Source organism: Macaca nemestrina, chromosome 4, assembly GCF_043159975.1.
Source record: "Macaca nemestrina isolate mMacNem1 chromosome 4, mMacNem.hap1, whole genome shotgun sequence".
NCBI lineage: Eukaryota > Metazoa > Chordata > Mammalia > Primates > Cercopithecidae > Macaca > Macaca nemestrina.
The window spans coordinates 8,899,741-8,971,829 of record NC_092128.1 but is presented as its reverse complement, the minus strand read 5'-3'; the positions used below and the strand labels follow the sequence as shown (position 1 = coordinate 8,971,829).

At 42.6% G+C, this 72,089-nt stretch overlaps 1 protein-coding gene across 4 annotated transcripts; it reads left to right on the top strand.

The window, feature by feature from the left end:
• The first annotated feature begins 20,529 nt into the window (after positions 1-20,529).
• Positions 20,530-55,624, top strand: LOC105474884 (GTPase, IMAP family member 8). Of its 4 annotated transcripts, XM_071094252.1 has the most exons (6): positions 20,530-20,953; positions 21,192-21,259; positions 44,347-45,010; positions 48,281-48,326; positions 51,482-52,108; positions 54,156-55,624. In XM_071094252.1, exons 3-6 carry the CDS (start codon positions 44,375-44,377, stop codon positions 54,842-54,844), a joined length of 1,998 nt encoding a protein of 665 aa, XP_070950353.1. In that variant the 5' UTR covers positions 20,530-20,953; positions 21,192-21,259; positions 44,347-44,374; the 3' UTR covers positions 54,845-55,624. The 4 variants fall into 4 exon arrangements, with proteins under 4 accessions (XP_070950353.1, XP_011728048.2, XP_011728049.2 ...); XM_011729746.2 differs by lacking the exon at positions 21,192-21,259; XM_011729747.2 differs by lacking the exons at positions 20,530-20,953; positions 21,192-21,259 and adding an exon at positions 21,268-21,940.
• The last annotated feature ends 16,465 nt before the right edge of the window (positions 55,625-72,089 follow it).

Here is a 72,089-nt window from a genome sequence, read left to right as displayed (position 1 = left end):
TTTCTTGTGACTCCCTTTTCCAAAGATCTTGAAGTTCAACAGGACACACAAGTCCTAGAACATTTAAAAAGCATAAGTAAATCCCCCTCCTGCTCCCACCTGGAGAATTTAGAATCTTCATGTCAACTCCTGGAGGCAATGGTCTTCAGATCTGCTTGGCTGTGGCCAAACTACAGGGTGTCACAGGGAAACATAGTCTGGTGGGAGGGGCAGGTGACGACAGCAGAAGGCAGGAAAGAGAAAGACTTCTTGGTGATATCTTCCATGGTGAGTGTACAGTTTCCATATTCTCCAGCTATGAACTTGAACTCAATGGGAGAAATCTCCCAATAAGATGTGATGTGGGTGGTGGCCTAGTACGAGTGGGTTGGTTGCTGTGAACTGAGACTCTCCTGTCTTAACATTGGAGAAATGGAGACTTGAAGAGGTGAAGCAAATTTCCCTAGGTGACTTGGGAGTGTTGGGTTGTGGGGAGTTGGGTTTGAACTTGGACATTCATATTTGAATACACGCGCTCATAGAGGGGTAGAGAAGGCTCTAGGACATGAGAGTCAATTACTCAGCAGAGAAGGGAAAGGGAGAAGATTTCATACTTTCCTGCTCTTCTGAGTTGATTTCAATCCTATCTGGGTAGTAGACATCATTATGGTTAATATTTGCCTCTGATTGGTTGTCCTTGTTTTGATTCCCCCTGAATTAAGGATTCAAGGGCAAGTAGTTTATTTGAGAGTGGATCCTGAGAAATCCTGGCGGGGGAGTGGGAAAGTGAGAAAGAGAGGAGGCCACTAGAGGATGACTGGAAACTCATTTCCACTTTGGGCCACTGGAGCTTGATCCTGCTGGGGAGCCCTGGCATGTGCATCTCAGATGCCGACCATGGAGCAAGAACACAGGGGTGTTCTTTCCATCTGGCCTTGGTTGCAGCATCTCCCAGGGGCGTTGTGTCCCTGGTGCTCTGGTTGGTGGAGAGTCATAGGTGCTCTTGTTAAGCGTGTGTGTGCATGTATAGGAGAGTGCTTGGGAGGGATGGGGGGTGGCATCAAGGGCATCTGCAAACCTCTGGTGGCTGGAAGATGGCCAGGTGGCTGCCTGTGTGTAGCTCGTGTTGTGAAACATCTTTCTGTGCCCACTTATTTGCGCTCGACCCTGGGCCACAAGTTTCTGGATAGTTACAGGGAGAGGTTCCAGCCACCCTGTTGGGTGCCTCAGCCCCATCCAACCCCTGATGTTTATTGTGGACCAGGCTGTAGACAGATCTTCATCAGTTGCCCCTGTGAGTCTTCTGTGCAGACACCTGCCTGTGGAGGAGTTGGTCTCTGGTTACCGTTTCAAGTCTCTGCTGTGGCCACAGCTTTCTTATCTCTCACTTTGGGGATCTCAGGAAACGAGAGACCAGGAAGAGTCTGCTATACAAAATCGTATTTGCTCAAGGCACCTGCATATCTCAGCTCATGTTTCTTAATCATTTTTCTGATTCTAAAAAGTCCATTACAAAACTTCAATAGGAACACAGCTGTAGCATTTGGGATTGGAGGAAGAAGTGTATTCAGCATTCTACCTTCTTCCTGACTCTGTGAGCTTAGATCTGCTTCCACTTTAAATCTCTCTCATTGCAGGCCAAAGAGGAGTGGCCTTTCAGTGGCCCTCGTGGAGCGGTAGGATGCTGAGCTCAGCTCTCTGCCACATTGTTCAGTTCCCACACCAGCCTGGTAGGTCGGGGTAGTCACTTCCGTGTGAGAGATGAGGAAGTCGAAGGAGAAAGCTAGAATGAGCCAGAACTTAGGGCTGATCACAGATTGGATGAGTAACTGAGATAACTAGGACGGCCCCTAGCTAAGGCTGCAGGCAGTACCCCAAGGAGACAGCCACCTTTTTGTTACAATTTTCCAGGGTGGGATAGAGCTTAGGAGGATGATGTGTCTGTCCCTAGGACTGTAGGTTGTTCTGGAGAAAAATAAGATGTTAAGGACTTTTTCTTTGTGCATATGCCTCAGGTAGATATCATGTGGGCCTAGGCAATAGGACCTAGGAGGGAGACTCCCCTGCCCCCAGGCCTGCTGCTCCTACTCACGAGGCTGAAGGGTCCCACCCCAACTAACCACAGTCAGACACACTCTTCCTAACACACCTTCCTCCTGACCCCCTAGCTTCCCTCTTTATCACTGAAGTCATAGACTTTTTGTTTGTTTGAAGAATTGTCAACCTAAATAATGAACGGAAGCGATTCTCCAAAGATGATGAGTTTATTTGGAAATGAGCAGCGTGATTGTGATGCGGAGTGCCCGTGCCATGGCAGCCATGGGCGCATCCAGGAGGCTGAGGCAAGGGGAAGCTTTTAAGGGCACAAGGAAGACTGGGCGTGGTGACTCAGGCCTGTAATCCCAGCACTTTGTGAGGCCGAGCTGGGTGGATCACTTGAGGTTGGGAGTTCAAGACCAGCCTGACAAACATGGTGAGACCCCAGGTCTACTGAAAATACAAAAAATTAGCCGGGCATGATGGTGCATGCCTATAATCCCAGTTACTTGGGAGGCTGAGGCAGGAGAGTCGCTTGAACTTGGGAGGCGGAGGTTGCAGTGAGCCCAGATCACACCATTGCATTCTAGCCTGGTCAACAAGAGTGAAACTCGGTCTCAAAAAAGTAAAGGCAAAAGGAGGAGTGCACAGGAGTTGTTGAGTTGTTTTTGAACAAAGAGAACATTGGTTACTGAGGCACAGAAGTTGAGGTCACTTTCTTAGTGGAGATGGCATGTGAGGCGAGAGTGCTCCAACACCAGGCTGGCCGTCCAATGACTCCTGTGGCAGGTTGCAGTTTGGAAAACCCTTGGAAAAAGTCCTTATTACAGGCATATGTACATCACAGCCTTCAGAGAGTCTTTGTAATAGTTCTTTTTTTTTTTCTTTTTTTTTTAGAAATAGGGTCTTGCCTTGTCGCCCAAGCTGGAGTGCAGCGACGTGATCATAATTTACTGCAGCCTGGGCTCAACTCCTGGGCTCAAGTGATCCTCCTGCCCCAGCCTCGCAAGTAGCTGGGACCATAGGTGTGAGCCACTGTGTTTGGCTGTAATCGTTCTTATTGTAGGGGCAGGTGCGTGAGAACCCTCCCTTCTTAGGCTCCTGACTCTACTTTGCTTGGGTTTGACACAAGTGACTCCATCTTGAAATGGACAACTGGCACAGAATAGAGCATTTCAAGGGTAGTTTAGATGGCAACTTAAAAAAAAGGTAAAGAAAAATTAAAGAAAAAATTAAAGGTAAGGAAACATTTAGACTTTCTAGTAACTTCAGGAAGGAAGGGGAACATGAAACCAAGAAAGAGAAGTGGTTATGAGAAACTAAACTGCACGAGGCTTGTGAGGTTTCCCATGTTCCTCCTGGAACTTCCTCCCAGTCTCTATTCTGCCGTCTGCTCTGGGAAAGGGCCCCTCTCCTTTCATGGCCTAGAAAGCGTGGCACTGAGCTGTTCTTTGGGCTGAGGTGGGTATCTGGGGTACTGGTGGGGACAACCAGGCCCTGCCTTCCTGGGTACCCCTTGCTGCTTGTCACCAGGCCCTGCCCTCCATACTGTGAGGGATTGAAGGATTGACTCCTATTCTTTCCTGTCCTCCATTCATACCTATGCCATTGTTCATCTTGGGTGGACTGTATTTCCCCGCCCATTGAATTTGGGTTTGGTCTTGTGACTTGCTTTGGCCACTGGAATGGGGCAAAGTGAGAGGGTTCCCAGTTTCAGCCCACCTCTTGTAAGACTCTGCAGGCTTCTGCTGGCCTCCTGGGCTTCTGCCCTCGCCTGGGAGCTTTCCCTGGGTGGCTTCGGTTCCTTCTACTTGGTACCTGAAATGAAGACACATGGGACAAAGCCACTCCAGCTGACCTAAAGATGAACAAGATGAAGCCAGTGGACCCACAGATGACTGAGAAATGTGTTTATTGCTGTATCTGTGCCATGTCGATTTTTGTGGTTGTTTGCTGTATGTCACTATTTTGGCACTAGCTATATATTCCCTTTTCCTTCTTCTCTGTACTCTAGTCTGAATTAATGCCTCTTTGTTTTGTCTCATTTGCCATTGCTTTTCACTTTATTACAAAAGCATTGCAATTTATACATTGAAGCAAAAAAGAAGGGTGGAATCCCCAAAATTCCATACCCTTCTGTGAATACACTGGTGTCTAGACTGTTGGAATATAATCATTTAGTCTCTCCTCCTATGTACATTTAAAAAATGAATCAATTCTTTTTTTTTTTTTTAAAAGCAAATTGTTTCATTTAACAATACATGGTAAATGCACTTGGTGTTAGTGCTGTCCTCAGAGTTCCGTGGCGCGTTTTACAGTCTTCCTTTTAGCACCCTCCTAAAGATGTTGAAGGAGGCGGGTGGTGGGGTCACCTGACTCCTTCACCGGGAGCATCCTCACATCCATCTCTTTCACACATTGGGGTTTCACATGCGTGCTTATTTGCAAAACAGGGCTCTGCTACAAAAATCACCAGTTGAAAATCATCACCTAAAAACTCCTTTTTATGTGTTTTAATTATATACCATGTAACATGATAACCAATCCCTTAATTGAAAATTTAGGTTGTTTGGGGTTTTATAATTAAAATCACATGCTTATGGCATATATTTGTATATACTGTTAATTATTTCCTTACCATAAATTATTAGAAGTGGACATATAATTTCTACAAGTGTGGGTATAAAATCCTGGCAGTAGAATTCCTAAAAATGGAAAGCATATGTACATTTAAAGGCTGCTAAATTGCCAAAATACCCTCCCCAAACCTTATCAGTTACTCTTCCACTGGCAGTGATGCCGGGTAGAACCTCTGACTGGCAAATGAACGTTTGTATCTTGTGGTTTGAAATTACTGTTCTTTACTAATTAAATAAGACTATTTATTCATATAGTTATTACCATTTGCATATCTTGTTTTGTGAATTTTTTGTTTATGTGCTTTGAGCATTTTTTTTGACTAGGATGTCATCTTTTTCTCATTGATTTATAATACCACTTATATTGCTTTATTAGAAAGAATGCTGGATTATAATTTGATGTATAAAGATGGTCTGTCTGGCATTACAGATTAGTAGAGAGTAAAGGATGAAATATTCAATAAACAATGATAGAACGATTAATTATTTATATGAAAAAATAAAATTACATATATAGTTTTTTAAATTATAAGTTTTATAATTATAAATTACAAAAAATAAGAACACTCTGTCGCTCAGGCTGGAGTGCAGTGGTGTGGTCTCGGCTCACTGCAACCTCCACCTCCCAGGTTCAAGTGATTCTCCTGGCTCAGCCTCTCGAGTAACTGGTAGGTGCGCCCCACCATGCCCCACTAATTTTTTGTATAGAGATGGGGTTTCACCCTGTTGGCCAGGCTGATCCCGAATTTCTACCTCAAGTGATTCACTTACCTTGGCCTTCCAAAGTGCTTGGATTACATGTGTGAGCCACTGGGTCCAGCCAGAAAATTACATTTTTATCTCTCTATATTCACAAAAATATTACACTGTGAAAAAAAATGAAGCTTACAGAAGAAATATGAAGAAGATTTTCAGTTTTTAAGGTACACACAAAAAGCACAAATCATAAGAGAAAATATTGATAATTTTGACCAGATCAAAGTTCTGTATAACAGAAGACATTATAAACTACATAAAATACAAGCCAGAGACTTTGGAAAGAGTGGCTTTGGAAAGACCTGCAATACATAAAAGAGTAAATTATTAGTACAGATGCTCCTTGATTTATGAAGGGATTATGTCCTGATAAACTCATTGTAAGTTGAAAATATAAATTGAAAAGGCATTTAGTATATCTAACCTATGGAACATCATAGCTTAGCCTAGCCTACCTTAAACATGCTCAGAACAGCCACCCACCTGAGACTATAGTTGAGCAATAGTCATCTAACACAAAGCCCATTTTATAATAAAGTATTGAAAAATCTCATGGAATTTATTGAATACTGTGGGGCATTATGAGAAAGTATTGTGCCACGTATTGCTAGCCTGGAGAAAGATAAAAATTCAAAATGCAAAGTACAGTTTCTACTAAATACATATCACTTTCTACTATTGTAAAGCTGAAAAATTGTAAGTCAAACAATCCTAAGTGTAAGTCAGGGGTTATCTGTACATAGAACATAGAAAAATGGGAGCGGTGGCTCACACCTATAATCCCAGCACTCTGGGAGACCGAGGTGGGAGGATTGCTTGAGCTCAGGAGTTTGAGATCATCCTGGGCAACATGGGAAAAGCCCATCTTACAAAAAAATACAAAAATTAGCTGGGCATGATGGTGCAAGCCTGTAATCACAGCTACCTGGGAGATTGAGTTGAGAGGATCACCTGAGCCCGAGAGACTGAGGCTGCAATGATCCGAGATTGCACTACTGCACCCCAGCCTGGGCAACAGAATGAGATGTTGTCTCAAAAATAAAAAATAAGAACATGTAAAAATGTGGAATATAAAATATAGGATATAAAAAACATACAGCATATCAAATGCCTATAACTTAATAGGGAATGTGCAGACAACCCAATAAAAAATTGGGCAAAGGATATAAATAGGCAAGACACAGAAGAAGAACATGACTGGCCAATAAACATTTAAAGGATGCTCAGCCTCACAGCTAATCAAACAACCTGATACCATCTCACACCCACCAGTCTGGCAATAAAAGTCTGATAATACCAACTATTGGTGAGGACGTAGAGAAATGATAATTATCAACCACTGTCAAACAGAAATGTAAGTTTTTATAAACAGGAGAACAATGTGATGATATCCAGTGAATTTTAAAATGTGCATTCCCTAAGACAAAGAAATTTAACTTTACAGCATAGACTCCAGGAGAACTCTCACATGTAGTTGTGTTAATTGCAACCTTATTTGTAGTAGCAAAAATTGGAAGCAGCCTGTAGGTTCGTCACTGGAAGGGTATATAAGGGGCTACAGTTGTATCTGAAATATTTTCACTTAAAAAATCTGGAGCAAAAATGACAAACTGTTTAGACTTAATGAACTGGGTGTTGAGTACATGGGTTATTTTCTATGCTTGTTCACACCCTGTAATATCTTGTTTTAAAAAGATGATATTGTATTAGGAACCCAGGAATACCCCAATCCAGCTCGAGACCACAGTCAATCCTCCTTATTTTGTCTAGGCTGACCCTGGGGCTGGAATCTGTGGCACCTTCAAAAAGAGTGATGTGGAGGGTAGAAAGAAGGGTCACCTGTGGCAGGAATCACAGAGCAGTAAGGAAAATGGCCATAGGAAAGTCTCATTTGTTTTATGACAATTTTGAGATATGATTCACATGCCACAAAATTCAACCATTTAAAGTGTACAAGTCAATGGTTTTTAGTATATTTACAGATATGTGCAACCCAGTGCCACAGTCTGCCTAATGACATTTCTATCGCCTTATATAGAAACCCCATACTTTAAGGATCACTCTTCATCCCATCTCCTCCCAGCTCTAAGTAACCACTCATCTACTTTCTGTCTCTATTTGATGTAACTGGAATCATATAATAGGTGGCCTAATGTTTTCAAGGTTCATCCATGTTGGATCATGTATCAGTACTTCATCCCTTTTTAGGGCTGAATAATATCCTCTTGTATGGAAATACTGCATTTTGTTTATCCATTTATCAGTTGATGTTGAGTTGTTTCCACTTTTTGCTTACTATAAATAATGCTGCTACAAACATGCAAGTACTAGTTTTTGAGTAGACATGTTTTCCTTTCTTTTGGGTAAATATCTAGGAGTGTCATTGCTGGATCATTTGATTATGTTTCACCACGTGAGGAACTGCTAGACTGTTTTCCAAAGTGACTACACAATTTTACATTCCCACCAGCGATGTATGAAGGTTCCAATTTTTCCACATTCTCACCTCTTCCACATTCTCCCCATCCTCACTCTCTTGTTATCTGACTTTTTGATTATAGCCATGCTTGTGGGTATGAAGTCGTGTTCTCTTTTGGTTTTGATTTGCATTTCCTTTATGACTAATGATGTTACACATCTTTTCATGTGCTTTTTGGCTATTTGTGTGACTTCTTTGGAGAAATGACTATCCATATCATTTTCCCAAGCTAATTTATAGATTCAGTGCCATCCCCATCAAGCTACCAATGACTTTCTTCACAGAATTGGAAAAAACTACTTTAAAATTCATATGGAACGAAAAAAGAGCCCACATTGCCAAGACAATACTAAGCCAAAAGAACAAAGCTGGAAGCATCATACTACGTGACTTCAAACTATACTACAAAGCTATAGTAACCAAAACAGCATGGTACTGGTACTAAAACAGAGATATAGACCAACGGAACAGAACAGAGCCCTCAGAAATAATACCACACATCTACAACCATCTGATCTTTGACAAACCTGACATAAACAAGAAATGGGGAAAGGATTCCCTACTTAATAAATAGTACTGGGAAAACTGGCTAGCCATATGTAGAAAGCTGAAACTGGATCCCTTCCTTACACCTGATACTAAAATTAATTCAAGATGGATTAAAGACTTAAACGTGAGACCTAAAACCATAAAAAGCCTAGAAGAAAACCTAGGCAATACCACTCAGGACATAGGCATGGGCAAGGACTTCATGTCTAAAACACCAAAAGCAATGGCAACAAAAGCCAAAATTGACAAATGGGATCTAATTAAACTAACGAGCTTCTGCACAGCAAAAGAAACTATCATCAGAGTGAACAGGCAACCTACAGAATGGGAGAAAATTTTTGCAATCTACTCATCTAACAAAGGGCTAATATCCAGAATCTACAAAGAACTCAAACAAACTTACAAGAAAAAAACAACCCCATCCAAAAGTGGGCAAAGGATATGAACAGACACTTCTCAAAAGAAGACATTTATGCAGCCAACAGACACATGAAAAAATGCTCATCATCACTGGCCATCAGAGAAATGCAAATCAAAACCACAATGAGATACCATCTCACACCAGTTAGAATGGTGATCATTAAAAAGTCAGGAAACAACAGGTGCTGGAGAGGATGTGGAGAAATAGGAACACTTTTACATTGTTGGTGAGACTGTAAACTAGTTCAACCACTGTGGAAGACAGTATGGCGATTCCTCAAGGATCTAGAATTAGAAATACCATTTGACCCAACAATTCCATTACTGGGTATATACCCAAAGGATTATAAATCATGCTGCTATAAAGACACATGCACACATATGTTTACTGCTGCACTATTCACAATAGCAAAGACTTGGAACCAATCCAAATGTCCATCAATGATAGACTGGATTAAGAAAAAGTGGCACATATACACCATAGAATACTATGCAGCCATAAAAAAGGATGAGTTCATGTCCTTTGTAGGGACATGGATGAAACTGTAAATCATCATTCTCAGCAAACTATCGCAAGGATAGAAAACCAAACACCACATGTTCTCATTCATCAGTGGGAATTGAACAGTGAGAACACTTGGACACAGGAAGGGTAACATCACACACCAGGGTCTGTCGTGGGGTGGGGGGAGGGGGAAGGGATAGCATTAGGAGATATACCTAATGTAAATGACGAGTTAATGGGTGCAGCACACCAACATGGCACTTGTATACATATGTAACAAACCTGCATGTTGTGCACATGTACCCTAGAACTTAAAGTATAATAATAAAAAAATTGGGTAATTTGACTTTTTATTATTGAGTCATAACATTTCTTTATATAGCCTAGTTAGACACAAGTCCCTTATGAGATATGTGATTTTCAAATGTTTCTCCCATTCCATGGGTTGTATTTTCAGTTTTTAAATAATGTCATTTGAAGTACAAAAGTTTTGATTTTGATAAAGCCCAATTTATCTATTTTTTCTTTTGTTGCTCATGCTTTTGATGTCATATCTAAGAATCTATTGTCAAATCCAACCATGAAGATTTGCCCTATGTTTTCTAAAAGTTGTGTAGTTTTAACTCTTATGTTTAGGTCTTTGATCCATCATAATTTTTGTATATGGTGTGAAGTTAGAGTTCAATGTCATTATTTTTATATGTGGCTATCCTGTTATCTCAGTATGATTTGTTGAAAAGACTATGTTTTCCCCCATTGAATGGTTTTGGCACTGTTGTTGAAAATTAATTGACCATATATGTGAGGCTTTATTTCTGGACTCTGAGCTCTATTTTATTGATTTATGTGTTTATCCTTATCCCAGTATCACACTATGTAGATTACTGCTGCTTTGTAGTAAGTTTGGCAATCAGGAAGTATGAATCCTCCAGTTTGTTCTTTTATGAGAGTATTTTGGCTAGTCTAGGTCCCTTGAATTTTTTTTTTTTTTTTTTTTTTTTTGAGACAGAGTTTCGCTTTGTCACCCAGGCTGGAGTGCAGTGGCCGAATCTCAGCTCACTGCAAGCTCCGCCTCCCAGGTTCACGCCATTCTCCTGCCTCAGCCTCCTGAGTAGCTGGGACTACAGGCGCCCGCCACTGCGCCCGGCTAGTTTTTTGTATTTTTAGTAGAGACAGGGTTTCACTGTGTTAGCCAGGATGGTCTTGATCTCCTGACCTTGTGATCCGCCTGTCTCGGCCTCCCAAAGTGCTGGGATTACAGGCTTGAGCCACCGTGCCCAGCCGGTCCTTTGAATTTTTATATGCATTTTAGAATTAGCTTGTCAACTTCTACAAATAAGCCACCTGGGATTCTAATAGGGCTTTCTTGAATGTATAGATCAATTTTGGGAGTATTGCCATATTAACAATATTACGTTTTTAGATCCATGAATATGGTGTATTTTTCATTTATTTAGACTTTTAATTCTTTCAACTATGTTTTTTAGTCTTTAAAGTATAAATTTTAAACTTTTATTAAATTTATTTCTCTTATTCTTTCTGGTGCCATTATAAATGGAATTGTTTCAACTTTATTTTCAGATTGTGCATTGTTTTGAAATATAATTGGTTTTGTATATTGACCTTGTACCCTGTAAGCTTGATGAAATTATTTATTCATTCTAATAGTTTTATTTAGTAGATTCCTTAGGATTTTCTGTGTAGAAAATTTCTATGTAATCTGTGAATAGAGATAGTTTTATTTCTTCCTTTCAAATATGGATGCCTTTTAATTCTTTTTTTTTTTTTTTTTTTTTGTGCTTAATTGCCCTGGCTAGAATGTCAACTTAATGCTGAATAGATGTGGCAAGAACAGCCATCCTTGGCTTGTGTCTAATCTTGAGGGAAAGCATCCAATCTTTGACTATTAAGTATAATTTTATCTGTGTGTTTTTTTGGTAGTAGATTCCTTGTATAGAATTGAGGAAGTCTCCTTCCATTCCTGGTTTATGAAATGTTTAATTACAAAAATACATTAGATTTTGTCAAATATTTGTTCTGTATCTGTTGAGATTATTATGTGTGTGTATGTGTGTGTGCGTGTATTCTTAAGTCTTTTGATACGGTGTATTACATTAATTCATTTTCAGATGTTAAACCAACCTTGCATTCCTGTGATAATTCCCACTTTTTCATGGTGTATAATTCTTTTTCTATATTTATGGATTTGGTATGCTAGCATTTTGTTGAGGACTTTTGCATCCACACATCTATATTCATAAGAGATATTTGTTGCTCCCTTCCCTTCCCCTTCTCCTTCTCCTTCCTCTTCCCCTTCCTCTTCCCCTTCCCTTTACCCCTTGCAGGTCTTCAGGAGCGCCTCTCAACCAGTCCTTGGTCCCAGCCCATTGGCCTATTGGATCTGCCTTTCTTTTCAGCTTCCATAGGGAGCTCAGGGTATGGGTATCTGCTCTGAGGCCCCTGTGCTGCCTGCCCAGGAGCCCTGGGGAGCCATTTCTCCCAGGGGTCTCCCCAGCACCCTTGCTGTGCTGCTGGGAAGTGGGATGCGGCCCCTTCTCTCAGGGCTTCCTGGCCCGCCTCTCACTTGCCTTTCTCCTTCCATCAGGTATGTGGGTAGCAGCAAAGGGAAAACCTGGGGCCTGAGCGTACCCCCTACCTTCATCTTCCTGGCCATGTGTCTTCTCAGATCCCCTGCTCCCGTCATCTCTCTGAGGCTGATGCTGTTGGAAACAAGGTCAAGTTGCCTCTCAGGCCTTTTCTTCTTCTGATTCTACCTCTCCCTTCCGTCAAAGAGCAGGAGCCTGCTAGTGCCTACATGGGAGGGCAGGGCCACCAGGGTGACAGTGCTGTGTGTGCGGGTGGAAACCTCAACACAGCGCTCCGCGGCACAGGGAGCTATCTATTGTGATGAACCCCAGGAAGGAGGGAGGAACGTGGCCACGAGCGATGCCTGGATTGCGGCTTGATTTTTCTAACCCTTTCCTACTTCTCACCTGCAGGTGAAGAAGCAGCAGAAAAAAATGGAAGCCATTTTGGTTAACGGGTCACATCTTAGCAGTTGGCAGTGTAAGAAGGGGAAGGTTCCACCGGTCAGAAATGGAGATTGGGGAGAAGCTGAGAGCACGGAGGGCTTCAGGGGAGAGCCTGTCCTTTGGAAAAGCAGGCAGTTTGCACTCCTGGTAGATGAGTGGGGAAGCTGCTCAGTCTCTCTGCCCCTTTGCACGTGCTGTGACCCATTTCCAGTTCGACATTGTGGAGAGCACCCCCAGGCACAGGCTATGTGAAAGGGTTTAAAAGTTTGGGGGCATGGCTGGCGGTCCCCACATGAGGGGTGCTGTGTAGCCTCCCATCTTTCCTGCTGGGAGCCAATAGCACTGGCTCCTGACGTGGGGACTCGCCCTGTGCCATGACATGGGGACTCGCCTTATGCCCTGCGCCCAGGTTCCTGTTTGGTTCTGTGTCTCCTGGACTCATTTCCTTTCCAGGGTCCGCAACCGCCTCTGACACGATCACTGTTTTGGCTGCGGCCACAGCTTCATCCGCTTCAGCTCCGATATTTTCTCAGAGCAGAGAGCACAGGGAAGCTGGGAGGAGTTCTCCTAGATGGGTAAGAACGGTATTTTTGGCAGCAGTTCCAGGGACCCTCCCTGATCAGCCTGTACCTCCGCCCTGGGTTGCGGGGTGCATTTCCAGGGAGGGGGCGAAGAGGTGAGAGCAGTTGGGGAGAGCCAGGGGCTGAGGGCCCTTTGCTTCCTGAAGTGTGGCATCATCACGGGTGCTGAAGGAGACACAGGGCGGCTGGGTGATCAGTCTCTGCCCTGGAATCTGTGTTTAGCCCATGTCCTTTTCTCAGGAGTGATGGAAGCTCCCGCTGGAGAACACTTTCTGGTCTTGAGCCTCCTGATCTCTTGATCCCTATGGCAGTGAGCCCCGACTCTTGCTCTTGTTGCCACCAGTTCATCTGTGGGTGTTGGCAGGAACCTGAAGGTGTTGACAGGGGTTGAGTGTAACATGTAGCCTGTGCTAGAATATGTGGGGGAATGTCCACAGGAGACGGGATGGAAGAGAGAGAAGAGGATGCCCCTGCTTCCAGGGGCAAGTGGGCACAACCAGAGGATGGGACAATATTCCCCTGGAGAATGGCCCAGGCTCCATCTAGACCTGGCTGGTCCCAGCCCCGGGCTTTTCCTAGGTCCTTGGCATCTGTGCTAGTAGCAACCTCAGGGCCACCCTCAGCGTCTCATGACTTCTGCCCTTCTCTGGTCCCTGTAGAAATTATGTTCAAGAGAAAACACCAGGGGGCCACAATGGTAACAACAATAACATCACCACCTGTGCCCAGTGAATGTGAGGGCTGTCATGGAGAAAGCAGAGCTCCTGAAGGGGCCTCAGCTGAGAAAGGGCTAGAATTTCCTTTGTGGTTTGTGTGGAGTGACTATGGAATTCAGAGGCAGAGCAGAATCTATCTGGGCTGTTGCGGCAGGAACCTGAGACTCCAGAGGGACCCTGGTTAGGCTCTCAGAGGAGAAGGAGCCTGGGAGAGTGAGCCAAGGAATAGGCCTTTGTCCCCAAGCCTGGAGCCAAGGGCTCTGTTTCCCTGGCCAGAGGCAAGGGGCGCCCTTTGGGGTCTCATGGTCTCATGGTTCAGGTGGCCTCTTCTCTCTTAGGCCTCTTCCTCCAGATCCCCACTCACCGCACGGGGCACAGCCCCATGTGTGGAGTCAGCCTTGACTCTGCCCTTCAGTGTCCCTGCTCATAGCCGGCTGTGCCGGCTATCATTCCCCAGTCCTGCTTCTGGCAGTCCCCTACCCGGAGACAGACGCTGTGGCACCCACCATGACATGGGGGACCCTGGGCAGTGCTTTAGTGCTTGACAGACATTGGGTCCTCCGGTCCCCCTCCAATGCAATGAGCTAACAATTGTATCCCCATCACACAGATGACAAAACTGGGAGGCAGCACAGCTCAGGAGCTTGTGCAAGTTCACACAGGGCGTGATTGACAGGGCTGGGATTCAGATGCAGGTAGGACGCTGCCTTATCTCAGGCTCTGCTGCTCCCCAGACTTCCTGGCTCTGATGCTCCTTTTGAGGTTATGGAACTCTCTTGAATGTCTCTGTCGGCTGCTGCCAGCCGATTAATTACCCTGCATGAATGGGGACTATGGGTGACAGTTTCCTCTGTCCCAAGTTCTGGCTGAAACCTCCATTCTATTGGGTTAGGGGCCAGATGCCTGAGGATCTGCAGGAGGCCAGGGCTACACGCTGAATGAGAACTTTACCTGGTCACCAAGTCCTTCTGAACACAGGTGCCACTCCCTGCAGTTAGGACATGCTGGCCGGGGTCTCTGACCTCCACCTGGAATGTTCCTGGAAGCCCCTGTGTGACAATCTCCGCCACAGTCAGCTGCAGCCTCACAGGCCTTGTGTCATTTGCTGCTATAGGACCAGGGAACCAGGCTGACCAGAAGGCCTATGAGGAGAAACAGTAAGCTCCAGAAGCTGAAGTGGAAAGCCAGGTGTCCATTTCTCTGCCTGCAGAATGAGTCCCCAGAGAGCCCAGCGGCCATGGCAAGGTGTCAGGGGCCCTGGCACAGGGCAGGGCTGCGGGAAGGCCATATGGTTGGAACTGTGGGCATGTGACCAGGAAGCTGTGGCTCTGGGGGAGGGTTTGTGTCCCCGGGGTGTCTGAATGCAGCTCCGGGGTGGGGCCAGCCTGGGTCTGGAGCTCCTGCAGGCTGGTCTAGTGCCAGGCCCAGGGGATGGCAAAGTTAGAGACTGGGGGACTTTGCCTCTGCTCTCTGTGTCCCCAGTGTTAGGAGCTGGCTCAGGACTGGGTGGGTGTCCACATCGGAAGATGGGCTTAAGCCATGAGGATTGAGGCTTCCCTCCGGACCTGAGTGGGTGGGGAGGGGTGGGGGTGAGGGCTGTGGTCACACCTGTTCCATCCATTCCCTGGAATAAAGGAGTGGTGGTTTTTCTCGTTCCTCACTCGCTCATTCTTCCACCTCTGGTGTGCCAGGCCCCGTTTTGGTGCTGGAATAGAGTCATAAGCAAGACAGACATAGCCCCCACCTTCAGAAAGCTTTTGTTTGGTACAACGCTGTGGAAACGCATCTCGATCAAATATTACAGAGGAACAATTTGGAGTGGAGCTCAAATCATTCCAGAAACTCACTTTTTAAAAATTTTATTTTATTTTGTATTTTTGTATATATTTTTTGAGACAAAGTCTTGCTCTTTTACCCAGGCTAGAGTACAGTGGTGCAATCATAGCTCACTACAGCCTGTACCTCCTGGGTTCAAGTGATCCTCCCACCTCAGCCTCCCAGGTAGCTGGGACCACAGGTGCACACCACCAAGCTCAGCTAATTAAAAAAATTTTTTTGGTAAAGATGGAGAGTCTTTTTGTTTCCCAGTCTGGTCTTGAAATCCTGGCCTCAGAGGATCTTCCCTTCTTGGCCTCCAAAAGTGTTGGGATTACAGGTGAGAGCCGACACATCCAGCTGTCCTCACTTAATTTTTTTTTTTTTTGAGACAGAGTCTCACTCTGTTGCCAAGGCTGGAGTACAGTGGTATGATCTTGGTTCACTGCAACCTCCATCTCCTGGGTTCAAGTGATTCTCCTGCCTCAGCTACCCGAGTACCTGGGACTACAGGAGTGCTCCATCCCGCCCGGCTAATTTTGTACTTTTAGTAGAGACGGGGTTTCACCATGTTGACCAGGCTGGTCTTGAACTACTGACATCAAGTGATCTACCTGCCTTGGCTTTCCAAAGTGCTGGGATTACAGGGGTGAGCCACCGCATCCGGCCCTCACTTTTTATAGGTGAAAAAATATGGAGAATTTGGGAAAATCCCAGGAAGAAGAACCAGTAGTGAGGTGCTGGGAAAACCCTGGGAGCATATGAAGCTGCCGTGGAATTTTACAGGAATTGCCCCTCCCTCTCTGTTTGGGTGATCCTTCTCTTTTGGTGGATTTTTTCATTTCAAAATCAGGTCTCTCACCAGCTTTTAACTACCATTGACTCATAGTTTTTACCTTCACAAAGCTGTTTGCTACCACTATCAATCACTTAGAGTTTAAGAACTTTCTATTTCCACTCCTGATTATTGTCTGTGGGCCTCTTGTGCCTGCCTATATCTCTCTAGAATCTTCTAGAAGCAACTTGACTCTTTTAGGCCTTTGCTGCCAGCTAAGAAGGTGAAGAAAAGTCACCGTTGCAATAAAAAGAGGGCACTTTGTCTCACTTGGCAATAAACCACCACCAGCAGCAGCAGCAATAGCGGCACCCCCCACCCCCACCAAACCAAAAACAAACAAGAAAAGAAAAAGGAAACCTGTAAGCAAAGCTCAGGGGAGCTGTGTTGAATGTAGGTGCAGAGTGGGGTTGAGGGCTGCAGCTGGGCACAGGGTGCCTGCGCCCCAGCAAGAGTACAGGCTGGAGGAAAGTCATTCTTTATCATCTCATTGGCCCTTGGATGGTGTCGACAAGATTTAAAAATGTTTTTATCCTCTTTATTTTTAGTTGTTTTCAGTGGGAGGATGGGCATGAAGAATCCTTGGGAAACAGGAATCAATCAAGACCTTTGGATGCCCCTGCTTGCTCTGTCTCTAGAAGCCTCAAGCCCAGTATCCCCACGCCGATGTGCTCATCTCTAGTAAAACACCAGCCTCTCAACCCTCTCTCCATAAAGGCCACTAGAAAGTACTGTGATGCCAGGCTGCTCCACATCCAGGCAGCCTGGGTGACCACTGCCCTTTATGAGAATCAGAAAAAGGTGTCTCCCGAGTAGTTGGGATTACAGGTGCATGCTACCATGCCTGGCTAATTTTTGTATTTTATTAGAGACGGAGTTTCACTATGTTGGCCACGCTGGTCTCAAACTCCTGATCTCAAGTGATCCACCTGATTCGACCTCCCAAAGTGCTGGGATTACAGGAGAAGTTAAAAGTTTTAAAATAAGTATAATATTTCTTAATTACTATAACAGACATGGACTCCATTTGAACAAGATACTTAATTCCATCAAAACATTGTCAAAACATACAAATTTAGTCACAAGACACTTTACTACCATCTGCCAAAGCTGTAGGAAACACACACATTTTCCATCTTTGAAATGAAACAGCGTATAATCATGTTTTCCAAAATAACAAAGATGCGTCTGCAGTGAATAGCACTCCCTTTGATGTGGCAACTGCTCCAATCGTGTTAACAACTGTGAATTCATCTTTTTAAAAAATTCTTTTACTGTTTCTCTTCTTTTCTCTCCTCTTTTCTTTTTTCTTGTTCCAAGACAGTCTCCCTCGTGTCGCCCGGGCTGGAGTGCAGTGTCGGGATCTTGGCTCACTGCAGCCTCCCAGGTTCAAGCAATTCTCATGCCTTAGCCTCCTGAGTAGCTGGGATTACAGGCACGGGCCACCACACCCAGCTAATTTTTTGTATTTTTAGTTTAACCAGGTTGGTCAGGGTGGTCTCGAATTCCTGACCTCAGTCGATCTGCCGACCTTGGCCTCCCAACGTGCTGGGATTACAGGCATGAGCCACCAGGCCCGGCCTTATTGTTTCTATTTTCTAAATTTGTAATAAATCTGTTCCGCTTGCTGCTGTCTCTGTGTTAGTTCTCATTTCCAGCTTTGGCGCTGCAGCAGCCTCCGACTGGTCCTTCCGGGTCCTTCCCTCTCCAGCCTGACTGCTTTTTCCCTGCACCTGCCGGGCTGTCTTAGGGCCCCGATGGCGGTGGCGTTTGCCATTCTCCTTCTGCCTCAGGCGTCCTCTCCGTCATCTGACAGGCAAATGTTTACAGCTCTTCAAGACTTAGGCATTACCTTTCCCGCGCGGCCTTCGCTCCACTGTGCCTTGCAGTCTTCTCCATGGCAGTACCTGCTACAGGAAATGGCGGGTTTACTGATTTGTTTATAAGTTTATTTCCCCAGTTGGTTGTTTTTCCGTTTTGTGGGGTTTACATCGTCTCCTCTTCACTTGCATGGCAGCCTGGACGCATCTCTGTCACAGCATATTACCTCGTTTCGTGACCACAGCGTAGTCTTTTTCCCCATTCTCAGACTGAGTTAGGGCCCCTTGAGTCAGGAATTTGCCTTGCTAATCTTTGTGCCCTCTGTGTCTAATACGGTGCTTGGTCCTGGTGGATTTCTCCTTGCTTGCGTAACATGTGTCTTCCTGGCTTATTCGATTTCCGGAAGTCCAGTCCTTCTCCGCACTGTTTCACCTGCCTGCTGAGTCAGGGCTCTCAGCCCGCTGCGGAGCATTTTGCTGCACTTGTCATTAACCACAAAGCCACTAGAGGGCAGGGAGCCCCCATCCTTCCTCAGATCGGTGCCAAACCAGAACCCGGCAACCTTCCTTCTGCACGGAAATCAATTAAGCTGATTTGTTGAAAGATCATTTTGCAAAATGGTCAACTCAGCAAATAATCGACTTCCTGAATCTTTGAGGAGTTATTTGCAGCTTCAGTTTTACTCAGAGCAATCCCTGGATGCTTAATATTTCATTTAAGAATGAGTGAGCCTTTTCTTCTCTATTTTAGGGAAACAGTTTCTTGCTGAGCCTCTGTTAGTACTGCAGCGGGCATGAACTGCAGTACCTGGCTTAGGGTTTTTGTCTTATCATTTTAATGAGTTGATTTTATGTGCATTGACCTACTGCAAAGGAAGGGTGGGGGTTCTTCCAAAATAGATCCTCTTTTAATGAGGAGGCAGGTGGAGTGGGACATGGGAGGAGGGGCTTTGTCAGTTTTCCCCATCAAGATGTGTCCTGTGTGTCCCCAAACCTCTTCTTGGGCCATCCCAGCATAACCAGGGTTTCCTTCAGGTTCATAACAAGGTAGAGCAGCCCTCAAGGCTGGCGCATGAAGACCAGTCCACGGAGAGGGTGGATCCCTCGGGATGTGATAGGCTGACAGCAGCACCCCAAAGCCTGTGGTTTTGACTACTGTAGAGACTTCATATCTGAAGCATGCCCCTCTACTTCAGCTACCCCCACTGCTCCTCCTTCTGTGGGGTCCCTTTGGAAAGCTCAGCACCACCTCAGACATTTGGAAAACTGCAGTGAGCTCCAGTCCCTCGAGGCCCCAGCCTCTGCATTCTGTGAAGACAGCCCGGCGTGCAGAGTGCAGACGGTTCCGCACTCACTTGGACGAACCTCGAGGGCATTCTGCTCAGTCTCAGAAGGGCAGACATTGTGGGACTCCACTCACATGAGTATCTGACGTTGCCAAAAATCATAGAAACAGGCCAGGTGTGGTGGCTCACACCTGTAATCCCAGCACTTTGGAAGGCTGAGGCAGGTGGATCACTTGAGGTTAGGAGTTCAAGACCAGCCTGGCCAACATGGCAAACCCCATTTCTACTAAAAATACAAATATTAGCCATGTGTGGTGGTGGATGCCTAATCCCAGCTACTCGGGAGGCTGAGGCAGGAGAACAGCTTGAACTTGGGAGGTGGAGGTTGTAGTGAGCCGAGATCTCACCATTGCACTCCAGCCTGGGGAACAGAGCAAGACTCTGTCTCAAAAAAAAAAAAAAAAAAAAAAAAAATCATAGAAATGGAAAGTAGAACGGTGGTTACCCGGGCTGGGGTCTGGGGAGGGGAGTTGGGGTGTAATGGGGAGAATCTGGGTGCTGCAGGATGAAAAGTCCTGCAGACCTGGCACACAACAATGTGAATGTACTTTCTACCGTGGTTAAGATGGTACATTTAATGTTACATCATTTTTACCCCAGTAAAGGTTTTTAAAGAAGTCTTCCTCCGTGTTTGACTTCCTTATGAAGTAGAGACCAGGGATTTGGGACACTATGTTCTTTCACAAAAGGGGTTTCATTTTGTGAAATATTTGAAAGCATCGAAGCATGGCATTTCACATGTTTTGCAAGCTGGGGAAAAGCATTCATTCCCTGAGAAGCAGCGCTGGTCTGTCAGGCTCGGAGTTCCCTGGGTTGTGGGTTTTAGGGAAGGCAAGGGAAGCGAGGAAGGACTTGTTAGAGGAAGTCCTAAAGGCCACTTCAGAGCACACAGAGGCCAGGAGCTGGCTTTGCTCGGAGCCTGTAGCGGAGCTCCAATCTCTGTCCTCTCAGGAACAGGAACCGGCTTGACGTCCTTCTCCTGCCCTATCCAAGCCCCTGTTCTTGCAGCCCTTCTGAAGCTCAGCCTGGCACCCGCCCCGGTGCCCCAGCCCCTGGCCAAGTCTCTGCTGTCATTTCTCCTCCCTCTTCTCAGTCTACAGCTGCAGGAGAGGCCAGGCTCCTCAGTTTCTGCTGTGTTGTGACTCCACAAGGCACTCAGCACCCAGGGAAGGCACGTGTGTCCCCAATGCTGGCTCCTCCCTGAGCCCTGATGGCTCTTGACGTGCTGAGCCTGTGGCCTGCACACGGAACTTCCTCTCCAACTGCATGCCTCTGTGATTGTGAAGGCTGTTTCTAGAAATCTCTTCCTTTGCAGAAACACCCGAAACCCTCCTGCCAGGAGGACCAGGCCTGGGAAGAGGGTTGCTCTCCGGTGTTCTCCCCTCACCCTCCTCGCCCTCCTCACATCCTGTGCCCTGGGGGACCAGCAGCTGCTTCCACCCAGGTGAGAGATGGAGGGATGGAGCCAGGTGGATTGCAGAGCCTGGAGACTGGGACGCCATGGGACAGGACTGCAGTGCATGTGTGACGTGTGCACACGTGTGTAGATGTGTGTGCTGGTGCATAGCTGTGGGGGAGGATGGGCTTGGCACCGGGAAGGTCACCTGTTCAGCCATGGGAGAAGAGGCTGCTTGTGGGGTTGGATCGCAGGGACCCTGGAAAGCTTTCCTCCTGGTCCACAGCGTGTCTCCCCAGCCTGGTGGGGAGCAGATTCCGCAGGATGGGGACAGAGGCACATTCCCAGACATCGGTGAGAGTGGCTGTCCTGAGAGAAGTTGCGTGGGGGAGTGGGCGTGAGCCCTGAAGAGGAGGAGGGCTGAGGCTGGCAGAAGGGAGGAAGAAGCAGGCGGAAGGAGCCTGTCAGAAGTCCCATGAAGCTAGATGGTGCCGCAGAGCAGCCCCCAGGAGGAAGCCAGCGGAGCTCCTAAAGCAGGGGGTGGGGGGATGCTGATTTTTCCATGTCTGCTTTTCTGGTATTTCCTGCCCCTTGCACAGTTAGGATTCTGTGAACTGGGCATTGGAGGGGTCAATACCTTACCAAAAACAGTATTTCTCATTTCATCTACATTTCAGCCAACCTGGCCCTCAGCAGTTAACCCCTTCCCTTCCTCTTGATGGTTGCCCTGCTGGGCTGGGCCTAAGGTCTCCCCCACACTGGGCTCTGGAGCCATCTCCGACCACCCTGCTCTATAAGTGGGAACTGTGACTAGATGTGGGATGAATCCTCGCATGGCTGGACGCTGTGCTCAGATGCCTGAGTCCACATTTGCCTTGGGCTGTTTCCTGAGAAGGAGGCGGAGGCTGCCTTTACAGTCTTCAGTGAATTACAGGAAGAACGCTCTCTTTTTCTCTCAGTTGCTCTGCTGGGGCCTCCAGAGTGGCCTGGGAGATTGAGCAGAGGGAAACGTGGGCTGGCAGAGCGCGAGGGAGGGTGAGTTTGGGTTCCTTTTTGTCCTTAAGTGCACTTTCTACATGCTGGGCTGAAGGGCTACCAGCTGGGAAGCTGTATGTGTGGTAGGAGTGTGCATGTGTGCGTGCGTGTGTGCGTGCGTGTGTGTGTGCGTGTGTGTGTGCGTGTGTGCGTGCGTGTGTGCGTGCGTGTGTGCGTGCGTGTGTGTGTGCGTGTGTGTGTGCGTGTGTGTGTAGGTCTTGACATCATGTGGAGCTGCAGGCAGGAGTCCAGCAAAGATTCATCGGTTTGGTCATACTCTGCTGGGGAACCATGCAAGGCTGTGCCGCCTAATTGGGAAAGAAATTTCTCTCTTCTTCAGGTCTGTGGGAGGCCTCCGCTTCCTTCAGCTTGCTGTTTACTCACTAGTGTCTTTTTTTCTTACATTAATTTGCAGAGACATCTCACTTCACTTGCATATATATATATATATATATACGCACACACACAATTTAAGTCACTTCCCTTTTACTATTCAAAGTGACATCTCTTTTGTCTGCTTCTCAGTTCTTTTTTTTTTTTTTTTTGCTTTGAGACGGAGTCTCGCTCTGTCGCCCAGGGTGGAGTGCAGTGGTGTGATCTCAGCTCACTGCAACCTCTGCCTTCCAGATTTCAAGCAATTCTCCTGCTTCAGCCTCCCAAGTAGCTGGAACTACAGGCACCCACCACCATGCCCGGCTAACTTTTGTACTTTTAATAAATATGGGGTTTCATCATGTTGACTAGGCTGGTCTCAAATTCCTGATCTCAAGGGATCTGCCCGCCTTGGCCTCCGAAAGTGTTGGGATTACAGGAGTGAGCCACTGTGCTCGGCCTTCCTCTCAGTTCTAAAAACCGTTTTTCTTCTTTTCTTCACATTTCTGTCTCTCCTGTGATCGACCATTCATTTAACACCACGTATTGAGCATATACTACATGCCAGGCACAATGTTAGGGCCTGGGGACACAGAACAAAACAGGCATGTTTGGAGTTTTGGCATATGCCATTATGGAGCTTTGTACCAGGGGTAGTACAGAGAAAATTTAGAAATTTAAAAATAAAATTAATAAATAATTATAAAATAATAAATAATATCAGATAGAATCAATGTTATTTAGAAAATTGAGGACAGACAGGAGATAGAGATAGGGCATTAGCGTGAAAGCTTCTCTCCCTAGGGTGTATCTGGGTGAAAGATGATCTTAGAAGACCCTGGTGCTGATTAGGTTTGAACCCACCAGAAGTATTTTTCCCCTGGTGGATAGTTCTGCGGTTCTGAGGTGTTTGAGGCTGTGGTGGGCTCTGCCTTGTGCTGTGCAGCCATCCAGATGATTCCAGAGAGAGGCCTCTGTCAAGGCCCTCATGGGCTTCGCCTCGCCCTTTTTGAAAGTGAGCTGTGCCACTGCCTTTACTACTTCCCTGGGTCATTCCCTGCAGTGCGGCCTCTTCCCTGAGTGCCACAGACCCCATTTTTTGAAAAGGTATGAACCACCAAATCACTGCACAGAAAAAGGGCTAAAGGACTTTCCCACTCTTCACTGTCTTTGGCGTATCTGCTGCATTTTGCTTGTTTTTCAAGTCAATAACCATCAACCCGGAAACAAGTATTTATCAGATACTTTCTCTATGTTGTAGATATGGTGGTGAGAAAAACAGAGCAAGTCCTTATTCTCACAGAACTCACCTCTAGTGGTGGGAGACTAAAAAGCATTAAGCAAGTAAATGCAGATGTGAAGGGTGGCAGTAGTGGGTGCTGGGTACGGGGCGGGGGTGCAGCTGTGGCACAGAGGAGTCACGACTCTTATGGTGGCAGTAGTGGGTGCTGGGTATGGGGAGGGTACCAGTGGGGCACGGAGGGGTGGACGGCTCTTAGAGTGGCAGTGGTGAGTGATGGGTATGGGGCGGGGGTGTCAGTGGGGCACAGAGGCACGGACAGCTCTTAGGGTGGCAGTGGTGGGTGCTGGGTATGTGGAGGGGGTACCAGTGGGGCACAGAGGGGTGGACAGCTCTTAGGGTGGCAGTAGTGGGTGATGGGTATGGGGCGGGGGTGTCAGTGGGGCACAGAGGCATGGACAGCTCTTTAATAGCAGATGGAGGATGGAGATGGTCTCCTGTACCAAGGGGACAGTGTGGTAGAGACCTAAGGGAAGTGCACGTGTCTGCAAGGGAGAATGCCCCAGTTCAGATGAACAGCAAGCATGTTTGAAGAATAGCGCCGGCTGACATGACTGCGGGAGACAAAGTGAGGGGAAGGGAGTGGGAAATGAGGTCAGAGGGCAGCTGGGCGCAAGACAGGGTCTCGTGACCACTATAAAGGCTTTGTCTTTTACTTTGAATGAGTGAAGAGCCATTGGAGGGTTTTGGAATGAAGCGTGACATCACCTGTCTCTTGTTTTAACAGGAGAGGAGAACTGTGGCTATTCATGGACATTAGACAGCAGGAGAAGGGTGGAAACAGGGGAGCAGTGTTAATATTACTGCAGAAGTCCAAAGAAGAGCTGATGACAAGTTCAATCTGGAAAAGTCAGGGAAGGCTTGACATGGAGCCTCAGAGTCCTTGGACTAAGCGATGGAGAATGGGTAGGAACGTTCCAGGCAGACAGGAGGATGGGGTGCAGGCAAGGGTGTGCTGGACCATCTGAGAAGCTGTAGCTAAGGTGGCAGCGGAGGGATGGGGCCTTGATTGTGGAAGGTACCACAGTAACAGGCTGCACATTCTTTAAGAGCCTACAGGAACACCTACAAAAGTTTTACTGAGCCAAAAAGTAAATCTCAACCAATGACAAAGAGTTTATACAGACATTGTTCTCTGGTCACAATGCAGCATTTGAAATAAGTAAAAAGGTAGCCTATGTCTCAATACATTTTGAAATTTAGTGGTCACTTCTTTTACCTTTGGGTCAAAAAGAAATCATAATTGAAATTAGAACATATTTAAAACTGGTCAACAAAAAAGAATGGAGGGAAAGACAACAAAGAATAGAGGGAAAGACAACAAAGCTATAAATGCAATGCAATGGCATTCAGCATTTCAACAGGACTTAAAGAAATTGACAGCTGATTTTAAAAGTCCTATATCAGATTAAAAAGCTGAGAGGAGCCAAGACAGTTTCGAATAATAGCAAGGTGTTGGGAGTTGCTCAATCAGTTAACTAAGACTTATTTTAAAGTTATACTAAAGTTATACTAATTAAGTAATATTGGCGTTTGCTAATGAAGGCATTCTGGTTCAGGAATACACTAAGAGTCCAGTGGACAAAACAGAGAACCTAGGGATAGAACTGTGGACCTACGGGCACTTGGCATCTGATAGAATTATTGGAGAAAGCATGGACTATTCAGTAAATGCTGCTGGGAAGCTTGGCTCTTCATGTGGGATCATTTAGGAATGCTCAGTTTTAACTAAAGGTGGCTTAACCAGAGCTTGTTAAACGTAAATGCTCATGAGAATAACCTAGGTCTTTTTAAATTATAGATTCTGATTCAGTACATCTGGGGCAGGGTCTGATTCTGCAGTTCTAATGAGATCCCAGTTCTTGGCGATGTTGCTACTCTGTGAATTGCACTTTGATTAACAAGCTCTTAAATCATTAGAATATTAAGTGCTCATTTAACAAAGGGTTGGTCTCTGGGATGTTCTGGGAGCTCAGTGATAGCAGCAGAAATCCAGGTGCCTTTTATCTTTCTGTTTGGTGGTGCAATGTTGACTTTTTGTTTTAATATTTGTGACCTTATTGCCCCATACTATCTGCCACAATCCCAGATATCACACTTCAATCCCATGCAAGAAGAAGGGGGAGGAGATGACAACAGGAGCTGTCTACTTGAGTCTGTCTCTATCACCAAGGAAATAGTACTAATATTTCCAGAATTTCCAAGCAGACTTTCATGTAACTATCATCTGGTAGAGCTGGGTCACATAGACAACCCTAGTTAGAAGGGAAGCTGGGAGAGAGAGTGTATTAGTTTCCTACTGCTGCTGTAACAAATTGCCACAAACTTAGTGGCTAAAAGCCCACCAATTTATTTTACAGTTCTGGAGGTCAAAAGTCCTGAAATCAAGGTTTTCTGGGCAGGAATGTGGTCCTTCTGCAGGTTCTATGGAATACTCCATTTCCTCGCCTTTTCCACCTTCTAGAAGCCACCTGCATCCCCTTGACTCCTGGTGCCTGCTCCTTCCTCCATCTTTAAAGCTAGCAATGTGGCATCTTTAAGTCCCTCTGTCTCTGTGACCTCTGCCTCTGTCCTCACATCTCCTTCTCACTCTGACTTTCCTGTATCCCTGTTATAAGGACCCTCCTACAGACCACTGAGCCCACCTGGATGATCCAAGATTATCTGTCTCGAAATTCTTAATAACATTGGCAAAGTCCCTTTTTCCATGTAAAGTAACACAGCCACAGATTCTGGGAATTAGCACATGGACACCTTGGTGACCATTCTGTCTACAACAGAGAGTACTCAGATCCCCCTCCCCAACATTTATAGTGGGTGATGTGTAAAAGAGAAGGGGGTTAGTTTGTTTGGCCAATCAACAGTGTCATTTTGTCCAAGATGGAAAAAGGATAAAATTAGTTGCCTACCTCATACTATACATAAAAACAAATTCCAGAGAGATTAAAGTTCTAAATTGAGTAAGAAATATTTAGAAGAAAGTAAAGAATATCTCTTTGATATCATGATAAAAACAGAATTTTTATTTATTTTTTTATTATTTATTTATTTATTTATTTATTATTATTATACTTTAAGTTCTAGGGTACATGTGCATAACGTGCAGGTTTGTTACATATGTATACTTGTGCCATGTTGCTGTGCTGCACCCATCAACTCGTCAGCACCCAACTACTCGTCATTTACATCAGGTATAACTCCCAATGCAATCCCTCCCCCCTCCCCCCTCCACATAATAGGCCCCAGTGTGTGATGTCCCCCTTCCCGAGTCCAAGTGATCTCATTGTTCAGTTCCCACCTATGAGTGAGAACATGCAGTGTTTGGTTTTCTGTTCTTGTGATAGTTTGCTAAGAATGATGGTTTCTAGCTGCATCCATGTCCCTACAAAGGACACAAACTCATCCTTTTTTATGGCTGCATAGTATTCCATGGTGTATATGTGCCACATTTTCTTAATCCAGTCTGTCACTGATGGACATTTGGGTTGATTCCAAGTCTTTGCTATTGTGAATAGTGCCACAATAAACATACGTGTGCATGTGTCTTTATTGCAGCATGATTTATAATCCTTTGGGTATATCCCCAGTAATGGGATGGCTGGGTCATATGGTACATCTAGTTCTAGATCCTTGAGGAATCGCCATACTGTTTTCCATAATGGTTGAACTAGTTTACAATCCCACCAACAGTGTAAAAGTGTTCCTATTTCTCCACATCCTCTCCAGCACCTGTTGTTTCCTGACTTTTTAATGATTGCCATTCTAACTGGTGTGAGATGGTATCTCATTGTGGTTTTGATTTGCATTTCTCTGATGGCCAGTGATGATGAGCATTTCTTCATGTGTCTGTTGGCTGTATGAATGTCTTCTTTTGAGAAATGTCTGTTCATATCCTTTGCCCACTTTTTGATGGGGTTGTTTGTTTTTTTCTTGTAAATTTGTTTGAGTTCTTTGTAGGTTCTGGATATTAGCCCTTTGTCAGATGAGTAGATTGCAAAAATTTTCTCCCATTCTGTAGGTTGCCTGTTCGCTCTGATGGTAGTTTCTTTTGCTGTGCAGAAGCTTTTTAGTTTAATTAGATCCCATTTGTCAATTTTGGTTTTTGCTGCCGTTGCTTTTGGTGTTTTAGACATGAAGTCTTTGCCCATGCCTATGTCCTGAATGGTACTACCTAGGTTTTCCTCTATGGTTTTTATGGTATTAGGTCTAACATTTAAGTCTCTAATCCATCTTGAATTAATTTTCATATAAGGAGTAAGGAAAGGATCCAGTTTCAGCTTTCTACTTATGGCTAGCCAATTTTCCCAGCACCATTTATTAAATAGGGAATCCTTTTCCCATTTCTTGTTTCTCTCAGGTTTGTCAAAGATCAGATGGCTGTAGATGTGTGGTATTATTTCTGAGGACTCTGTTCTGTTCCATTGGTCTATATCTCTGTTTTGGTACCAGTACCATGCTGTTTTGGTTACTGTAGCCTTGTAGTATAGTTTGAAGTCAGGTAGTGTGATGCCTCCAGCTTTGTTCTTTTGACTTAGGATTGTCTTGGAGATGCGGGGTCTTTTTTGGTTCCATATGAACTTTAAAGCAGTTCTTTCCAATTCTGTGAAGAAACTCATTGGTAGCTTGATGGGGATGGCATTGAATCTATAAATCACCTTGGGCAGTATGGCCATTTTCACAATATTGATTCTTCCTATCCATGAGCATGGTATGTTCTTCCATTTGTTTGCGTCTTCTTTTATTTCACTGAGCAGTGGTTTGTAGTTCTCCTTGAAGAGGTCCTTTACATCCCTTGTAAGTTGGATTCCTAGGTATTTTATTGTCTTTGAAACAATTGTGAATGGAAGTTCATTCATGATTTGGCGCTCTGTTTGTCTGTTACTGGTGTATAAGAATGCTTGTGATTTTTGCACATTAATTTTGTATCCTGAGACTTTGCTGAAGTTGCTTATCAGCTTAAGGAGATTTTGGGCTGAGACAATGGGGTTTTCTAAATATACAATCATGTCATCTGCAAAGAGGGACAATTTGACTTCTTCTTTCCCTAACTGAATACCCTTGATTTCTTTCTCTTGCCTGATTGCCCTAGCCAGAACTTCCAACACTATGTTGAGTAGGAGTGGTGAGAGAGGGCATCCCTGTCTTGTGCCAGTTTTCAAAGGGAATTTTTCCAGTTTTTGCCCATTCAGTATGATATTGGCTGTGGGTTTGTCATAAATAGCTCTTATTATTTTGAGGTACGTTCCATCAATACCGAATTTATTGAGCGTTTTTAGCATGAAGGGCTGTTGAATTTTGTCAAAAGCCTTTTCTGCATCTATTGAGATAATCATGTGGTTCTTGTCTTTGGTTCTGTTTATATGCTGCATTATGTTTATTGATTTGTGAATGTTGAACCAGCCTTGCATCCCAGGGATGAAGCCCACTTGATCATGGTGGATAAGCTTTTTGATGTGCTGCTGAATCCAGTTTGCCAGTATTTTATTGAGGATTTTTGCATCGATGTTCATCAGGGATATTGGTCTAAAATTCTCTTTTTTTGTTGTGTCTCTGCCAGGCTTTGGTATCAGGATGATGTTGGCCTCATAAAATGAGTTAGGGAGGATTCCCTCTTTTTCTATTGATTGGAATAGTTTCAGAAGGAATGGTACCAGCTCCTCCTTGTACCTCTGGTAGAATTCAGCTGTGAATCCATCTGGTCCTGGACTTTTTTTGGTTGGTAGGCTATTAATTATTGCCTCAATTTCAGAGCCTGCTATTGGTCTATTCAGGGATTCAACTTCTTCCTGGTTTAGTAAAAACAGAATTTTTAAAGAAAAAAATGCACAATGCGCTGAGACCAGCTCGGTCGTGGAGACCCCAACCCAGTGGTGCGAGAGGAATGAAGACACAGACACAGAAATAGAGTGCAGAGTGGGATCAGGGGGCTGGCGGCCTTCACAGCTGAGAGTTTCAAACAGCGTTTCACCCACCTATTTATTGACAGTAAGCCCGTCGTTTCTGCAGTTTATAGATTAACTAAAAGTATTCTTTACGGAGAACAAAGGGACAGGTTCTGGCTTGTTATCTGCAGCAGGAACATGTCCTTAAGGCACAGATCACTCATGCCATTGTTTGTGGTTTAAGAATGCCTTGATTTTCTGCCCTGGGTGGGCCAGGTGTTCCTTGCCCTCATTCTGGTAAACCAGCAATCTCCAGCATGTGTGTCATAGCCATCATGAGCATGTCACAGTGCTGCAGAGATCTTGTTTATGGCCAGTTTCTCATGGCCTATTTATGGCTAGGCTTGGGGCCTGTTCCCAGCAACAATGCTTAAATTATGAAACAAAGGGTTGATAAGAGTAGATTAAAATTTAGTGTTTTTGTGTGTATGACAAAAGACATATTTAGAAACCTAAAAATAGGCCACAGACTGTGAAAAGATCTACGAAATGTGTAGAATCAACAAAGGTTTAGTAACCAGAACATATACATCATTTCTACAAATCAATAAATTATACAAATACCCATAGGGACAAATGGGAAAATAATATTAACTAAAAATTCACAGAAGGGCCAGCCCAAATAGCCAACAAGCACATGAAAAAATGTAAAATGTAAATTCTGACAGCTGAAAACATTTGTGAAATACTGTTTTACCCCTATCAGATTGGTAAGATCTTGAAGGTCTGATGAGATTAAGGTCTGAAGAGATGCAGACACCCTGAGGCCCAAGTCCCAGCAAGTCCCACAGGCTCTACCTTGCTCATGGGCAGTTCTTTGAGCTGCACTCGGCCACTCTCCACTCCAGCTGCACTGCCTTCCTTGCTCCTTCCCCAACAGGCCCTGGCCTTTGAACTTGCTGCTCCCTCTGCCTGCAACACTCTTTCCTCAGAGAGCCACATGCCTGGTTCCTTCAACTCCTCACCATTTCTGTCTTGCTCAGATGTAAGGCACTGAGCACTTTAGCACATTTCCCATGTGTGTTAGCCAGGGTTCTCTAGAGAAACAGAATGAATGGTGTGTGTGTGTGTGTGTGTGTGTGTATGTGTGTGTGTGTGTAAGATATTTATTTGAGGAATTGGCCTACATGATTGTGGAGACTTGGTGAGACCAAAATCTGATGGGGGAGGCTGGTAGGCTGGAGACTCAGGAAAGAATTGCTGTTTAGGTCCAAAGGCAGCCTGCTGTAGAACCAGGAAGAGCCAATGTGGCAGATGAAGTCCAAAGGCCATCTGCTAAATGATTCCTTCTTGCTTGGGGCAGGTAAGCCTTTTATTCTAATCAGGTCTTCAACTGATTGGATGAGGCCCACCCCCACTAGTGAGGGCAATCTACTTTACCCAGAGTCCACTGATTTTTAATGTAAATCTTATCCCAAAACACCCTCACAGAAACATTCGGAATAATGTTTGACTATCTAGGCTCCATAACCCAGACGAATTGATTCATAAAATTAACCAGCACACGTCCTTACCTTATCCACCTGGAATCCATACACTTCTCCTTAAACTACACTTAATCTCCCAATTAAAGACAATAACAAGGTCATAAATCCATCTAACAGGATACAACTGTCCTGCATACAACTGATATGCACTAATTCCTTCTCCAGAAAAAGAAATAAAGTTCTTTTATCCTTCTCTTTGATATCCTATAACTTAAGTACTATGATGTAAAGTTAACCATACTTAAATATTATAATGTAAAATCAATACGTCTTATGTTACATGTTAAAGAGATAAGAGAGGGAAGAAAACAAATATATTTGACACACATACATTCATTACAAAATAAGGAGGAAATACTCACAAGAATTATAATCCTCATTCCTGTAACTGGTCATGTGGTCATAACTGGTTTTGATAATTACCTCCTTTTCCCACCCATGCTGTTTTCCTTTTACCATCATCAGTGAGCTCAGCTGGTTGTGGTTTTTTATCTGGGGAGGTGGAGGCTGACCCAGACCTTTATTCCTTAAAAATCTGAGTTATTAGTAGCCCTGCCTGGATTGGGTTGTTGTAATTTTCCATTGACTTTAATCATAGGATGTGGCAATACTAAGAGATGCTCTAAGGGATTTCTTGTATTCCATATTCTTTCTTACCTCCATTGTAGAGTAGTAGTCCAATTTCCCCTTGGTAGTAAGGATCAATCACCCCCCCCAATACCAAAACTCCCTTCTTGGCCTGTTGATTTAGAGGAATGAGGAGCCCAAAGTGGCCAGGAGGCATTCTTAACTTCCAGTTCAATGGAGTCATTGTGGTATCTCCAAGTGGAAGCATTTCTTCTTTTGGAACTAAGACCTTTAGGCCAGCATAAAGCCTTGAGGATGGGAAGCAAAAATGTTACTAGTGGGTCACTAGGAGTAATAGCAAGTGGTACCACTCCCGTTTCTACCCCTTGATTCCTGGACCCATGAATCTTGGCTATGGGAGAAATAGCATCATATATTGGATGCTGATTCAGAGCATGTAGAGCCTCCTGGAGAACCTTGCCCCAGTCCTACAAGGTGGTATTGTCATGTAACTGGTGCTATAACTGAATCTTCAGAAGGCCATTCCACTTTTCTATCAATTCAGCTCCTTCAGGATGGCAGGGAACGTGGTAAGACCAGTGAATTCCATGAACATGGGCTCATTGCCTCACTTTATTTGCTGTGAAGTGAGTTCCTTGGAGTGAGTTCCTGTGAAGTAAGCCTGTATGGAAAACTGTAACAATAGGTAAAGTTTTATGTAAGCCCAAGGATGGTAGTTTTGGCAAAAGCATTGTATGCAGGGAAGGCAAATCCATATTCAGAGTAAGTGTCTATTTTGATAAGAACAAAACACTCCCTCTTTCATGTTTGAAGTGGTCCAATGAAATCAATCTGCCGTAGGTAGCTTGCTGATAACCCTGGGGAATGGTGCCATATCAGGGACTTGGTGTTAGCCTCTGCTGCTAGTAGATTGGGTACTCAGTGGTGGCCATAGCCAGATTGGCCTTAGTGAATGGAAGACCATGTTGCTGGGCCCATGTATAATCTTCACCTCTGCCAGCATGGCCACTTTGTTTATGAGCATATTGGATGATGTCAGGGGTGGCTGGGGGAAGAGGCTGACTGGTATCCACAGAATGGGTCATTTTATCAATTTGATGATTATTTTAATAAAATCTTCCTCTGCTGAAATCACCCTTTGGTAAGCATTCATATGGGACTAAATGTCTTCATGTTTTCTTCATGTTTTTCACTCATTCCAAGAGGTCTATCCACATACTTCTTCCCCAGACTTTCTTGTTACCAATTTTCTAATCATGTTTCTTCAAGGTCCCTGACCATTCAGCCAAACCATTGGCCACAGTCCATGAATTGGTATATAATTGTATCTTGCCATATCTCCTTTCAAACAGAATGAACAACCAGGTACACTGCTTAAAGTTCTGCCCATTGGGAGGATTTTCCTTGACTACTGTCCTTCAGAAATGTCCCAGATTGGTGCTATAGTGATGAAGCTGTCCACTTTGGGTAGTGCCTGCATATTGTGCAGGACTATCTGTAAACTAGCTCTGAATTTTCTCTTCCTCTGTCAATTCATTGTAGGAAACTCCCCTATGAGGTCGTGAGGGCAGATTGGGAGAGATAAGGCAGTATAGCAGGAGTAGGGATCATGGGCAGTTGGGCTACTTTTTCATGTAACTTGTGCCTTTAGGGCCTAGTTAGGTCCAGTCTCATATATACCACTTCCAGCTGATGATGGAGTCCTTCCGTGCACACCCAACTTTACTATATACTTTACTATATACTCATGCCAACTTGGTGGCCCATGGTTAAGTGTTCAGTGTCTACTAAGGCCCAGTGGCAGGCCAAAAGTTGTTTCCCAAAAGGTGACTAGTTATTCATAGACGATAACAGGGCCTTGCTCCAAAATCTTTAGGGTTTATACTGTGAGTTATCTATAAGGGCCTGCCAAAGGCTCCACACAATAACCCATATTGGCTACTGATACCTTAAGCACCATTGGAGCTAATAAATTATATGCTCAAATCATATCAGGATAATGCTGACATAACAGATGGTCTAGCTTGGAGAATTCTCCATGTGTTGATAAGAAGAAAGTGCGTTGGAGGAAATGTTCTGTAAACATCTCTTGAGTCCACATGATCTGCAGTGTAGATTAAGTCCTATGTTTCTTTGTTAATTTCCTATCTAGATTATCTGTCCAATGTTGAAACTGGGGTATTGAAGTCTCTACCTATTATTGTATTGGGGTCTATCTCTCTCTGTAGCCCTAACAATATTTGCTTGACATTTCTGTATTAGGTGCACAAATATAGTCATTATACTCTCTTGCTCAATTGATCTATCATAATATAATCTTCTTTGTGTCTTTATGTTTTTGATTTAAAGTCTGTTTTGTCTGATTTAAGTATAGCTACTCCTGCATGTTTTTGGTTTCTGTTTGGGTGGGATATCTTTTTTTTTAATCCCTTCACTCTCATTCTATGTGTTTTACAGAGGAAGTGAATTTCTTGTAAGCAGCATATAGTTAGGTCTTGTTTTATATTCCATTCAGCCAGTCTATACCTTTAAATTGGTGAATTTAAACCATTTACATTTAAGGTTGTTACTGATAGATGAACTTACTCCTGTCATTTTGTTGTTTTTGGATTGTTTTATATATCCATTGTGTCTCACGTGTCTATGTGAAGACAGTCCATGAACAGGCTTTGTGTGAGCAACAAGGCTGTTTATTTCACCCGGGTAAAGGTGGGCTGAGTCCAAAAAAGGAGTCAGCAAACGATGGTGGGATTATCATTAGTTCTTATAGGTTTTGGGATAGGTGGTGGAGTTAGGAGCAACGTTTTATGGCCAAGGGGTGGATCTCACGATGTACATTCTCAAGGGTGGGGAGAATTACAAAGAACCTTCTTAAGGTGGGGAAAACTATAAAGAAACTTCTTAAGGTTGGGGGAGATTACAAAGTACATTGATCAGTTAGGGTGAGGCAGAAATAAATCACAATGGGGAAATGTCATCAGTTAAGGCTATTTTCACTTCTTTTGTGGATCTTCAGTTACTTCAGGCCATCTGGATGTATACGTGCAGGTCACAGGGGATATGATGGCCTAGCTTGGAATTAGAGGCCTGACATACCTACCTTTTTATATTAATAAGAAAAATAACATAAAATGGTATTGAAGTGTTGGGGGAGCAAAAATTTTTTGGAGTGGTATGGAGAGATAATGAGCGACATTTCTCAGGGCTGCTTTGAGCGGGATTAGGGGTGATGTAGGAACCTAGAGTGGGAGAGATTAAGCCGAAGGAAGATTTTGTGGTAAGGGGTGATATTGTGGGGTTGTTAGAAGAATCATTTGTCATATAGAATGATTGGTGATGGCCTGGATATGGTTTTGGATGAATCGAGAAACTAAATGGAAGACACAAGGTCCAAATAAGAGAAGGAGAAAAACAGGTATTAAAGGACTAAGAATTGGGAGGACTCAGGACATCCAATTACAGAGTGCCCAAGGGGATTCAGCATAATTACTTGCTTGTTTAGTGAGTTTTTGGGCTCTATCCTTGTCAGAGTCCTCCTTTCTAAGTATGAGGCTGAGCTTGGTGAAGAGTGTTTTTAAAAGACCATTAGTTCATTCTACCTTTCCTGAAGATTGAGGACGGTAAGGGGTATGAAGATTCCACTGAATACCAAGAGCCTGAAAAACTGCTTGGGTGATTTGACTAATAAAGGCCAGTCTGTTATCAGACTGTATAGAGGTGGGAAGGCCAAACCAAGGAATTACGTCTGACAGAGGGGAAAAAATGACCATGGGGCCTTCTCAGACCCTGTGGGAAAGGCCTCTACCCATCCAGTGAAAGTGTCTACCTAGACCAAGAGGTATTTTAGTTTCCTGACTTGAAGCATGTGAGTAAAGTCAATTGGCCAGTCCTGGGTGGGGGCAAATCCCCGAGCTTGATGTGTAGGGAAGGGAGAGGGCCTGAACAATCCCTGAGGAGTAGTAGAATAGCAGATGGAACACTGAGAAGTGATTTCCTTGAGGATAGATTTCCATGGTAGAAAGGAAATAAGAGGTTCTAAGAGGCAGGCTTGTAATGTACATGGAAGAGGTTTTGAAATGATGACAGAATAGAATGGGCCTGTGAGGCTGGAAGTAGATTATTTTCCTTGGTCCAAGAACCATTTGCCTTATGTGGGAAGAGATTGATAGGTGGAAGTTTCAGTGGGAGAGTAGGTGGGAGTGACCCATGAGAAGGAGAAAAACTGCCATAAGGGATAAAAGATGGAACATTAGCTGCTTCTTTAGCCACCTTATCAGCACAAGCATTGCCCTGAGTGATGGGATCTAATGCCTTTTGATGGCCCTTGCAGTGAATGACTACAACTTTCTTTAGAAGTAAAGTGGCCTTGAGAAGAGTTTTTATTAAGGAGGCATTAATGATGGAGGACCCTTGTGTAGTGAGGAAACCTCTTTCTGCCCATATAACAGCATGGTGGTGCAGGATATGGAAGGCATATTTAGAGTCAGTATAAATATTGATGCATAGTCCTTTTGCAAGAGTGAGGGCTTGAGTTAAGGCAATGAGTTTGGCTTGCTGAGAGGTAGTGGGTTGGGGGGCAGAGCAATAGCCTCAATGATAGGTGTGCAAGATACTATAGCATAGCCTGCCTTTGCTGGTGAATGGCAATTAGGCCTGGTGGAACTGCCATCAATAAACCAAGTATGATCAGGGTGAGGAACAGGAAAGGAGGAAATATGGTGAAATTGAGTGAATGCTAGGTGGATTAGAGAGATACAGTCATGGGGGTGGAGGCCAGCCTAAAACAGTAAGGTCAAGTTTTTTAGATAGAAAGGCTACAGGGTGTGGTCCTGACTCTTGTGTAAGAATTTTGACCACACAGCCCTGCACTTTGGCTGTGTGTAATGAAAAAGTTGGGATGAGTTAGGGAGAGTTAGTGTGGGAGCAGCTTTTAGGGCTGTTTTTTAAGGAATGGAAAGGGGAGTGGGGAAAGGATTTCGGATTTATGGGGTCAGCTAGGTTTGCTTTTGTGAGTTTACATAATGGTTTAGTCAGGATGGTAAAACTAGGTATCCAAAGGCGGAAGTACCTAACCATGCCTAGGAAGGAAAGGAGTCATTATTTTGTAGAAGGGGTTGGGGTTTGGGAGATTAGCTGGACACGATCAGCAGGGAGAGCACATGTGTTTTCATGAAGAATTATGCTGAGATAGGTAACAGAAGAGGAAGAAATTTGGGCTTGACTGAAGTAATGGGGGCTATCCACAAAGCCTTGCTGCAGTGCAGCCTAGGTAAGTTGCTGAGCCTGATGGGTGTCAGGGTCAGTCCAAGTGAAAGAGAAGAGAGGCTGGGATGAAGGATACAAAGGAATAGTAAAGAAAGTATGTTTGAGATCCAGAACAGAATAATGGGTCATGGAGGGGTTGTGGAGGGAGGTATTGAGGACAGGAAAGTATATGGGTTTGGCACTTTGGGGTGGATAGGCAAGACAATTTGGTTGATAAGGCGCAGATCCTGAACTAACTTGTAAGATTTGTCTGGTTTTTGTACAGGTAAAATGGGGGAATTGTAAGAGTTTATAGGCTTTAAAAGGCCATGCTGTAACAGGTGAGTCATAACAGGCTTTAATCCTTTTAAAGCCTGCTGTGGGATGGGATATTGGCATTGAGTCAGGTAAGGGTGATTAAGTTTTACTGAGATAGTAATGGGCATGTGATCAGTTGCCAGGGAGGGAGTAGAGGTGTCCTATACTTGTGGGTTATGGTGTGGGGATAGGAGAGGAAGATGCAAAGGAGGCTTTGAACTGGGGAAAATGGTGGCAATGAGATGTGGCTGTAGCCTAGGAATAGTCAGGGAAACAGATAATTTAGTTAAAATGCCTCGACCTAATAAGGGAACTGGGCAGGTGAGGATAACTAAAAAGGAGTGCTTAAAAGAGTATTGTCCAAGTTGGCACCAGAGTTGGGAGTTTTAAGAGGTTTAGAAGCCCGGCCATCAACACCCACAACAGTTACAGAGGCAAGGGAAACAGGCCTTTGAAAAGAGGTAATGTGGAGTGGGTAGCCCCTGTATTGATTAAGAAGGGGATGGACTTACCTTCCACTCTAAGAGTTACCTGAAGCTTGGCATCTGTGATGGTCCAGGGGGCTTCCAAGGTGATCAGGCAGTGTCAGTCTTCAGCTACTAAGCCAAGGAGATTTGGGAAGGAGTCAGCCAAGGAACATTGGGTTTGGGCTCCAGGGGTTTAGGAGCAGTGGCGATGTGAGTTGGACAGTCAGACCTCCAGTGGGGTCCTGCACAGACAAGGGATGGCTTAGGAGGAATCCCAGGCTGTGGGCATTCTGAGGCCCAGTGACCAGGCTTTTGGCATGTGAAGCAAAGTCCATGAGAATGTTTTGAAGGAGCCCCTGGGAGCTGTGGCTTGGATGTTTTGAAGTTTTTGTATGCTAGAGACGTGGTTGTGGGTTGTCTTACAGCGGCGGCAAGTAGCTGTAACTCAGAAATACATTGCTACTTGGCTGCCTCTACTCCATTATTATACACCTTGAAGGCAAGGTTAATTAGGTCCTATTGTGGGGTTTGAGGGCCGGAATCTAAGTTTTGGAGCTTTTTCTAATGTAAGGAGTGGATTGGGTAATAAAATGCATATTGAGAATAAGATGGCCTTCCTCTGGGTTATAGGACAGTAAAGCATCTAAGAGTTGTTGCCAAATGGGCAATGAACTGGGCTGGGTTTTTATATTTGATGAAAAAGAGCCTAAATGCTAACTGATTTGGGAGAGGTTGGATAAAGAAAAAAGGAGCATTAGCTTTGACTATGCCTTTAGCTCCAGCCACCTCTTGAAGAGTAAATTGTTGGGCAGGTGGGGGAGGGCTAGTTGCGGAACGAAAGTGTAAGCCAGACTGGGTGTGAGGAGGGGAGGTGATAGAAGGATTATACGGTGGGGGAGCAGAGGCTGAAGAAGAATTGGGACTTGGCTCGGCCTGGCAAGGAGCAGCCTGGGGAGAAGGGGAGAGGTCAGATGAGTCCATAGAAAAGAAGGATTCAAAGGACTCAGAACTGGGGTGGAGACTGAAGGAACAGACAGGAGAGAAAGAAGAAAGATTTGGGATGAGTCACATTGGGAGCAGAGATTAGGGAGGGACCAATGTGTAAAAGAATGCCTGGACGTCAGGCACCTCAGACCATTTGCCCATTTTTTGACAAAAATTATCTAGGTCTTATAGGATGGAGAAATCAAAAGTGCCATTTTTTGGCCATTTAGAACCATTGTCAAGTCTGTATTGGAGTCAAGCAGTGTTGCAGAAGAAAATGAGATGCTTAGATTTTAGGTCAGGCGAGACTTGAAGAGATTTTAAATTCTTGAGAACACAGGCTAAGGGAGAAGAAGAGGGAATGGAGGGTGGAAGGTTGCCCATAGTGAAGGAGGTAAGTTTAAAGAGAAAAGTAGAGACAAGGAGAAGGGGGTGGGGAGCAGCCAAAGCAGGCATCCACGCAATTGACTTGCCACTAAGGGAATGTGGCTGAATGACCAAAGCAGGTGTCCCCTTGGTGATCAGACACCCATGGAGTGTGGGTGAATAATCAGGCAGGCATCCTCGCAGTGATTAAACACCGAGGGAAGACTGTCTTCCTGAGTCCATGACTGGCGCTGGAGTTTTGGGTCCACGGATAAAATGTGTCTCCTTTCTCTCTACTAGAGAGGAAAAAGAACTGGAATTGGAAGGACAGGGAGATTGAAGGGTAGCGAGAGAGGCTGGAGAAGAGAGTGAAAAGACCGCATACCTGATTTGAAATTGGTGAGATGTTCCTTGGGTGGTTGGTCTGAGGACCTGAGGTCGTAGGTGGATCTCTTCACGGAGTGAGGATGAGGACAGAGGACTGGTCTCCTGAAGGAGTCCCTCTGACCCAGGTCTTCATCACCAAATGTCTCATGCGTCCATGTGAAGAGAGTCCACCAACAGGCTTTGTGTGAGCAACAGGGCTGTTTATTTCACCTGGGTGCAGGCAGACTGAGTCTGAAAAAGGGGTCAGCAAAGGGTGGTGGGATTATCATTAGTTCTTATAGGTTTTGGGATAGGCAGTGGAGTTAGGAGCAATGTTTTGCAGGCAGGGATGGATCTCACAATGTACATTCTCAAGGGTGGGGAGAATTACAAAGAACCTTATTAAGGGTGGGGGAGACTATAAGGAAACTTCTTAAGGGTGAGGGAGATTACAAAGTACATTGATCGGTTATGGTGGAGCAGAAACAAATCACAATGGTGGAATGTCATCAGTTAAGGCTATTTTCACTTCTTTTGTGGATCTTCAGTTACTTCAGGCCATCTGGATGTATATGTGCAGGTCACAGGGGATATGATGGCTTAGCTTGGGCTCAGAGGCCTGACACATTGTTCCTTTATTTTACTCTTATTGCTTATCCTTGAAATTTGGTGGTTTTCTATAGTAATAACATTTGATTCCTTTCTTGTTCTCATTTGTATATCTGCTCTACCAATGAGTTTTACACTTTGTGCATTTTCATGGTGGTAGATACTGTCCTTTCACTTTCAGAAGTAGGACTCCATTAAGCATTTCTTATAGGGTTGGTCCAGTGGTAATAGATTACCTTAGTTTTGGCTTGTATGGGAAAGGCTTTATTTCTCCCTCATTTCTGAAGGATAGTGTTGCTGGGTATAGTATTCTTGGCCAAAAAATTTTTTTCCAGCACTTTGAATATATCATCCCATTCTCTCCCGACCTGCAAGGTTTCTGCTAATAAAACATGGTGTTAGTCTGATGGAGATTCCCTTAAATTTGACTTGACACTTTTCTCTTGCTGTTTTTAGAATTCTCTCTTTGTCTTTGACTTTTGACAATTTGACTACAATATGCTTCAGAGAAGATGTTTTTGGATTGAAACTATTTGAGAATCTTTAGTTTCCTGTATCTGAATGTCTATATCTCTCACAATACTTTGGAAGTTTCCAGCTATTATTTATTACATAGATTTTCTATGACTTTTCCCATCTTGTCTCTTTCTGGAACTCTCAAAATTCAAGTATTTGTTTACTTTATGGTGTCCCATGTGTCATATAGGCTTTCTTTATTCTTAAAAGAGTTTTTTTTTCAGACTGAATTATTTTAAAAGACCTGCCTTAAAGTTCAGAAATTCTTTCTTCTGCTTGATCTAGTCTCTTTTCGAAGCTCTTGGTTATATATTTTGTTCATTGAATTATTCAGGTCCAGGATTTCCATTTGGTTCATCTCTATTTTTTAAAAATAGTATCTATCTCTTTATTGAATTTCTCATTCAGATCATGATTTTTTTTTCCTGGTTTTTTTGTATTGTCAATCTGTGTTCTCTTTTATATTGTTGATGTTCCTTAAGATCATTATTTTGAATTCCTCTTCAAGCATTCCAAGATTTTCTTTTCTTTGGGATCTGTTACTAGAGAATTACTGCATTCCTTTGGAGATATTATGTTCCCTTGCTTTTTAATGTTTCTTGAGTTTTTGCAGTCTGTGCATCTGGTGTAACAGTTGCTTCTTTCAATTTTATGCATTGGCTTTCATAGGGAAAGACTTTTTTCTGTACATGTATCTCTAGTGTTGATTGGGTAGGGTGCTTTGGCTTTGATTTTGGGTAGGTGCAGGAGTGTAGTCTTCATATGATTTCTCTGACTGTAATCAATGTCAGTGATGTCTGCAAGTTCCTCAGTGGTTTAGCCTGTGGTTGTTAGTGAAGGCTGTGGTAAGTTTTTCCTGGGGACAGAGATACCAACTGGGCTCACCCTTGGACCCTGGATGATGCACATGGGCACCAGTATTGGTGGCTATGGGCTATGTGGGTCAATAGTCAGTCCTCTGGGTGGCATATACAAACACTGATAGTGGCAGGTGGAGGACCCACGTCGGCCAGTATTGGGGCTCTCAGGTGGTGTGTGTTGGCCACAGCAGCAGATTTGGTGGGTCAGTCCTTGGGCCCCTGGATGATGTATGTGGCACTAGCAGTGCCAGTAGCAGTGGTGGGCCAGCCCTTAGAACCCCAAGTGGCATGCATGGGCCATGGTGGTGACAGTAGTGGGCTGGGCTGACTGGAACCTGGGCCCCTGGGCAGTGTGTATGGGTATTGGTGGCAGCTGTGATAGGCAGGGTAAAGTAAATTATTTTACTACTACTTGTTATTTTCAATATTTGGAGTAATTTCTAGGGTAAACTTTCCTCATACAGAGTTTACATTAGTTTCAGATGGACACATACATATAAGTATGATAAAATGGCAAAAAACCTAAAATGCTCATTTACATGTAATAAAAACACTACAAATTGATATGATTCTTTGCAGATGGCAGATCACTTTCCAATCATCATTTTGTTTATTTTCCAACTTATTTTAAGGAATATGTTATTCTTATTTAATGAAAATATATTTTATGAGAGAAGTTATTGCTAGATGATGCAAATATATGTGTGTATGAGGAAATTATGGGCTGGACATGGTGGTTCATGTCTGTAATCCCAACACACACTTTGTGAGGCCAAAGCTGGAGGATTGCTTGAGGTCAGGAGTTTGAGACCCACCTGGGCAACATAGGGAGACCCCATCTCTACAAAAGATTTTTAAAAAGTAGTTAGGCATGGTGGTGTGTGCCTGTAGTTCTAGATAATCTGGAGGTTGAGGCAGGAGATGACTTGAACCCAGAAGGTTGAGGATACAGTGAGCTGTGATCCCACCACTACACAACAGCCTGGGCAACAGAGACAGACCTTGTCTCTAAAACAAAAAAAAAAAAAAAGAAAAGACGTTATATGCATATTTTAACAAATGCTACTTATGTATGATGGGGCCATAGATGGAGCCAGATTTTTTTCTTTAAAATTTTCAGAATATACCAAATTCTGTAGAATAAACACCAAACTTCATAATCAGAAAAATACAAAGAATGAAGAGGTTATGGTGCAGAGTGATCAGATAATGAGTATAAGCACATTGTGAACTGGCAGCTAAGGGATCTTTGCTCTCTGCTGGAGCAGTTTTTATGGAGTGGTACCAATCTGTCCCCAGTGACTGACTCCTCCCTGGGCTCCCACAACATTGTCCTCATGTGTGTCACATTCTTCTTATCTGCTTGCTGCATCTCTGAGTTTTATTTGTTGTTGTTCAGTCTTTTCATACAAGTGCAAAAAGGATGCTGGAGCAGGCTTGGTGGGAAGAGGAAGGAACCCATCAAGGGGCAGAGACACTGCCCAAGGGTGTGAAATAACATGAAGAACTTTCTGACTTCACCATGGACCCTGGAGGGGTGGCCATCCAAGAGGGTGCTGTATGAAGGTTTCATAGGGAGAGTCACTCTCTTGTAGATCTGCATAGGTAAACCCTCACCGGGGAGGGCATTATGGCCAGGTTTGCAGTCTTGGAAACTAAGTTTTTAAGGAGAGGAACACAGGATCGCTGGTGTAACCCTGTGTGGGAATCACAGCTAATTGCTGATGTGCCCTAAAGGGAAAACCTGTGATTATGGTAGAGGGGAGTTGTTTCCTCGCAGCAGCAGTTTTGCCATGCATTTCCAGGCCTCACTTGATTTCAGGTCAGTGACTCTTGGGCAATCCAGAAGAAATTGTGCATGGCAGGATGATTGAACAGTTACAGCAAATCAGCTCAAAACATATGTCAAACAAGGTGGGGCCTGAATAAATAAATACAGATGAATAGTTCACTTGACTGGAGCATACAGTGTGTTGAGGAGAGTGGCTACAAGTAGAGCTGAATCTGTGGGCTGGAAACAGACGCAAAGAGCTTGGCACATTAGCTCAAGGGTTTTGGACTTGACTTGCCTGGCAGGTGGAAGCCTTTGCAGGGAGAAAATTAAATCTAAGCAGCACTATCTATATACTGAAATAATACCACTTTGCATTTAGGTAATATGTAGAAACTTGCAAGGTACTTTCTCATGTGTCATCTCATTTGAGTTTTATAAAAATATCATTGAAGTAGGTGATACCACTTCTATCTTATGGATTAGGACACTGAGTCTCAGAATGGTTAAGTGGCCTCTACAAATCAGCTAATGGGTGCAGAGCAGAAGGTGAACCAGGTCAGAGTTCAAGACCATGGTGATACCCACCACATCATGCTTCTCTGTTAACTTCACCTGGCACTGGGTGCATCATGAGTCCCACAGACAAAGTTTTCTAGTTTGTCTTCTGTGACAGTACTTTCAGAGTATCATGTATACCATACATTATATTTGCTTGTATGCTCTAGACATTTCTACTTCATTGCATTTTATAGGGCAACACTTCCCAAACTTGGCTACTCATTAGAATTACTGTGACATTTGATGAATACAGATTTCTAAGCTCCATCCTTTGAGATTCTGATTTAATAGGTCTAGGTTGGGTCCCAGAGATCTGTATGTTTTAAACATCTGACCATTACTATTAATTATGAGATTTCCTTCAACTTTGAAACATGCTTGTTTACTATGGTTTCTAACATATCTGGCTCCTTGTGGCTCCCAATGGGAAAAAAAAATTCAAGGAACTAAAAGAGGTCTCTAGGTTTGTCTCAGAGATGGAACAGGAAGATCCTGGGAAAGCTTTTCTTGTTCTAATCTAGTCTGGGTCTAGCACTTCAGTAGCTCAAATTCATTGGCGGCAATTTGAGTCGAAAAGAGAATGTCTTTTCTTGCTGTTCTCCTGTCCACTCTGTGTGGGAGTTGAACATTAATGTGTTGCTTTCTGTCCCAACAGAACCAGCGGGAGCCTGTGTCAGGAAAGCATGTCGGAGCAGAGCTGCCAGATGTCCGAATTGCGGCTCCTCCTCCTAGGGAAATGCCGCTCGGGAAAAAGTGCCACAGGAAATGCCATTCTGGGCAAAGATGTGTTCAAGTCCAAGTTCAGTGATCAGATAGTGACTAAAATGTGCCAGAGAGAGAGTCAGGTCCTGAAAGAAAGGAAGATTGTGGTCATTGACACCCCTGACCTTTTCTCCTCAATAGCTTGTGCTGAAGACAAGCAACGCAACATCCAACGCTGCTTGGAGCTCTCTGCCCCCAGCCTCCATGCTCTGCTCTTGGTAATTGCCATTGGCCATTTCACAAGGGAGGATGAGGAAACAGTCACAGGCGTCCAACAAGTGTTTGGAGCTGAAGCCAGGAGGCACATCATTATTGTCTTCACCCGGAAGGATGATTTGGGGGATGACTTGCTGCAAGATTTCATTGAAAACAACAAATCTCTCAAGCAGTTGGTTCAAGACTGTGAGGGCCGATACTGCATTTTCAACAACAAGGCCGATAGTAAGGATGAGCGGATCACCCAGGTGTCCGATCTCCTTTGTAAGGTTGAGTGTTTGGTGAATATGAACGGAGGACCCTATCGTGTGAACTTCAAAACTGAAGGCAGCAGGTTTCAAGTAAGAATTTTGTTAATATCTTGAAAGATTTCTATGTTGCTGAATCTAGTGGGATGAAAATGGGTACAAATAAATGAAATATTGCATTGTGTGACAGAACATGGGTTTTGTTTAATAAGGTATTTATACATAATTTGCAGGATTAAGAGGTATCAGACTGTAGGGTACTTTAAGTATCAGCCTGAGGACTTTAGGCTTTGTTAGCAAATTAATGGACAAATTTAAACCTTTATCTTACTTGTTCCCTCATATTATTCAACACAATGATTTGTTAGACTCTCTCTTCCCCTGACTTCAATATAATTGCCCTCTCCTTGTTTGTTTGTTTGTTTGTTTTTCCCTCTTTTTCTGGCTATTCCAAAGATCACTGAGTCCTTCTCTTATCTCTGACCTCTAAAAATGAACATCCTCAGGGCTTGGTTCTGGCCTTCCTCAATTCTTTGTACTCTCTTCTCAGATGATCCCACACTTTTATGGCATTGAACTTCATCTACTACTAACAGTTTTCAAATGAGTAGTAACTCTAGTCCAAATCCGTCCTCTGAGTTCTTCTTCCTTCACACAATTGCTGCTGGAGATCTCCACTTGTCTCTCTTATACTTTCTCACACTTAACATGTCCACATTTTTTATTTTCTCTCTTAAATCTATAAGATTTCTCCTTCATACTTCAGAAAAGGACTGTGATGTTCACCATGCTCTTTGTACTCACACACCCCAATGTCAGCTCTGCTACCCTGGTAGCTCTCCTTGGAGAGCCAAGAAATCATCAGGTCTTGCGGGATCAATATACCCAGAATCCACCTGCTTCTCTCCATCCCACTCCCAACACCTGGTCCAAGCCTACATCATTTCTTGCCTATACTATTTTAACGTAATTATTTTCTCCTCATGTATTCTTGGGCTTTATCCCGCAATCCATCTCACACATTACAGCCAGGGTGAGATTTTATTTAAGCTTTTGCCGTGAAAGGAAAATGTATTTGTAACTAAGGAAGACACAAAAATGCAGTCTTGTGCCTTAGAGGTGCTTACACTTCAACTGGAGTGGCTGATGCATAAGAAACAAAGCGCTCCCGGCTGGGTGTGAGGGGGATGCTAGCACAGAGGATTCGGCAAGGGGAAGCCCCAGAGGGTGTACAGCAGGCACATGCTGAGCCTGGGGGACGTTCAGGTCAGAGAGGGACTGTTCAGAGGGAAGAGTAATAAGCCCAAGCAGCATAGAAATAAGAGGGAAATCATTTACTGAATGCCCATTAAATTCCAGACACAGACATGAATTAATTAAGCCCTCGTGACAACCCTATGGAGAGATGCTCTACACATGAGGAAACCGAGGCTCAAGAGAGCTGACGACACTTGCTCTCTTATCTCCTAGCCTGAGCGCTCCCTCCTCTGTGACAATCTGTCTCTTCCTTGAGGGCTGCATGGAACAGGGATGTCAGTAGAGAGAAGAATGGGCATGTAGTAAGTTTCCTACAATGAAACCCTCTTGTTTAACATAGTCCAGTGACTTCCTGCTGATCGTAAGGTAAAGTTCAGAATCCTCAATGTGGCTTGACTCCTTGCCCTGTGCTCTGCTGTCTATGCCTTGGCCCTGCTGGCCTTCCTGTTTTCCCCTGAGTTACACTCACATCCACTCCTGAGTCTCAAGCCTGCGATTCTCTCTGCACTGACTCTTCCTCTCCCCCCTCCCACCCTGTACCAGGTTTCCTTTTATTTCTCCATCTGCATCAGCTAAAAGTCACTTCCTCAGGGAGTCCTCCCTGACCATCCTGGCTCTCAGGCCTTGGAATGAGCCCCACAGTTTCCTTTCCTCATGACAATGTCACCACCATATCAAGTGATTTCACTGGTTGTCTCCCTACCAACTCCATGAGGGCAGAAGAAATCATAACTGTAGTTTTGTTGACTACAGCATCTTAGTTTTGTCTTCTGTAAAGCAGAGATAATAATCACATGTATGTCAGGAATTGCTCTGAGAATTAAATGAAATGCTTACAAAGTTGTTAAATGCTTGAAACTTGGTAGGTGTTCAGTAATTATGCTGTTATTATTATGATTATGAAAATGCCTGAGGATTAAATAAATTAAGGAATCATTAAGAACTTTAACAACCCAGAGACTGAGTCAGAGCCATAGTTTGAGGACTCTATGCCCTGGAAATAAAAAAAAAATTAGTATACATAAAGATAGATGTACAAGAATAGTTAGCACAACATCATTTGAAACAGTAAAACCAGAAATAACCTGAAGATTGATCAATCAAAAGATGGTTACATCAGTTATGCATGTCCGTACTATGGAATAAATTCTATCTACTTAAAGAATGATGTAGTTCTATCTATATTGACTTTTACAGATGTACAGAATGCATTGTTAAGCAGATTATAGAACGAATAACTTAATAAGTCTCCATATGTTCATGTATGCTTGTACGTATTTGTATGAACATAGAAAAAGATAGAAGGATATATACCAGTTAACAACTGTTACTTTTCTGGTGGAGTGGGAATGCAAAGATCATTAATTTTTATATTATGGACATTTACCTCGTAACGATCTTTTGCATTTGGAGAACATTAAAGAATTTGAACTGGGCTATGTAAGGTTAAAGAAATCTGATAATGACAGCTAAATGGAGAGGATGCAGGGAGAGGGATGGTTGAGGGTATCAATGATATTGGGCAAAGCCAGGCAAGAAAGCAGAGGAAAGGTTTCCTTGGCTGGCATGAAGATTTAACAAAGATAAGGTTAAAACGAAGTCTAGGAAGCTTCTAAGACTAGCAGGTTCATCGAGATTGCATACTGTTTTTTCACCTCCTTTCTTGATTCCACAACAATAAATATTTTGGAACTAAGTATAAGGATTCCCCAGGCAGGAGAAGGGGATGTCAGTTATGTGTTTGGTTCTCTATCCTGTTGTCTCCATTGGCCAGACTTGGCGGGGTGGGGGACAGGATTCCAAATTATATTGGACAATTAACCCCAGGTTAGAAGAAGCTTCCTTCCCATACTGGGAGTAGTGAGGGAAGGAGACATTGGAAACATCACCTTCTCCGAGAACCAGTCATAGCAGCCTCAGGGTATCTAAGGATCCAATGCCATTGTGGAAAGGTCCACAAAGAGCAACAAAGACCATGACCAGGGCCTTGATTTGACCACATCTGACTCAACAGATCACTCTGCCCCCCCCCCCTTTTTTTTTTTTAAGTTTGTGGAAGATGAAGTTTTAGATCTGTGTGCACTATTTTGTTCCTTTATTTTCTAGGATTGTGTAAATGAAGCTGCATCTCAAGAGGGAGACAAGCCACATGGTAAGTTGATCTTTAAGAAACATTAAGCTCACGCTTGTATTCTTTTGAATGCATTCTGCAGCCAAAGTGAAGCGGAAACATTATCCATATAAACCAGAACAAAAATTCACCCTGGGGACCTAGCTGAGGTTGGTTTCCGCAACCTGTCCCCCAGGAAACTCCTAACACTTGTGAGTAGGTATAGCACCAGCAAAGTTCCTGGTCCCAGCGAGGGTGTCCTTGGACTTTTCTGAAGGATTACAGAGCTGGGCTTGCCTCTTGTGTCTTCTTTCCTAACTCAGACTCTTCTTTTTGGCCTTGGATCCGGCCCTACCCAAGTTTTGACTCCTCTTAGGAAAGCAGAAATCGCTCCTTCATGGACAACACCAACTTGGAGAATTCTCTGATGGGGTGCAGTATTCATGTGACGATTGCCAGTAATGATAGATCCTGCACATCTGCATAAGTCAATATGTATAGATCTACCTTTTTCTGTTTAGTAGATGCAGTTCGTTTCACAACGTGGACACACACAACCAATGCAACCATGCCTTTACTGATGGATTTGTGGGTTATTTCTGGGTCAGCCCTGTGAGAGCTCTGAGTATCCAGTCACGAATAAGATAGATAAGATCCTTTTCCTCGTGAAAATCTCCCAAATAATAAAATCATAATTTTAATAGTATTGATAATAATTGCAGCTGAGGTCGGGTGCATTGGCTCATGCCTGTAATCCCAGCACTTTGGGAGGCCGAGTGGGTGGAACACTTGATGCCAGGAGTTCAAGACCAGCTTGGCCAACATGGCAAAACTCTGTCTCTACTAAAAATACAAAAATTAGCCAGGCATGGTGGTGCATGCCTGTCGTCTCAGCTACTCGGGAGGCTGAGACATGAGAATCACTTGAATCTGGGAGCACAAGGTTGCAGTAAGCTGAGATCATGCCACTGCACTCCAGTCTGGGCAACAGAGCAAGACCCTGTCTCAAAAAAAAAAAAAATTGCAGCTGACATTATGTCCTGGGAAATAACTTTTATATACATGTAATTCAATCTTCATAGCATATTCATATATAATCCTCTTAAAATACACAGTTCAATTCTCATAACAATCTTGTAAAGAAGATGTTGTGAGCCTCATCCTCATTTCACAGCTGAGTGCACTCAGCCAGAAATACGTGTACTCAGGCAGAAGGATTTCAAAATTCTGGCAATGACCTTTGGCCAAGACCCCCAGGAACACACATGTGACTGAACAAAAGTGCCTTTATTGACCTGTGGCTGTGAGGGCCCAGCACACCATGGGGAGTCACAGGGATGTCAGAAAGACGGGGCTGGGAAGGACTTTTTATAGGATGTGGGCTCCTGTTAGATGATTTTGAGGAAGGTTCCGGGAAGTGGGACTTTGCTCCGGGATGGATGCTCTTAGGAAGTGGGGGGTAGTTCCACAATGAAGTGTTTGAATAATTCTTCTGTCCAAAGTGACAAGGGTGGAGCGAGGCTAAAGCTATGAGGAGGAAGCTGTCATCTATTTAGCCAGGGCAGGGGACGTTTAGGCAATGCTGTTGTTTTTGTGTGCTCAGACATGATTGTAGAGTGGTTGTGGAAGACACGAGTCTTCCACAGACTTGCGTCTGATTTTCTGCAATACTGTGGATGAGAGACAGGAGGGTGCCATGGCCTTGCTGTGGAGGCCAGACCAGCTCCTGGCTCTCAAGGGTTACTTATTATCCCTTCTCACTCCTACTTTTAACCACTGCACTGTATGGTCTCTCCAAATTGAAGAGAGTCCATATTTGAAATAAATATAAAATTATTATTTTGGTAAGAATAGAGGAATTACACATGGCAGCTAATTTGTATGGTTTTGCAGGGAGCAATTTAGGTGAAGGTCTCTTGAAGAAGTTGTATTTGCACAGGAACCCAATTAGCCAGCAGGAGTTAGGACGGGAGGCAAAGAAAGTGCTATCATATGGGCAAAAGTCCTGAAGGCTGTAAAGGAAGGGGGTGGGGAGTGTGAGGGAGGGAGGGGTGCTTCCAGGCCTGACTCAAGTTCCTCCTTACCTGTGAAGCCTTCTATGCACACTTCCGTAACAGTCAGGTCCTAAGGGCTTTACAGGTGCTGTTTCCTTTAGTCTTTTGAACCTCAGTGTGGGCATTAGATTCCCGTTCTATCAACATGGAAACAGATTCGCAAAGCAGTAAGTTTTCCAAGGCAACACAGCAAGGGCCTTTGATGCTGTGTCCATCCCACCTTCCCAATTTGCTGCTCAGACCCTTCCCATGAAGGCTGTTGATGACTCAGCCTCAGAGAAAGCTCCCTGCAGTTGCTGACTCTCCCTTTTGCTCAGTACATGGGTCTGCTGTTGATGCTGCCTCAGCCAGGGGATGTGTGGAGAGATAGTTGTAGGGTGCAGGTTTGTAGGTTTTTACAGCAATTTACTGAGGTACGATTTACACAGAGTAAAATGCACAAATCTTAAGTAAACAGCTTGATACCTTTTTCTATATCTATATGTATGGGGTCCCCATCTAGATAAAGCTATAGAGCATTTCCATCTTCTTAGAGATTCTTACTGCCCCTCACCAAAGAGAAACACTGTCCAGACTTCTATCAACATAGATTAATTTGGTCTGTTCTTCAACTTCAGATTGTAGAATCACATAGTATGCAGTTTTTGTGTCTTGCTTCTTTTACTTAGCGTGTTTTTTGAGATCCATCTATATTGCATATCACTAGTTCACCTTTTTTTTTTTTAAATTGCTGAGTGTATTTGATTTTATAACACCAAGGGGCATTTGAAAATCAGATTCTCCCTGCTCCTGCCTTAGCCCCTGGACTTACCTTTGGTAAGTACTTACCTTTGGTAGGTCCCAGTACTTACCTTTGATAACAAAATGAGGGGAACCCTGAGGACCAAGATCAATGAAGGCCAAAGTTGGCATGCTCGTGTTCCTGGGGAATCTTAAGCTCCATGAATATCTTTTAGTTCACTCCTGCCCCTGTTTGTGGCTTTTACCTCGATGGAGAGCCTCTGGCCAAGAGTAGAGTTCTACTGGTTTACAGTGTTGTTGCCATTCTCTATACAAGTTGGCAGGGATGAGAAATCATAAAACCTGCCCACATCCATATTCAACTGCAGGAAGAGACTCTGAACCTGTCCATTTGTCCCACAGGCCCAAGGGAGAGGCAGCTGCAGTCCACAGGACCCGAGCAGGATCTGGGGACATCAGAACTGACAGTTCTCCTCGTGGGGAAACGCGGTGCTGGAAAAAGTGCAGCAGGAAACAGCATTCTGGGGAGGCGGGCCTTTCAGACCGGATTTAGTGAGCGGTCAGTAACCCAGAGCTTCTCGTCTGAGAGCAGAAGCTGGAGAAAAAAGAAAGTTTTGATCATTGATACTCCGGACATCTCAACTTTAAAGAACATTGGCTCAGAAGTTAGAAAACACATCTGTACAGGCCCCCATGCCTTCCTGCTGGTGACACCACTGGGCTTTTACACTAAGAATGATGAGGCAGTGCTGAACACCATCCAAAGCAGTTTTGGAGAAAAATTCTTTGAGTACATGGTCATACTCTTTACCAGGAAAGAAGATTTAGGGGATCAGGATCTAGATACAGTCTTAAGAAGGAGCAGTGAAACTCCCCATAGTCTCATTCAGAAATGTAAAAACAGATACATTGCCTTCAACTACCGGGCAACAGGAGAAGAAGAGCAAAGGCAGGTGGACGAGCTCCTGGAAAAAATTGAGAGCATGGTGCATCAGAATGGGAACAAGCATTGTGTTTTCAGAGAAAAAGGTAAAACTGTGAATAGAATATGTATTTTTTATATATAATTTAAAAATAAGTATAAAATATACAATAACTTTTTATTTTCTAAAAGGCATAGAGAAGATAAAAAGGACAGGTCTTCTGTTTCTGTGTTAATTTGCTTAGGATGACAGCCTCCAGCTCTATCTATGTTACTGCAAAGGACAGGATTTCATTCTTTTTTTATGGCTGCCTATTATTCTATGGTGCATATGTACCTATACCTAAACTAAAAGTTGAATTACAAAAGAAAAGAAATTGAAACTGGCAGAAAAATAAAGGAAGGACAGGTCTGTTCTATTCACTAACTCTTTTCTCTCTCTTTGCTTCTCAAATTGTACTGAAGTTAGAGCCTTTCCATGTGCATTCTCTTGAACTGATCTTTAATTTTTTCATGATCCCTACTATCTCTTCAACTGGATGATGTGGGTCTTGAGGAACGGAGCTGATGCTTTCCAACCCTTTGTTTCCCCACAGTGTACTGTTGCCCAGAGCTTGGCACACTGCTCTTTTTACTACTTAAGAAGGACTCCTCACCCACTTAGTGTTACATGTTCAGTTTACCTATGCTGAGGTCCTTCCCATTCTTACTCATCCCGTTTTTTTTCTGCTTCAAACACCCTCATCCAGGAAGAGTATAAAACCCAAAGGAGCATATCTTCTTATTGAACCCTCCTTTAGAAGTACAGATACGTGGGAAATTCAGGAGAGGCTGTGTGTAGAAAACCCAATTTGAAACAGGTTTTAGAGAATGGGTAGGGATTAAATGGCTGAGCAGAAAGCTGGAAGATATTCCAGAGAGTACACCAGCAATTTGAAGCAAAGATGTCAGGCTAAGCATGTCACTTGTTAGGGGACAAAAAAGAATAATCTTGGTGGAGATGGGGGTTCACATCTCTAAAGGAAATCTTCCAAGAACGTTGAAGATTAAGACATTGAATATTAAGAATATTGAATTAGAGAATATGGGATGGGGAGTGAGGTCGGATTTCAGAGGTATATGAGAATCATACCCTCTGTAGGTACAGAAGTAGGGACTGAAATATATGACAAATATGGGAGTGTTGGAAGATTAAGCTATTGTTTATCTGCTGAGCATAACTATGAAGTTGAAGGTTCAGGATAAACAGGTTAATAATTTCCCCTTGAAGGAAGAGCATGAGATGTGCTTTCTTCCTCCTTTGCATTGAAGTAGATATTAGCTATTTGATATGAAATTCATAATGGAAGAGAACTATGAAGAGACTTGAATGAGCACTGGACTGTCACAGTGCAAGTGCAAAAGCATAAGGACAATCTGCAAAGAACACATATTGTAAGGTCTCTATGCATCTGTAAATTCCATTTATAGGGAAATTCATTCTCTTTCTCTGTCATGGACACCACACACCCAATAGTGTTAGTGGATATTCATTATTATAACCATGCAGTTTCTTTGACTCATCAGTGAAAGGCAATTAAGTTCAATGTGGTTTCAATGAGAAATGAATTTTTATATAACTAAGGAAACTGGTAATCTATCAGTGGTATGTAGAGTTCCTTTTTCATGCAAGTCAATTTTACAGAATAATTCTTTAAATACTGTAAGGAGATGTTGCTATAGTTAGCAGTATTTGGGAGTGAGAAGATGTAGTTGTAACAGGAACAGAAGACAAAGGGATAAGATGTGTAGACGGGACCTGGCTGAGGGAAGTAGAGAGTAAGAAGGCCAGGGGGCACTCACAGGTGCCAGGGAGTCTGGAAGGTGCTGCAAAAAGGGAGCAGAGCCAATTCAGTGATAGGAACAGTGCCACATTGGTGGATGAACCCTGGATGGAGACTGTAGTCCAAGTCCTGCCGTGAGTCCACAGACTAAGCAAACTGGTTCAAGTCATTCCCGTGTTTGGAGATCCCCCTGCTTGGGTGAGAAGGAGGCCTTGATGCTGTTTGAACATCCTGTTTGTTTTAGTGATATAATGTTGCTTCATGGGATAACTTTAAAATCCAATTTCAGATCAGCCCATGGTCACGAATCTTTCCCACTTTCCTTTGACAGAAACCCTGAGCATTGTCCTCGTGGGAAGAAGTGGGACTGGGAAGAGTGCGACCGGGAACTCTATCCTGGGGAGCCTCATCTTCACCTCTCAGCTCCGGGCCCAGCCGGTCACCAAGACCAGCCAGAGTGGCAGGAGGACCTGGGACGGACAGGAGGTGGTGGTTGTGGACACTCCTTCCTTCAACCAGATGCTGAATGTCGAAAAGGACCCATCCCAGTTAGAAGAGGAGGTCAAGCGCTGTTTGTCCTTCTGTGAAAAAGGGGACACATTTTTTGTCCTGGTGTTCCAGCTGGGACGATTCACTGAAGAGGACAAAACAGCGGTGGCACAACTGGAGGCCATCTTTGGAGCAGACTTTATGAAATACACGATTGTGCTGTTCACCCGGAAGGAAGACCTAGGGACAGGGAAGCTGGAAGACTTCATCGGGAACTCAGATAACAAAGCCCTTAAGAACATTATTAAAAAGTGTGAGCGGCGTTATTGTGCTTTTAACAACAAAGAAACTGGCCAGGCCCAGGAAACCCAGGTGAAAGCTCTTTTAACAATGGTCAATAATCTGAGAAAGAAGAATGGGTGGTCCGGGTATCCCCATACACAGGAGAACGTCAGCAAACTAACCAAAAATGTCCAGGAAATATCCCAAGCCAAAAAACTCCTTAAAAATTTAAAAGATAAGTTACCATAGGTAGCCGAAGTGCCTGGGATCTCTTCAGTTAGAGACACCCTCAGGTTGGGGGGAGGGGCGGGACATGGTATGACTTGTGGGAAGGGAAGAGGGTTCATGGCTTTAAGGGCCTGAGAGGCAAATACATCCCGCCTTGTGATGTATCAGCTATTTATAGATAAATAAATTGCAGGCGGGGGTGAATAATAGGGGATTATAACGGAGAGAGAAGATACAAGTTGGGGAAATCTGGAAAAAGGTTTCAGACATTAGGCTGATAATAAGAGGTAGAATCAAGTCACAAGAATCACCTCACCTGTGTAGGTAGGTTGGAATCAGGATAGCCACTGTGATCAAGGCTGAGGCCACCTGGCATCAGAATATAGATAGTCATGCAACAACTCGGGGAATCCAGATACATGAGACCAGGGCAGCGTTCAGCACACTCCTGGGCATGGCAGAAGTGGGCAGTAGACTCCAGAGGGCCTCTCTGTTGTCCAGGGCTGTTGGCTCCCTGAGCTCTCCCGTCTCCTTTGGGATGTGACTCAGAGCTAGAGTGTTCCTTTCTTCACATGGTAGCTATTCCTTACTGCTCTTTACATTCCACGCCTAGGTGTGAAGTGGGACATAGTCTCCTCTTGCTGGCTGTCCCTGAGGAAACAGACATGAGTCATGGAGGTTCTGAATGATTTTATTGCTAATTATCACAGTGACAGAGACTAGAACAGAAATTTGAAGCACAGTAAGATTGCCAAAATCAGAGAATCTTGCGAAGTTCTATAATTCTTTTTTTTTTTTTTTTTTTTTGAGACGGAGTCATGCTCTGTCGCCCAGGCTGGAGTGCAGTGGCCGGATCTCAGCTCACTGCAAGCTCCGCCTCCCGGGTTCACGCCATTCTCCTGCCTCAGCCTCCCAAGTAGCTGGGACTACAGGCGCCCGCCACTTCGCCCGGCTAGTTTTTTGTATTTTTTAGTAGAGATGGGGTTTCACCGTGTTCGCCAGGATGGTCTCGATCTCCTGACCTCGTGATCCGCCCGTCTCGGCCTCCCAAAGTGCTGGGATTACAGGCTTGAGCCACCGCGCCCGGCCTGAAGTTCTATAATTCTAAGTGTTGTTCTAGATTTCCTCTAGAGAAGGTTAATTGGAATCTCCATTGCGTTTCTCTTTTTCCCTCTCTTTCTGCTGAGGTTAGGAAACAGGTTAAAACTCAGAGAACTCCAATAATAATGGTTTAAAAACATCAGGGGCTTCCTGTATCTCATGTCAGGAAGCCGAGGAGTAGGCAGTCTGGGTCTGTGGGTGTCAACATCCCAGTTTTGTTCTGTCTTTCTGTCCCACCTGCACTGGGATGTGGCTTCTACACTCGAGTTTGCTTCTTGGTTTCAAGACAGTGGTGTTCTTTCCATGGCTGAGCAGATTATTTTGAGAGATGGGTGATATGTGAAGAGAAATCTGGAAACTTGTTCTGGGTAGATATAGGGTAAAATGTTTTAAATGTTGAGCACTTTGTACATGGTTTGAGGGCATAATCTTTGTCATCCATTTTCTTCCCCTCGACAGTATCAGGTTACTGTCAACATTAATCCATTTAAAAGAGCATGGACTGTTGCCATTAATACTTTTGGATTCCACATAACCCTTAACATGATAACTTCTAGAAAATGTGTGTGCCATGGACACAAAGAAGGGAACAATAGACACCAGGGTTTACTTGAGGGTGGAGGGTGAGAGGAGGGTGAAGATTGAAAAACTGCATATTTGGTGTTATGCTGGTTTCCTGGGTGACAAAATTACCTGTACACCACACCCTTGTGATACACAACTTACCCATGTAACAAACCTGTGCATGTACCCCTTGAACCTGAAATAAAAGTTGGAAAGTAAAAAAAAAGTGTGTAAATATATTTAGTTGAATCAAATAATAAAGATGAATCAGATTATGAATTCATATTCTCTTTCTGATTTCTATTTTTCTGATTTAGGGAAGGAGCATACCTTCATGAAGAAACAATTGAGATGTTTAGATGCCTTGATTCAGGCGAGGTTTTTGTATTTTTGGTGCCTGAGGACATTTATTTAGACTGGGTGACAGCCATTTGGGTGGCAGGTCCCAGACAGCTCAGTTATCTTTCACTCTGGACATCTTACTATAGCAAGGACAAATAAACATAACCAGTATTGGAACCAGAAACATGGGAGGAATAAAGTCTGAAAGGCATTTTGTGCTTCTTCCCTGAATTTCCCGTCTGCTTGAAGACAGAAACAAATCCCAGTGTGCTACCTATGGCTGAGCAGGTGACACTGGGAGCTGCACAAGGCGGGTGATGTGTGGGCTAAGCAATGTGGCATCCTCTCACAGGTTGGCTCTAACATACCTTGCTGTTTTTCTTTAGGTCTGAGTCTGAGCGGGGCGACAATACTGCTGTGTCAGTTTCTCTGAGAAGTACATGCCGAGAAAGAGTTAGGAACACAAGAGGTTTATTTGTGGGGAATGCCCATGGAAGACAAAAGAGGGAAGAAGCAGAATTGGTCAGGGAAAGCCTTCAGACTGTCATTTAGACTGGACACTTGCAAGAGGAAAGTGGGGAGGAGCTGAGTTGGGCAGGGAGAGCCTGGCAAAGCCCAGGCCAGCTCAGTAGGGAATTCTGGGGCAAAGACAGATCAACAGCCAAGTCCTGCATTGGACAGACACTAGGAGCTCTGCTGTGCTCAGCTTTAGGCTAGGGACTGGCTGGAGAAAGCATGGCTTCAGCTCAGAAGCTGAGGTGGGACCTGACAGCGTTGCAGCTGGAGGCTGCCAGCTAGCTGCATTCCTTGGAGCTGAATGGCAAGTTTCTTTTTGAAGTGAAAGCCTTCAAGAGTGGCATCCCTTCCTCACTGGCGTAATTGGCTGACATCCTCCATGTCTCACTGAAGACCCTCCTTGAGCTGGAAGTCCAGAATTGATATTCTGCTCTCTCAAACATATGTGCCTTACCAAGGCCGCTATCATGCTGGGCACCTATTGCTTGTACTGCCTCTTAAATGTGACGTTATTGAGGTAATGTGCTAGTTCTCAACTGGGAACAATTTTGCCCTGTAGAAGACATTTGGCAATTCCTGGAGAATTTTTTGTTTTGTTTTGTTTTTGAGACGGAGTCTTGCTCTGTCGCCCAGGCTGGAGTGCAGTGGTGCGATCTCGGCTCACTGCAAGCTCCGCCTCCCGGGTTCAGGCTATTCTCCTGCCTTGGCCTGCCGAGTAGCTGGGACTATAGGCGCCCGCCACCATGCCCGGCTAATTTTTAATTTTTTAAATTTTTAGTAGAGATGGGGTTTCACCGTGTTAGCCAGGATGGTCTTGATCTCCTGACCTCGTGATCTGCCCACCTAGGCCTCCCAAAGTGCTGGGATTACAGGCGTGAGCCGCTGCGCCCAGCCTCCTGGAGAAATTTTTAGTTGCCACAACAGGGAGCGGGTGCTACTGGCATGTGGTAAATAGAGTCGGGAGATGCTACTGAACATCCTAAGATGCACAGGACAGTCTCCCACAACAAAGAGTTATCTGGACCAAAATGTCAATAGTGCCGAGGCTGAGAGACCCTGATACAGTGAACAATGTGATAGATTGCAGGACATACAGATGGTCCAAACCTCTTTTCACTAGACAGTGGGAGAGGTAACTTCTAAGGAAGTGGTTTTTGCCTATTTACAGTGTCTCTGTTTTGCTAATGCACTAAGAACATGCTTATTTTTTCAGAAAGTGTCTTCCAGCACCCCCAGCCTCCTCTCCTTCCTCATAGCAATCCTTTTCACTTCATTTCTCTCTTTTCCTGCACTGAGAAAGATGTACTGAAGGACAAGGCTTTTGTGATGAGCTTAGCATAAAGAGCAAAAAAAAAAAAAAGTTTCATGATACCATAAAGACAGAAAATCCCATAAAATTTGGCTAAATTTCTGCAATGGAGTCAGCTGAGTTGCTGACATGATCTGTGAAGCCTGCCAGCAAGCTCACTTCCCTAGAAGAATCCCCAGGCCACTTAGCTATGAGCCTCTTCTCCTCCTACTTCAAATGAAGCATCCACCTTTTCAGTAAAAGCCCTCTCCTTCCTAGCCCATCATTACATTAGTTTGTTCCATGGGCCCATTGGTCCAGCCTCTACCACTAGCGCACTATCATCCTCCCTAGCAGATGAAGGCATTGGCAGGCCTCACCTCTCATTCTCCCATGAGAGGCAGCTTGATGTTCGTGACAAACCTCCGTGGCTTTCACTCTTGCACCTCTGTATTTCTGTGAATACACACAGGATATGCTCAACAGGCTGGTGTAAAATCTAGTTGTGAACAGCTTGATCAGCATGATGTATTTTCCTCTTCAGCTACAAACAGCTCCTGTTTATTGCTCTTCACTTCACATCGTCCTCATGTATGCTGGTGGGTGGTGGTGTGGCGGGCTTGCATTTCCTGACCCACAGATTACAGGGCAGTGTGTAGGCTAGATTAAAAGGGGTTAAGCCAGGGCCAAGGTGTCATGCCTAAAAGACCCTCTGGGAATATATTTGTAATTTGTCCTTCGAAAATCATCAGTAACCTGAAGTTTAAAATGACATCGTGTCGATAATAATTATGAATGTTTTCCCAGCTTACAACCCACCTGCTCTTGCAGCACTATGGGCTGCCAGCAAGTTCCTGTTTCCCCTCAATTTATTTCTGAGGTTTCCCAATGGATGAGTTACATTAGCTACCGAAAATTTCTGTCACTTGTCACGTGGCATTTATCTTTTACTTTTGTCCTGATCCAAATCCTTCTCCACTGTGTGCTGCTTACTAGGCACTGTTAACTACAAAGCATGCCTTTTAATCCTGCTGGCCACCATAGCTTCAAGTCAACACTGCAAGGTCTACTGGGTGTTGGAGCATGCGCTAAACACCTTTGGTCTTTCCTCTATTTGTGTTTTCACTGGGTAATGAGGTTCTCATGGGCACCACTTTTGGCTCCACTGGCTGTTCATCCCTTCCTTCTTGGGTTTCCTATTTTGCAAATGGTGCCATAGTCTGTCAAGTTGTCCAAGCCAGAAGCCTTGACTGTTTCTTCCAATAAATAACAAAGAGTTGTGTATTATAAAGGCTTCATATCCCATCCAGATTTTTTTTTTCCTTATCTCTACTCGAGTTATGGTCACCATCATTTCTGGATTGGATTGTTGCAACTGTTTCTTTGGATTGGACCTGTTTTGAGGCTTGCTTCTCTCAAATTATCTTTTACACTGCAACCATAATGCTATATATTTATAAGACAAATATAATTGTGAGATGATGTCAGTGGGAATAGCAGAATAATGCCCTCCAAAAATCTCCACAAAAATAGAGAACACTGTCAAAAATAGTCAGAATCAACTTTTTTTTTTTTTTTCCAGAACTCTGGGTATCAATCCAAGGCTTGAAGCAATATTGAGAGGGTTCATTCAAGAAAAATAGTAAGAATAGTGAGTTCTGTCATGTTTCAACTTGCCCCTTTCTCATTACCCCCAACTCCGTGGTAACCTCGAAAACCAAAAAACTAAAATCACTATGAAAACTAGCAGCCTGGAAGCCACTGAAGGGAACTGAATGGAGTTAGACCCCGTTAAAAGTCCCATTTCTAGAAAAACATCATTATTTGATCTGTCTAGTGGTGCCCTGGGAGATCCCACCTGCAACTCAGGAATGGAAAACCAAATCGTGTATTTTCTCACTTCTTAGTGGGAGCTAAGCTATGAGGACGCAAAGGCATGAGAATGATATAATGGACTGAGGAATTGGGAGCAGGGAAGATTGGGAGGGGGATGAGGAATAAAAGACTACACATTGGGTACAGTGTACTCTGCTTGGGTGACAGGTGCACTAAAATCTCAGAAATCACCACTAGACAACTTATCCATGTAACAAAAAAAAAAACACCTGTACCGTGAAAACTATTGAAATAAAAATAAAAATTAAAAAAGGAGCAATGTAATGAAAAAGAATAAATATAGAACTAATTTAAAAGAAAGAAAAATCCTGAAATCCTCTCCACTTTCTAAGAGTCCTCTTTTTCCTCAGCCTTTCCTCTACATCCTCAGTCCTATGGAATTATGCACTGTTTCTTTGTTGGTGCAAGACTCCGAAAGCCTAAAATGTGGTGTTTTTACTGTTACTTAAAAAACAAACAAACAAACAAAAAAACCTGGTATTCACACGCACAATTATTCCTATTCAACTTTTTCTCTTTCCTGTTGTGTTAGTTTCAGGAAATTTTACTGGAGATTCTGCAGAGAACATGCAAAGTCAGCACACAGCCTTCCTTCCTGATTTTGATCACTCTTCCTTTTGCTCCTTTCTCTTTTAAAAAAGTGTAAGATGCTTTTATTTGTGTCTTTGAGAGACTGTTCTTTAGTGGATAATAATATCTCTCTTTTAGTCTGTCAAGCTTTGGTTAAGAAAACTCATTCCTACCCCCTTCCACATTATACTGAAAGGTAGAAAAAGTCAATTTAATAAACATTTAAAAACCCCATGTATTCAGAATATTGGATACATTATTAATGATCATCAAGTATGGGCATAAGAATGTTTAGAGTACCCCATTAGGTTTAACAAGAAGATATATTTATACTGATTTCTGGCATTCCGTTTATGTTCCTGAAATATCTAAAAGACTCGTTTCTAAATCTTCTAGCTCCTGGAGAAGGGCTGTTTCTTTTTGAATTTTCTCCAGCTGCTTTTTTTCCTAGCTGTTTGCGGGTTGCTGCTTATTATTTCAGTTGTTTGATTGTTTTCAGTTTCTTAGGTTCTCATGTTTTCCCCGCTATCTTAAAATCTCTTAATGTTGGCTGACAGAAGATATTTTGGGGTGTGTTTCCTGTTTTGCAGCGATTGGCCTCATACTTCCTTTGTTCTTAGGGGATGTTTTGGGAAATGGCTTGTTTGCCTTTCTAGTTTCATATTCTCTGTGGCCCCTCCTCATGCAGCTTAAGATCAATGACTTGTTCATTTCTTCTAACTGGAGTTCTAAAAGTCATTGCAATATTGGCTCCTCACAGGGTACTTAGAACTGCTTGATGAGTTACTGATTTTATTGGAAATACTGTGTCCAGAATTTTTCGCTAAGGATTTCTGCACTTGATGGCATGCTATTCTTGTGCAGGATAGAGCTAGTATAATGCAAAATCTCGCACCTATTATTCACACATAACCTGGGGGCACATGTAGTAATCGTTGCAAGACAGGTTCAGTATACAAGTATCAGTCATGTATTACACCATATTAACAGAATGAAGGACAAAAATTGCAGAATCATCTCATCGGATGCAGAATAAACATTGTGCTGCCCTTTATCTGGGCACCAAGCAAAGTATGTAAAATTTGAAGCTATAGGTTTGGAAAATAGTCTGTGGTTTTTAACACCCCACAATTTGTCCCCTTGATTTCCAAACCCCTACAGTAGTAATATGTATGAATACAGTGGCAATATGTATGAAGGCTGCAGTAGACTGTATTACAAGAGCCAGTTCCAAAGTCAAGTTTACAATCACACAGCAAGTAGAGAATTGCTGCTTTGACAAGAGTTTGCCTAGAAGGCCCAATTCATTAAAAATGGGATCACTCTTCAGTATTTACATTATAGCATTTTATTTGTTGCAATATAGAAACATGTTTGTTATTGACAGTAGGAAACTATGGTTTTGTCGACATCTGCATACCTATTACCAACTCACCGGTAGCTTTTAGATTGTATTTTAGTTCTCACTACTAATGTTAGTTTGCCTCAAACCAGGAAACAGGTTCCTGGTTTGGAACCTGTTTTGGAAAGTATTGTTTTGTTCCTGGTTTGGAAATTATTTTTTTGTCGACAGCTGTACTACCTAGTAGCAGCTCACCGTTAACTTTTAGATTGTATTTTAGATCTCACTACTAATGTTACTTTGCCTCAAACCAGGATTCCATGTTCCTTCTCTTGGGTTCCTAGATCTCCCTGCACCCACGTGTAGGTAGCCTGCCTGGGGCTTCCTGTTTCCATGTTATAAGCTGACTGGAGTAGGTCTATTTCAGCAGATTCAGGCTAACCTTTCCTCTTCAGGTTTACTTTTCTCAGTCTAATGTGGTATGGATGTTAACTGAGTTGTACTGTGGGCTCATGCTACTCCATTTAGAAAGAAGGTTTGGGAAGCCTCATTTTGAACTTTGATTCTTGCTGTGTTCTTCACTCCTACATCTTAGGGGGTTCTGTGTTTTGGATGAAAAGGTTATCATTTGCCCAACTGACTTCATTCTTTATGCATATATGCTATTATTCAGAGCTATCGAGGAAAGAAGGGGCTCATCGGCACTCTGAATCTAAACAGTAATACCTGGAATGTGAATAGTGGTTCGAAAAGTATTAACATGCTTACTTTTTAGTATTTCTAAGCACATGAACATCCTAAATTCTGTTGGAGGCACCCATCTGTCCTCAGGTGAAATTAAGATATGTTTGGTTACAGAAGAGATGTCAAGAGAAAAATAAAGGTAATATTCAGATTCAAATATTTTAAGAAAATGGCTTTGCATAAATCCAACAACATTGCAAGCCAAGGTTTTGTCTAAGTATATCAACGGTCATGCCTGGTGGGGTAGACAATCTGTTTTTCTGTTTCACTCCAAGAGCATACCAAAATATTTCAATCACATTTATCTTCCCCAAAAGTACTCTGATATTAGCTTAACATTACAAACTATTTCCCCTTTTAATTAATGAACGAATCACCTCTAGCTACTACTAACTCTTAGTACACAATTTTTTAAGACAAACTCTGGGGCTTCTGATATTTGTTTTAAGTTTTATTCATTAATGGACGACTTTCTGAAAATCCACTTCTCCCTTTGCATCTGTGAGATAAAATAAAACAGACTAAACGTCAGACAAGGTTCAGCTAGAGAATTATATTCTGTACAAATAAGGGTACAACAGCAATCTTTGGTTGTTGGGGCAGCTGCAACACAGCACAGATGTTACATTCAACTTCCTTTGGAAAAAATAAAATAAATTTAAGTGTAAAAAATATATTACGACTTTGTGATAAGGAAGACTGGGGACTCTTTTCACATCTAATTTTTGAATAAATAACATATTTACGTGATTCAAACAACAAAAGAATATGAAAAGGCAAACATTAAGATATATTGATTCCACCTTGTCTGCCTGGTTCTCCCACAGTTTTTTAAAAATAACCATTGTTTCTTGGGTATACTTACATTGCTTCTTTCTAAAAATATAAACAAATCACAGCACACGTTCTTAATTTCTTTCTTTCTTTTTTCAGATACAGAGACCCCTCTGTCACCCAGGCTGGAGTGCTGTGGCATGATCATAGCTCACTGCAGCCTTGAACTCCTGAGCTCATGGTCCTCCTGCCTCAGCCTCCACGTAGCTAAGACTACCAGCAAGTGTCATCATGCCCAGCTAGTTAAAAAAATTTTTTTTTGCAGAGACTGGGGCAGGGAGGGTCTCACTGTACTACCCAAGCTGGTCTTGAGCTCCTGGCTTCAAGCAATGCTCCCACCTCGACCTCCCAAAGTGTCGGGATTATAGGTGAGCCTATGTGCCTGGCCATAGATTCTTAATTTCTTCTCTCGCCTTTTTTTTTTTTTTTTTTTTAACATAAAAGGTAGTATACTGTTTATATGGCTCTATGTCTTGTTCTTTTCACTTAACAACATATCATGGGGATTGCTCCATCTCAGTATCTACAGAGTCTCCTTATTTGTTTCATACAACTGCATAGTAGTCCTTTGTCTATCAATACCTGCATTTGTGTTAAACTGTTTCATCTGGGATATTTCTAAAACTTTGCAGTTTCAAACAGTACTGCATTGTTTGCTACATTTCCCTCCACATAGGTTGTGCCACTCTGTATTTTCACTAATGAAGTGTGAAGGTGCGTGTTTGTTCTCCTATTATGGGTTTTGAAAATCTGATGAATTTGCATTTCTCTCCATGTGAGTGAGATTAAGCATCTTTTCTATATGTTTAATATCAGTTTGTTTTTCTGTTAAAATTTTTTCACATATTTTGTCCATTTTTACAATGAATTGTTGGACTTTTGTATCTTTACAATCAGCAAACTTTATTTTTTAGAGCAGTTTTAGATTCACAGCAAAATTGAGTGGAAAGCACAGAGTTCCCATACACTCCCTATCCTCACACATGCCCAGCATCCCCAGCTGTTGACATCCAGCACCACAGTGATACATTTGTAATAAGCAGTAAACACAGCCTGACACTCTACACAAGAAGAGCTTAGTCACTTGTCTATTCTGTGAGTTACAAATATTATTTTTCAGGTTGTCATATTTTACTTTGTTTTTGTTATGTAGAAGTGTATCACTATTATGCAGGCAAATTAATCAAATTATATGTATTTCTGGTTTTTGAGTCATACCTTCCACATGTATAGATTTTAATGGAATTGTTTTGTTTCTTTCTAGGACTTAATACATTTTTTTCTAGCATTTAAATGTTTTATTCATTTGTAATTCATCCTGATGTTTATCAAGCAATTCTTCTCCCTTGCCTGCATAAACTGTTCTTCTAGCTACTAAACAATTGAAGAGGAAGAGAATATCTTAATAAAAAATATTCTAGCTACTTAACAGAAAGGACATGTTAGAATATGATATCACCAGTTCACAATATCCAATAAGGTAATGCATCTACACAACGCTCATGAATAACTGCTAACATAAAAAGAGAAAAAGCAAAGCATCAAGTGCCCCCTGATGGAAACATACAACACCATCTACAAGTAATATTGTCGAAAAATTGAACTTGATTGTGACCTCTTTGATCAAATCAACCACAACTAAATTCCAGTTTATAAAAATGTATGAGACTGAGTAACATGGCAAGTGATATTAAACAGAAAAATTCAGAATGGAGAAAAATCAGTAGTACAAATTATATGGTATTTTTAAATGAATACGTTGCAAGAAAAGAAATGGGGGAAGAATCTTTTGTTTTGGGCCATGATAGAGTAATGGGAATTGTTACTTACCCTCCTTCCATAAACAACCAGAAAAATGGTAAAATATATAAAGGAATTGTTTCCAGACATTGGACAATAGGCTGCTCAGGACTGATTCATGAGATAGGTCAAGTGGGTGGAAAATGAAAATAGATGTCAACTGAGATTCCCACAAAAGAATAAGAGATCAAAAATAGTAAATACTTGGATAAATATAAAATATTATTTTTATCATTTGACATTTCTTTGGAAGATAGCTGATAGATTCTTAAAAGCATTTTCATAGTATTTACCTTTTATGTAAATGTAAAATGTTTGATAACAATAATGCAGAAGATGGAAGGAAGGGAGTGAAAGTATAATATTATAAAGGTCTTACAGATGAAGTGACATAATATTTACTGATGGTAGAATGTGATGTTACAGAGAATAAAATAAGGTGCAGCTAATAAAGTAATAGTGGGAATAAAAAGAAATTTTAAAAAGTTGCCATAAAAGGCTGGGTGCAGTGGCTCACACCTGTAATCCCAGCACTTTGGGAGGCTAAGGCAGGCGGATCACCTGTGGTTAGGAGTTTGAGACCAATTTGGTCAACAAGGTGAAACCCTATCTCTACTACAGAAAACAAAAACAAAAACAAACAAACAAACAAACAAGAAAACAAAAATTAACCCGGTGTGGTGACATACTCCTGTAGTCTTAGCTACTTGGGAGGCTGAGGCAGGAGAATCGCTTGAACCCAGGAGGCGAAGGTTGCAGTCAGCCGAGATCGCGCCACTGCACTCCAGCATGGGCGACAGAGCAAGACTCCATTTTAAAATAAACAAAAAAGTTGGCATCAAAAAGAATAGTTGGAACAAATAAAAACAAATAGCAAAATGCTGGATTTAAACACAACCATATTGATAATCATATTAGATGTAAATTTCTAAATGCTCCAATTAGAGACACATTGTCAGACTGGATAAAAAAGCAAGACTTCACTGTATGCTATCTAAAGGAAAGTCACTTTAAATATAAAAGCACAAATGGGTTAAATGTAGACGAACTGAAAAAGATATATATCATGCATACATTAGACATACAAAAACGGCAATGGCTATATTCGTTATCAGACAAAGTGGGCTTTAGAACAGTGCTATCTCTTCACCAGGGATAAAGAAGAATACTTCATAATAATAAATAGTATAATAATAATAAATTAATTCATCAACAAGACAATAATACTGGCTGTGCATCCACCTAACTAATAACTAACAGCTTCAAAAAATAACAGAACTTCAAAATTCAAGAAGTGAAAATTGACAGAAATGGAGAAACAGACAAATTCACAATTATAGTTGGAGATTTCACCATAACTTCCTTAATCATGTATACTATTTCCAAACATCTGTAAGGACTTTTTTTCCCTAAGATTGAGCACAGATGACCAAAGAGAAACTGTTTCATAATTCAGATTCCTGCACACCAATCTTTGACTTGAGGTATCATTTCCCAATTTCCCATAATCTTATTACTAAGTAGGTGGGTTGAGATCTGAAGAGATGCATGAAGGGACAGAAGGAGAATGAACCATTTTAGATTAGGGTTCCAGATCTCGCACAGTGGGTGGCTTTGTTTATGCATCTAAGCTTTCTGGGCCTCAGTTTCCGCCTCTGTTAGAAAATAATAGTAGTCTCTCTGCCATCTCTGAAAAGAAAGCTGGAGTCCCTCCAGTTATTATGAGTGGATAAAGAACATTGCTGTTCTTTTTAAAACTTAAAAAAAATTTTAATGTTAGGTGTATATATTTATGAAGTACGTGAGATATTTTGATACAGGCATGCAAAGTGTAAAAATCACATCATGGAGAAGGGGGTTTTCATCTTCTGAAACATTTATCCTTTGTGTTATAAACAATCCAATTAGCCTCTTTGGGTTGTTTTTTAAATGTACAATTAAGTTGTTATCGATTGTAGTCACTCTGTTGTGTTTTCAAATACTAGGTCTTATTTATTCTAACTATATTTTTGTTACCCATTAACTATCCTCACCTCCTCCTCACACCTCTGGTAACTGTCCTACTTTCTGTGTCCATGAGTTCAATTGTCTTGATTTTTAGATCCCACAAATAAGTGAGAGCATGCGATGTTTGTCTTTCTGTTCCTGGCTTATTTCACTTAACGTAGTAATCTCCAGCTCCATCCATGTTGTTGCAAATGACAGGATCTCATACTTTTTGATGGCTGAACAGTACTCCATTGTGTATATGTACCACATTTTTTTTGTGTATTCATCTGTTATGGACACTTAGGTTGCTTCCAAATCTTGGCCCTTGTGAACAGTGCTACAACAATGATGGAAGTGCAGATATTTCTTCAGTACATTGATTTCCTTTCTTTTGGGTATATACTCAGCAGTGGGATTGCTAGAACATATGATAGCTTTATTTTTAGTTTTTTGAGGAACCTCCAAACTGTTCTCCCTAGTGGTTTTACTACTTTACATTTCTACCAACAGCATACTAGAATTCCCTTTTTTCCACATCCTCACCAGTATTTGTTATTGCCTGTCTTTTGGTTATAAGCTATTTTAATTGGAGTGAGATGATATCTCATTGTAGTTTTGATTTGCATTTCTCTGATGATCAGTGGTGTCGAGGACCTTTTCATGTGCCTGTTTGCCATTTGTATGTTTTCTTTTGAGAAATGTAAATTCAGATCTTTTGCCTGTTTTAAAATTGTATTATTAGAGTTTTTTCTATTGAGTTGTTTTTGCTCCTTTATATTCTGGTTATTAATCCCTTTTCAGATGGTTGGTTTGCAAATATTTACTCCCATTCTGTGGGTTGTCTTTTCAGTTTGTTGATTATTTCCTTTGCTGTGCAGAGGCTTTTCTACTTGATGTGATCCCATTCTTCCATTTTTGCTTTGGTTGCCTATATTTGTGGTGTATTGCCCAGACCAACACCCTGGAGATTTTCCCCAATGTTTTCTTGTAGTAGTTTTATAGTTTGAGGTCTTATATTTAAGTCTTTAATCTATTTTGATTGATTTTGTTTATTGCAAGTGAATGAAACTAGTTTCATTCTTCTGCATATGGATATCCAGTTTTCCCAGCACCATTCATCGAAGAAACTGTGTTTTTCCCAGTGTGTGTTTTTGGCACCTTTGTTGAAAATTAGTTCACTGCAGGTGTGTGGATTTGTTTCTGGGATCTCTATTCAATTGGATTGGTCCATGTGTCTGTTTTTATGCCAGTACCATGCTGTTTTGGTTATTATAGCTCTGTAGTATAATTTGAAATCAGGTAATGTGATTTCTCCAGTTTTTTTGGTGTGTGTGTGGTTTTGTTGTTGCTGTTGTTGTTGTTTTGATTAGAATAGCTTTGGCTATTCTGGGTCTTTTGTTGGTCCATATAAATGTTAGGATTTTTATTCCTATCTCTGTGAAGAACGTCATTGGTATTTTGATGAAGATTGCATTGAATCTGTAGATTGCTTTGTTAGTATGAACATTTTAACAATATTGATTCTTTCAATCCATGAACATGGACTATCTTTCCAATTTTTGGTGTCTCCTTCAATTTCTTTCATTAGTGTTTTATAGTTTTCATTATAGAGGACTTTCACTTCTTCAGTTAAATTAATTCTTAGGTATTGCATTTTATTTGTGGAAATTATAAATTTTCATTTTTCAGAATGTTCACTCTTGGCATATAGAAATGCTACTGATTTTCGTATGTTGATTTTGTATCCTGCAACTTTACTGAATTTGTTTATTGGTTCTAACAATTTTTTTTTTTTTTGTGGGGGGAGTCTTTAAGTTTTCCCAAATATAAGATCTTATTATCTGCAAACAAGGAGAATTTGACTTCCTCCATTCCAATTTGGGTGCTTTTTATTTTGTTCTCTTGTCTGATTGCTCTAGGTAGGACTTCGTACTCTGTTGAAGAACAGAGATGAAAGCGGGCATTCTTGTTGTGTTCCAGATCTTAGAGGAAAGGCTTTCAGTTTTTTCCTATTCTATATGGTACTAGCTGTGGGTCTGTCATATATGGCTTTTAGTATGTTGAGATATGTTCTTTCTATAGCTAGTTTTTTGAGGGTATTTTTTAATCATGAAGTGATGTTTAATTTTATCAAATAATTTTGAAGCATAAATTCAAGTTATCATATGGTTTTTGTCTTTCATTCTATTGATACAATGTATTCCATTGATTGATTTGCATATGTTAAACCATTCTTGCATTTCAGGGATAAATCTCACTTGATCATGATAAATGATCTTTCTATGTGTTGTTGAATTTGATTTGCTAGTATTTTGTTTAGGACTTTTGCATCAATGTTCATCGGGGATATTGATTTGTAATTTTCTTTTTTTGAAAAAAAAGAAACAAGAAAAAAAAGAAACAAGACCCAGTGTCTGTGTCTGGTTTTGGTATCAAGGTAATACTGGCTTTGAAGAAGGAGTGTGGAAGTTTTCCCTCCTCTTCTATTTTTTGGAGTATTTTGAGCAGGATTGGTATTAGTTATTCTTTAAATATTTGATAGAATTCAACAGTGAAGCCATCAGGTCCCAGGCATTTCTTTATTGTGGGTTTGATCTCATTAGCTGTTATTGATCTGTTCAGGTTTTGGACTTCTTCCTGGTTCGGTCTTGGTAGGTTGTGTCTAGGAATTTGTCCATTTCTTCTAGATTATCCAATTTATTGGCTTATAGCTGCTCAGAGTAGACACTAATGATCCTTTGAATTTCTGCAGTGTCAATTGTAATATCTTCTTTTCCATTCTGATTTTATTTTTTTTGGATCTTTTATCTTTTCTCTTAGTCTGGCTAAAGGTTTGTCAATTTCATTTAACTTTTCAAAGAAATCTCCTTTTTGTTTCATAGATCTTTTGTATTGTTTTCTTCATTTCATTTTCATTTATTTCTGCTCTGATGTTTATTATTTCTTTTTTACTAATTTTGGGTTTGGTTTGCTCTTGCTTTTCTAGTTCTTTAAGATGCATTACTAGATTGTTTATTTAAATTTTTTTTCTTTTCTTTTATGATATAGGCAGTTATAGCTATAAACCTCCTTCTTAGTACTGCTTTTGCTGTATCCCATAGGTATTAGTATGTTGTATTACCACTATTATTTGTTTCAGAAAACTTCTCAATTTCTATCTTAATTTCTTCCTTGACCCACTGGTCATTCAGGAGCATATTATTTAATTTCCATGTATTTATATAGTTTTCAAAATTCCTCTTGTTAATAAAATTATTATTTTCATTGGGTCTTGTTTCCTAATCCAGCTTACTACTTTGCACCTTTTAAGTAGGGCATTTAACCCATTTACATTCAAGTTAATATTCATATGTGCAGATTTGATCCTGATATTGTGATGTTAGCTGGTTATTATGCAGACTTGATTGTTTAGTTGCTTTATAGTGTCAGTGATCTATGTACTTAAGTGTTTTTCTATGGTGGACAGTTATATTTTCTTTCTTCCTTTCTTTATTTAATATTTTATTTATTAACATTAAAATATTAATATTAAAAATTATTTAATATTTTATTTATTTATTTATTTTATTATACTTTAAGTTTTAGGGTACATGTGCACAATGTTCAGGTTTGTTACATATGCATACATGTGCCATGTTGGTGTACTGCACCCGTTAATTCATCATTTACATTAGGTGTATCTCCTAATACTATCCCTCCTCCCTCCCTCCACTCCACGACAGGCCCTGGTGTGTGATGTTCCCCACCCTGTGTCCAAGTGTTCTCATTGTTCAATTCCCACCTATGAGTGAGAACATATGGTGTTTGATTTTCTGTCCTTGCGAGTTTGCTCAGAACGATGGTTTCCAGTTTCATCTGTGTCGCTACAAAGGACATGAACTCATCCTTTTTTATGGCTGGATAATATGCCATGGTGTATATGTGCCACATTTTCCTTTTTTCTTTTTTTCGTTTGCTTGATTTTATTCATTCATTAATCAGATTTTCCCAAAACACAAACTACATTCTGAGAATACATTAAAAGTGATAGTATCTTGTTTGGGCTTACTTTAATTTAGTAACAAGAAATTATATGTTGTGGATCTTCTTATCTGAGCTCATCTCAATGATACCATGTGAGTACTTTTAATTTTTTTTTTATAGTTTAAGTTCTAGGGTACATGTGCACAACGTGGAGGTTTGTTACATATGTATACATGTGCCATGCTGGTGTATTGCACCCATTAACTCGTCATTTACATTAGGTATTTCTCCTAATGCTCTCCCCCCTGCCAACCCCA

Excerpts from the sequence above, each read along its gene's own strand:
- LOC105474884 (XM_011729746.2), top strand. The coding sequence starts at position 44,375 with ATGTCGGAGCAGAGCTGCCAGATGTCCGAATTGCGGCTCCTCCTCCTA. Across the intron at positions 45,011-48,280 it reads CTGAAGGCAGCAGGTTTCAA|GATTGTGTAAATGAAGCTGC; the intron begins GTAAGAATTTTG and ends TTTATTTTCTAG. Across the intron at positions 52,109-54,155 it reads TTGTGTTTTCAGAGAAAAAG|AAACCCTGAGCATTGTCCTC; the intron begins GTAAAACTGTGA and ends TTCCTTTGACAG.